This window comes from Bradysia coprophila, assembly GCF_014529535.1.
Source record: "Bradysia coprophila strain Holo2 chromosome X unlocalized genomic scaffold, BU_Bcop_v1 contig_26, whole genome shotgun sequence".
In the NCBI taxonomy this organism is placed as follows: Eukaryota; Metazoa; Arthropoda; class Insecta; order Diptera; family Sciaridae; genus Bradysia; species Bradysia coprophila.
Window position 1 is genome coordinate 1,041,864 of NW_023503313.1, and position 69,246 is coordinate 1,111,109.

Below are 69,246 nucleotides of genomic sequence, written 5' to 3' on the forward strand. Positions count from 1 at the left end.
GCAGTTGTTTTTCTTTAATATAAGCGGTAAGATTATCGCTTATGTACACATCTTTTGTATTTGGGAACAATAGAATTGCGGGTGGCCATAATGGTACAGAGTGTGTGTATAAATCAGGCGAAATCCTTACCTCAATTCAAGTCTTTATTTACCACGATCCATAAATGTTAAAGACACATTCGTCCATAGTTTCGAAGATTAAGTTCTAATTATAATGTTGTTTACGGCAATGTATATATTTATGCTTCGGTGAAGATTGAACGGTTTCTATACATATACGTATAAACAGGAGCTTAAAGCTATTTAAAGGGAATAAATAGAATATGTTCACTGTATTTAATCTGGCACACGATTTACAAGCTCGCAACGAAGTAATTAATGTTGTTAGTTTTCTATGATACAGCGTGGTTTACACAGTGGTACATTAAGCTTCTATTCATCGGGGCTACTCTATAGTGTAGTGCCTAGGTAAATTATCTTGTCAGACCCAATGAATTTGCAAAGCCTTCGAAGATGCCGACTCGTTTTGCTCAAACAAAACCAAGATGCTAGGTAGGTCCACAAAAATTTACAAGTAAAATTTAAATTATTCTCTGAACTCGTGAAACGATAACCATTGCAAGCTTACAACTGAAAACATTAAACATTATACTCTACAAAGTTGCAGAAACATGACAAACATTTCCATTTTTACGCTTTAATTTTATCAAGTATTATAACTTCCACTTTGCTGAAACTGAATTTCCGCACGAATGTGTATGGCTTGACGAAAAGTAATTATATTATTAATCACAACGTTGCTATTTTTTTTCACGCTCGCTGAAGTTGTAATCGTTTTCATCATTTAGTTGGGAAAAGTCGAGTATAGAGATATATATAAGGAAGGAGCTTATTTCTACTGATTTCAATTTTTTTGTGATTTTTCTGTTTTAATGTTGGGGTAAATGAAGCTCTGTATTTAAAATTGTTTTTTTAGTGCTCTGTTAAACAATTATTTATGAGATTAGCTTAAAGGGAATTAATTTCTGGACAGGTTGACATTTATGAACCTTTTAGAAACGGCTAGTTATCGACAATGATAAAAAATAAGTGATGAACACTGGAAAGCGTTCTCTTATTTCCTTGACCCCTTGACTGTAATGAGTAATGGGTCTTACAGTAGAAAATGTACCGTACGATCAATATTATTGAAAATGTGATCAAAAACGTTAAAGGTTTCTACGTAACACTTTATTTATACCTTTCGTAACACGAAGTAATTCTCAACCGATTTTCAAACATCTTTCTTGTTCGATAAAAGATAGAAATCGTCAGGTCAAGTTTGAAAATGGATGGGATCCCATTACCCATTGGGATCGGCATAACGATTATTATGAGTAGTTCTACAAAGAAGCCTTTTCTTCTATTTGTTAACACGATAACTGGAGTAATTCTTTACCGATTTAAAAGAAAATTGTTTGATGAAGAATGAAATTCCTGAGGTTTAGGTTCCAATATAAATTAGAAAATAAAAAAGGATGTGAAGTTTAGTTTTTGTTGAAGATATACTCCATTTTTTATCCAGGGCATTTTTCCTGGACAAAAGTGTGAATATAAAACGAGACCTGTAGCCTGTACCATAAGTATCCATTTATAATATTACCGGTGTTTGCAAACGTTTTGCAGCTTTTCAGTGAAACTAAACAGAATGAACTTATTAATAAGAAATTTCTTTTAATTCTTTTTCTAATTATGTTTTTGTGGTCGTAAAAATTAAATATATTGAAATAATTCAAAAATCATTGACATTACAAACACTATTGACAAGTTCAGACAGTCAAGGGATCTCACCCATCCAACAGGAGGGACCTAGTATTATAGCAGAACGTATAGTACAACTAAAGTTAAAAAAAATTTGCCCAAACCTCAAACTTTAAATGAAGTTACAGATTATAATCGTGAATCGTAATTTATGAATGATTAAGTAATAATCGATAACAGGGAATTTACTCAGCCGTACCAAGGCTGTTTTCTTTCCAAAGTAACTCGTAGATTATCAGCATACCACGAATTTTGAGTTTATTTTACAACACACTAGGAAAAAGTTTCACCATAAATTTGAATTAATGATGCATAAACAATGCAATTTGGAGGTATAAGCGTTCTCTACTCTTACGTATGAAGACAGATAGAACTTCTATCTAGAAGTGTTCAAGTTATATAGAAAGTGAATTGTGATGCTTTTTTCACTAAAGATCATTATTGGTGAACTTGCAGGAAATTGATGGAAAAGAACGGAACTTCATATTTGCAGTTTAAATAGACATTTAATGAAAAATTATAGAAAGAGGTAGTCTCTAAAACAAGGACGATTATACGAAGTAAAAGATATGTGTTAAGTCTGTTACTTCTTTAGTTTGGCACGACATCGACATCAGATAAATTTCCTATGAATTTTGGCTTTTTAGCCCCGTACGAAGTACTGGGGGCTTATAAGAACACCATGCCGTTTGTAACATGTGGAATTCGAAGCAGACGGTAAGGGCAAAGCATTTGTCTATGATTATAGATGACGAATCCACAATCTGTCTGTCTGTCCGTAAAACTCAACCGATTTCAAAAATTCTTTTTTTACCCGATAGGTAATGACAATGGTGAGACCCCATACGAAAATGGGCATATTTGGCTCGACCACTCCTGAGCTGGGGCCCTATAAGTGTTTCAGGGTTTTTCGAAGATATCTACGGCATTTTAAACGCTACACTTGTAAGTGATACGTCAAATGAAAGGTATCTACAAAGCCAATCGACAAAAAAAAAGTTTATGGAAATTGGATGACCGACTCGTGAGTTAGAGCCCATGATGTGAACCAGGTACAGGGCGGGAAGCAGTTTTTGCTTGTAGGTCGGCCAAATTTGTACGGACTTCGACTATTTTTGTTTTATTAGATAGGTATTGAACGTACCAATCAGGGAAAAAAGTTTATGAAATTTGGTTGACCGGAGCGTGAGCTAGGTCCCTTGGAGTGAGCTCATATCCGGCTACTCGGCAGTACAGTGAACTTGGTGTATTTTGACAATGTCTCGAGTAAATTTTGACCGAATTTCATGATTTTTGTTTTGTTTGAAAGGTATTAACGAATGTAAATCGTCAGAACTACTTCCGGTCTCCTAACAAAATGGCTACAGGCGGCCATATTGAATTTTAGTAATAGTGACGTATATTGGGGAAAATGGTACAGAGAGAGTTTCTGTTAACAGAAAAGTAATTGGTTATGTGTGCGTAGTGTTTCAGGCATTCCATATATCACGCATATGGACATGGTGATAGAAAAAGTTTCAAATTTGGGTTCCTTAAATTACATCGTAAATTTTTGTTTTATTTGAGAGGTACTTCGTACGGGCATTCGTAATTGCGCTATGTGCATTTTTTAAGATGAATATGAATACTTTCATTAAAATTGCACGTGTCGGTATTGGGCTAGGTGGGAAGCATTATGGTAACGGGCACATACGGGTTACAGCTGTATTATGGCTTCGGAAAAATTAGGATCACTGACGAATTAGGGCTACGGATGCACTAATAGGTTTACGGGTCGTACTGGGCTCAGTCGCAGCAAACGCTCCGACTGTTCTGCCGGCTTGTTTCAAACGTACGTAGCTGTAGAACAGTTCGTATAGGCTTTGATACAAAACGTTTCTTTTTTTAATAAGTCGCAGCTAACAGTTTTCATTATAAAAGAAAATCTATTTTATAGATAGAGCTTATTCGTCCCAACCGTTGACGCAGTCCAATCTAAAATGGTAATGATCGAAATTACGTGTGAAGAATTTGTGGACTTTCCAGTACTATTATTTTCAACCCTTTCAATGATGAGGAGAAAGCTTTTTGGTTCTAATTTAACATTGGTTTAAGTTCATTCAAATTTCTTACATCAGAAGCTTTTTTAGTTGTGCAAAAAATCTGCTATCTAAAATTAGAACCACCTAAAAACAACACCATCTAAATGTCAGTTCCTTTTTCTCTTTCAATAGACTGTTGTCCCTTACAGTAAAATTTTCGAAATTGATAGGGGAAGTTTATTGACATGCGTTCTTGTATTTTCTAATAAGCTTAGCTCATCCACGAATCATTGGTAAAAGCTTTTTTTGATTAAGCTTTCAGTGCGTTTCCCATTAATGCCACAAGATTATTTTTTTTTAATTTTTAATATTTTTTCCGGTTATAGTAGACAAACATATTATTCTGTCTTATCCGAGTAAATGGATTGTGCTATGAATCATGATTTTGTTGTTTACCAAGTCTCATTCGAATAAATATTTGTTAGCGGCCACCTCATCGAAAAAGGTCGGGTAAACAAACGGAATGAAAATATGGAATTACGTACGAGCGAATATAGTTTTAGGAAAAACAAAACGATAAACTAAGATTTACCGAAACTATCTTATTTTTCCACTGGATTGATAAAAATGTTCCACTGAATTATTCATGACAATTGAGATAAATTTCAAACGCTTTAATGTTCTCGTGCTTGTGTGAAAACGTTAGGTATATACACAAGTTTATTTATCGTTGAAGACATTGAGCTGAGAATGTTCTCGTTCTGTCTGGAATGTCTTATTCAACGAGAATATTTTCTAAAATTGGAAACGATAAATTTATTTTGTAGAAGAAAAAAAATACTTCGTCGGTTTGACATGCTTTTCTTTGGATTGGATTTTTTAGATCTGTCAGCCCAGTATATATAATATGGAACGTAAACGATTTTGAGTTATCAAGAATGTATTGAGTTGTGAATTTTTATTTTTAAAATAAATTATCTCTATTATATTGTGGACGTAATAAGTCATACATGGGCAGGTATATTTATTCATTGCTTAAAAAACGGTGGATTTATCAAACTAAACTAACCGAGATCTTCGATCCTTGTTTAATAGTAATGATGGTGTTAGTGAAGACAGAAATTTGATATCTTCAATCTTTTGTTCCTACTAGACAAATGATATTAATAACAAAAATCTCTTTACCAAAAACATTATGTTATTAGAGCAGTTTTAATATAAAGGTTAGTGCTGCAACGAAGTGTAAGCGTGACTGAGAGATTAAGTTTCAGGAAGTGACCTGAAGCAATCTCCATAATCCCAAAAGTCCAAAATACAATCCGTAAAAAACAAGAAAAAACCCTTAAAATCGCTACGTTCTATTTCATTTCAGGAATGCAGTTCTCTTTACATATATAGCTGCCTTTTCTGTGGTATATCAGGAATCTGTTGCATGAACTGCATTCCTGAGGTTAAATAAGGAATAGAGGGGGAGGAATTTACTTCCACACCTCTTCATTTCTCTAGAACTTAGAAATTTTAGAGATTTTTTCGTTCTCTTTTTTCAATTATGTTCAAGATTTTTAGGATTGATGAGATGGGAACAACAGGTGCAGGTCAGTTACTAAAATTTCATCATTCACTCATGCTTAAACATTGTTTCAGTACTGGATCTTTCGACTTATAAACATGTAACATATAGACTCATAAACTTACAAACCACCTGACTTATAACACCCATAAATTATAAGTTGGGATTTATAAGTTGACTTATCATGGCCCTACGTTTGTGAAGAGCCGTGACGCAAGTCCGTTCACACTGAAAAATTTGACAAAAAAAAATTTCCGTAGGACTGAGGAACATATACACAACTTTTTTGACTTTTCCCCTCCGCTCCTACTTCCCCCCACTTATTTTATTCGTAATCTAGGCGTCCATACGAGTTCAACGAGCTATCACACGCCTCATAAGGTTAAGATTTGGCCGAGATATTAAATTGGGGAAGGAAATTTTTTAAAATTGTGAAATATATTGCTTTAAAGAATGGAATTCAAACGGAAGAAAGCCGAATCAGCTACCACTTGTTGACGCAATTTTTTTTGTTATCATTTTCTTTCTAAAATTTTTCGGGTAAAATTTTTGTTGATCAAACTTTCGCGTGCTTTCCTAATCAGCTGCCATTTGTGACGCATATCTTTTTGCGTGTCGAATCTGTAAGCGTCACCTACACCGATATCAGTTTTTTTGTAAGTGGATAACAGGACTTGCGTCACACTTCCACTGTAAGTGGCTTTGGGCGATAAATTATACGTCATTTGCGCAAACTGTCTATTATCATTCCTGAGGCAACTGGAAGTCAGCTCCTAACAACTGATTATTCCTTATTGTTCCATCGAACTCCAAGTCCTAGTTTGGCGTTCTGCCTGCATGCATGTGTTGTTGACAACAATGACAAACATTAATACTGAGATCTAATATCGTCTAGTCGTCTTATATTTCAAAGTAAAAACAAATGAAAAATTTCCTTTTTAACTTAAATATTAATGGATAGTGATGATGATAAAAATTACATTGTCATGAATTAAAACCCATTTCATATATTATGTCGTGTCACGCTCGTTCCGTAACCCACGTTAAATACATAAGTTCATCCCACGAAAATGATGGGTTAACGAGTTTACTGTTGTTGCCAAAATGATTCGTAATGCCTTTATGTTTCTATTTTATTGCAACTGAAAGTTATTTTATTGGAAATTTTATTGCGATTGTTATTCGCCAAATTTCATGTTTTATTTATGTTATCCTGTCTGTCTGTCAACTTCAATATTACGTTACAACACTGTCATATTAAGCGAAACATTAACTGTACGAGTCTGACTAGACCGGATATAAAGAAGAAAAATTATTTTCCGGTTTTATTTTGTCATCATAATAGTCATTATGCAAGGTTCAATAAAGTTATCTATAGGATTTTCACCCATAAATGGTGACCTTTCGTACGAACGAAAACAAAGTCATGTTCATTTTTGCTTACGTTATAAAAGGAAAGCTTTTTTTGTCATCGGTCATTGCAGGGTGGGAAACGTTAGCGTTTCCGATAATAGCAATTCGTCCCCGTCTGACTGCTTATGCGGGCTGAGTTATTCATCATTAATTTACAGTGATAATGAAAGAAGTGATGGGCTGGCATTTTATTGCATTGCAACATTTATGGTGAAATTAAAAGAATTTGTATCAGATAGCAGAAAATACCTTAGGTCTAGGTCAAACGTGATTTTGTGTCCCTCATCAGGTAACAGGTGTTATAAATTGTTAGATTTCGTATTACGTAATCTACGACGTTTTTGAGCAGAAGAACGGAACGTAGAGGTTGGGCCTAGTGTATAACTTAAGCGTCACACATCTTAGAAAATCTGAACTGCCAGTTTAAACTGGTGTACCAATGAAGGTATTGAATAAAAATGGAGAATACAATTCAAATTTAAAATGTTGAAAAATGTGCCCTGTGCACCTGACAAGTCAAATTTTAAGCATTCTCTCTACTGTGGCTGTGATTTTCATGTGAATTTTAGGTTTTAGGCAAGGAGTTTTATTAATTTTAAGATCTTTATGAATTTTAAACACATTTTCTCAGCTTGACACTACTTATTCCATGAAACATGGAAGAGATATGCAAAATATGAAAGTTTAAACCAAATTTGCATTTTATTGCTTATAGTTCCGATGATTAGTGCATAAAAGTTTGAAAAACTTAAATTGGCTTAGAACATATTATTACGAAGCGCTACACACTTTATCACGTTGCGTCAGATAAAGTTTAAGGAGCGTGACAAAATTTCTATTAAAAAACGCAGATCTAGTAAAAAATTAATGCAAATTACCGAAAATTATTCTCTGAAATGTTCATCATAGCTGCTGTGCATAACCATAAATATAACCGTGATTGATAGAGCTTAGAACCTGAAATCACCCCCCAATTCACATTAATCTTCACCATCTACCATCATAAATGCATCAGTGTTCCGACGTTTCGTAATAATCATAATGATGAATTAAAATTTGGTGTAGAATTCGATGCAAATAATTCATTTCGCTTCCCTTTGGTAATTTCCGCATATATATAATAACTGTACGAGATGCTTGAGCACCTCTCCAATTTTCACCGAGCAAAACATAAAGTCAAGGTTTGTTGGTGAATGAAATTAATTGAATACGAAAGATGTTCCCGAAGGAAATTATACTCGATGACATATGATGTTAGCACAAGGTAAGGTAGTTCTTTTTTCAATTAAGAAATAATAATAAATGGAAAAGCGTATTTCGTGTGCGTGAATTCCTTCAAGAATTGGGTTGTCTTTAACAGCGTACAAATAATGTTACGGAACTTGAACTCGGTTATAAATAAACAACAGTTAGATTTTGAACATTGCCAAGATAGGCAGTATTGGGTCAAATGTCTTTACGGCTCCCTTTTACACTGCTTATACCGTAGACCTTTATATAGGTTTCGTTCTTGAGGCAAGCACCTTTCCATGTTTGTAATACGTTGTTTAGGAATCGTGTTATATGTTTAATCTATTATATAGCTCACATGCTAAACCTGTTACGGACGACAAGCTCTGACTACTGCGTTCTTTATAGCAACAAGCATGTTCTCAATTAAATGAAGTCAACAAGTTAACTTTTAACTTGAGTAAGACTAAGCTGGTTCACTTCCGCAAGCCCCACGTGAAGGTCGATGACTTGCCTGCCCTTGCGTTTAATGGCGTGACGATCGAAACGTGTTCCTCGGTCAAGTGTCTGGGTTTGGTGCTGGACGAGCATGTCGGTTGGAATGAGCACTTTGTCAATGTTAGTAGCACCGTCTCGCGCGGCACTGGTGTTATTAAGAGGTTGCGTTTTCTCCCAAGAAAGATCCTCAGAATTATCTACTACTCGACTGTGCTCCCTGCGTTGACGTACTGTATAGGTGTGTGGGGTTCCGCTAACAAGAGCATGATGGATGAGCTCCAGGTCTTGCACAAAAGAGCCCTTAAAGCTACTCACAAGCTTCCGTTGCGCTTTCCGACTAGGCTTCTGTTTAGTGCCGAGTTTCCGCGTATGCTCACAGTTTCTAAGATGTACGAGTTTGCAGTCTGCAAGTATGTGTATTGCAGCTTGAACGATGTGAAGCACCATTCGACTATTTTTTCCGACAATAACAACCGGTACAGTACGAGGTTTTCGTATCTTCTGAAGAAGCCCTCCGTTCAGTCTAATTACGGTAAGCGTAGCTTACAATACGCGGGTCCCACATTGTTCAACGCTCTGCCTTTGACCCTTAGAAACTTGCCTCGATATGAAGAATTCTCACGTGAACTCAAGACCTATTTGTTAGGTCGTAGCGATTTTAATTTTTAATTTTGATTATCCGACCTTGTTAGAGCTTAATTCCATTATTATTGTGTATTACTTCCATTAAAAACTTTAACTACGACTGATTGCGATCATTGTGAATTTTTACTTCCTAATTGTTGTTTTTTTTTCAATTTTAATTATGAATCTCGCAATACCCATCCTTCACCCTCACCCTTGCTTTAGTTAAATTTTATTGTTTCAATTCGTTTGTTGTTTTGAATTTTTATACTTTGTTCAGCTGATTTAAAAAAAAAAAAATCGTAGCTCTTTCGAATTGACTTCGTCACACTAGAGCTACGCAGATGTTTTTTGTATTTATAATCGAATTTAAACTGAAATAAATGAAATGAAATGAAATGAAATGAAGTAGTAGTTAAATTGCGTTCGTTTGTTCAAATTTTTATTTTGACGAATGGGGATGTTATAGCCCGAACTGAAGATGATGGCGGTGTTCCCACTTGTCAAAATAAATTGGACTCACGTACGTACTGTGCTTTACGTGATTGGACAATGTAAATGCATATTTCATATGAGCGAAGCGCAATTAACATTGCCGTAGCACGTAAAAAATGTGAAATCAATCTCTTGGAAAAACTTAGACCAACTGAAGTAATCGGTCCTACAGTAAAATTGCTGATATGCTTACCGTCTGTACACACAAAAGTTTGAAAATAATGTGATTCAGGAAACTTTGACGAGGAATTGGAAAAAAAGGTCCAATCAGAACCCTCGAAAATCGTTTTCATCGAAAAAATCTCGAAAGAACAAGCCATCAGGAACTATTTTTGGGAAAACAAATCTCCACTCCACTTTCCCCCGCCAAATTTTCGTTAAAATATTTTTTTGTGGAAATTAAGGAAAACATGAGAAAATCAAGGAAAATGTAGGAGACTTCAATAAAATAATGGAAAACGTTTTCCCAATAATAGTCCGTCGAAGCCACAGTAAAAGAAATTGATGAACGCTTAGATTTTATCTGCATATTAATTGGTCGACGTTTTCACCAAGTCACTCTTAATAAAGATTCATAAATCTTCTATGAAGATTTGAACAATTTGTTACATTTTCACTGATTTTAATTTTTTGTTTTTGAATATTCATCCCTTCTAAGGACAGCTCCAAAAACGATTGATCATGGAAATATTCAACAAATGAAAAATAATGTCAGTGGTTCGACTGTAAAAGTTAAAGGGAAAAAGGTCAGAATAACCGATTCAAGCATATTTTTGCACATTTTTCGTATATATTCGCTTTTATGGCCATAAATTGAGTTTATCTTTTATTTCCTTATTTTCCCATTTTTCCTTTTTGGAATGTGTTTTAAAGTCATTTTATTTGCTTCATTGAATTGTGCATGTATATTCTGGATCCATTCTCGCTTCTTTTTTCCTCATCCAAGTTTCTATATTATCGTCAAACGTCTCTATGTAATTCGTCTGCTTTTATTGCAAGGAGCTAGAGCTTGTTGTGGGGTTGGATCATAAAATCTGCCGAAATATGAAGAAAAATGTTATTTTCCGTTTTTGTGTTCATATAAATTCCGTTCTCGTTCAAGTATATCTCTTACCATTCTTATACCCCCGAACGATATTTTCCAAACCATTCAACAATACGATATCATACTATCGCAACAAAGCAATGCTCAGAGGCAATAAATGCTTACATCATTGGGATATACATTTAATCTTTAGGTACACATTCAACACGCACAACGGCACAGCATAGTTATGTGTACACGTACACAATATATATACAACACAACCCAACGATCCGAAATGTTTAACAGTGAAATGGATATTTTTTTTTGTTACATCTTCTTCCGGTTTTAATTTGCATAATTGATGTAAGCTTCCCAATTTTCAGCTTTATATATGGAAAATTGTTTTTAATCGAATCAATTCAAATGTTTGAGAGATTTTTTTCCGCCGTTTTTCGTCTTCGTCGACTCCACCAAAATAAACAGAGATACGTTTGAACAACGGAATGTGTACATGAGCATAAATGAGTAAAGTGTTGAGTGAAAAGTTTATTTTGGGGGCACAGAAAAAAAAATTGTTTTTCTGTGTCAATTTCCACACAAATAATGTGTATATAAGGAACCAATAACAATAAAAGTTTCTCGATTTATTTCTGTTTCCATGAAAGAAAATTATATATTGGCGATGTATAGGGCTTCGTTTTCAGATTTCATTTTTATTGGTGTAGCAATTTTCATTGCGAGTTATTTAAGACTCAAAAGCATTATAATTCTTTTCTCATTTTTTTTTCTTCCGTCTTTCAAGCACATTTCGATGATAAATAGGCACTTAGCGTGCTGTTTTCGAAAAGACGTGAATAACATGATAAAATAAATATATGAGACTTCCTTTCTACATTATACTGCGCCTTCAGACTCGCGTAACCAACGTCATAATTACACATGGTATCAGTTTTGTGAAGAAACGAGATAAAACGTTCGGAAGTGTATCGATATTTAAGGTGCCTCCCTCGCATGTCCATGTCAGATCCATTTCATTTAAAGTAGAAAAAATATATTTTCCTTGCTGTAAAGGATTTACTCCAGGCAATTAAAAAAAAAGATTTTCAATGCACTGAAGAATACGACAACTGGATAAAATGGTGAGACAATCTTTTCGGCCCATTCGATCGAATATAAGGTAAGTATACGAGAGCTTAATATTTTATGGCAGTAGGGACAAGGCCTTATGTACTTCGCGTATATAATACTACATACTAATTCTGTATGCAACAAAACGAAATATGTGGTTTCCAAATTTATTGTGTTTTGCATCAATAACTGCGACAATTTAATTTAGTTCAACGCAATACTCTGAACAGCCAATGAGCCAAACATTGTAGACGCTCAAATATCCATGGCCAGTATTTTTGAAAATTTTCAAAAAGTTCCGGGTACACCTTAGACATTTCACTTCTAAAACGTAACTTTTCCTAATTCATTTAAAGAGATAAGTGCGTACCTCTAGATCGTCATTTTCATGATAACATGAAATACATAAACACGCATAAAAACGTTTATTGTTCCGCTCTCTTTTTATTGAAATTGCCCCATTAGAGCCTTTCAATCAATCATGTTTTTATTACATCTCAACATTTCGTTTAATTCTTCAGTAAATCTCAACAACAATAGGTTCATGACTTGTAATAACAATGCAAAAACATAAAGCCTTATACCAACGCACTTCAAGCAAAAGTGCTTCGAGTGACAGCTGCCAAATAAAGTAATATTTTGTATGAACAATTTGTTCAGATTTTTTTACAGTGCAAAAATTTGTGTCCAGTTTCAGTAATCTATTAATTTATTTGAAGTGTGTTGCTCATACTACAAAACCAATCTAGTTAAATAGCTACCGTAAACCATTTTTCCGAAGATTTTTTTTTTTAAATATTAAGGTTTTTAGTTTGATAACCCAACACTGACACTGGGGTGATCGGACCCAATGTTCACCTGTTTAACTCTAATATTTGTTGTCAATTCCGTTATCTTCTTTCCTTTTTAATATAAAATCAGAATAGTGTTTTCGTTTCTACATTACATCCTATCTCTGTGCTCCTGTTTATTATGTATAAGTAAGACACAGAGTACACTTTTTAAGTTCATAAATGAATTAATTTTAATGAAATGTTGCTACTCAATTGTATCCCCCCAACAAAAAGTCCGACCAAAATTATTTCTTACAAAAGCAGTTTTCCATCTTAAAAGCAAATTGCTAGCCTAAGGAGATTTCTTTTAAGATTTTATCGTGTTTACTTCATCCATGTATAAAAAAGAAGGTGTCGTCGTCGGCAGTTCTCTATACTTACATTTAGATACGTCTTACTCTCAATTTATGATAATCTGGTTAATCCCGTGTAGTTACATGTACATTCCAAAAAAAAAGTTCTTTTCATAATATTCTTTGATAACACAAAGCTAAGTGATCCTATTACATGGATTATCATATAATTTAACAGCATAGTGTTATAAGTGTTATACTCATGAATTGACATTTCCATCTGATTTGGGTATCCTTTGTTATCTGACTTTTTATTATATAAATCTACGCACACCTTCCATTACTTTCCAGAAGATACACAGTGGTGGTTATGTAGGTCTTTCGGTACATTTACCGTTTGAAAAGTTAGAATTGGGAAAATGGGTCAATCAAATTTATAATTCAACAATTTTTTGTTGTTGTCTCGAGCCGTTTTCATTATTATCTTTTCTCCCATTCATCGTAATTGGAAGAATATGATTGCAATATCCAACAAACGTCAGTTAGTAACAAACTTTTCCCATCAAAATATTCACACAAAAAATCATTTGCCAAAGTTTAAAGTTTGCCATTAAAAATACTTCGATAAATCAAAATGCATTTCAAGTACGGAATAAGTAAACATTTTCCGTTGTTATTCCTGAAGAGAATTTCCTACATATCCCAACGAAAATGCATTCACCACGTAGTTACCACCCATTGTAAATATCGAAATCGATGCACCAAAACATTTCGCTCGCTCTCTTATTACCATGGAAACACCCAATATTTACCACCCACTCTCGATATCGAAATTATCGAAGTCGAAGAGAGAGGACACATTCGCTCTGGTTGCTATGGAAATGTCTTAGTTATTTCTCGGAAAATCGCAACTTTTCTCATATTTGAACTTGAATTGAAGATAAAAGGAGAGAAATTCACGTAGGAAAATGTGTATACTGAGAGCGTATTCGATTCGTGTCGTAGGTCCAACCATTGCTACATGTGATTTCGTGAAAAACATTTCCTTTGCAACCCGTATACTGTTTATGTATACCAATCATTTCTATATAGGTGACACAACTCGTAATACCATAAAAAAGAACAATTTCTCGTTTATTTCGTATTTCGACATGTCGGGGACGATGTTTCAGAGATGTACCTGTTTAGAAACTGACCTGAATCAATACAATGCATACGAATATGTTGGATAGTACTACCTGTTTTGATCAATTATTTGGGTGTATAGACTTTGGAATAAATCACCTAGCTATCACATACGCTATAAAAGTGGCAAATTAATCACTTTTATAACGGCTAATACCATCCCTCCTATTAGAGATGAAAGGAAACATCAAATAATTTTGCAATAATTTTTTGATGGATTCTTGTTTAATGTCTGGTAATAGCTTTTGTGTAGCACATTATGTTTGGTGCGTCAGCATAACTTATAACATTTTCTTCATGAATTCGAATTTTGAATAAGCAAATAGCTAAAGAAGGAAATGGAAATCATTTGCGGCAACATAATAAAATTTGTGTTTTTTTTCATCATCATCTTCGTCCTTAATTCAGTCGACATTTTCTATGTTTACAAATGCGATAACAAGAAAACACTTGGTAGCTCTCTTCTATATATAAATCTATAATACACTCCGAGCTGTTTTAATTAAAAGCCTTTTATTGAAGGCTGATTGATGATTTAATTTTTAAATGTTTCATTTCTGTCGCTCAATTAAAGGTTTTTTGTGAGCGAATTTTCGGCTGTTATTCAATAATGAACTTTGAATGTAGGACACGCCAATTAGTTCAGCTTAATGAAGATTTAGAAAATTGGAATGCTTAAGTGTCTATAATTGACACGATATATATTTTTGCAAAGGGTCGATGGTTGGAATATTATAGTAGTGATGTGAATGCACATATAAATGGGATGTCGATGATATTAACACATTTTTATTGTTATCGAAAATTCGTATATTTGCTGCATATGACACATGACTTGGTTAAATTGTTGGTTCCCTTGCATTCGGATGTTATGAAGTTCTTCATGAATTCATTAAAAAATGACGAGAAAAATACGTGCACAGCCTTCGGCTGGGGAAACAACGCTCCAGCTCGAAGACAGACAAATTTTGCACCACCATTGTCAGAGAAATGCAGGCAATTAATAATATAAAAATGACGTGCAATGTTTCAAACGCCACAACAAAATTAAAGTCGTTCTGCAATGCAACCTAAATTAGTGTAAGATTAAAATCCAAATGAAATATCCATCCGAGAATCATACCACAGACGGCTAGCATATCGCCAGAGTCACTATAGAGTTACTATAGGGTTTGTTACATCTCTTAATTTGAATATTTACAGCAGAATTTCTTCAGTAATTTTTAAATTTAATTTGTTATCAGACAGAGATCAAAAATCAAGGATTTTCCTTGGTTAAGCTAAGTATACATCTCACGAGCGAAGGGAAAATTACATACCAAAGATTGTCAGTGTCATAGGTATGAGCGGTCCACATTCTCTCACATATTTTCACATCGCTCGGTGGTGTATACTGAGCTTTAGGAAAATACCGAGCATCGTTATAATGCCAAAATGAAAAAAAAACCGTCTGCTCGTCATAATTAAATTTTTCTTTCACATAGCAAACATAATGTGGATTATTTAATAAACCCATCTCCTATTCTGATGTTGTCGTTGGAGTCAGCCATATCTGATAATTGAATTTCGTCTTTATATGCAACATGCTCCGATAATTAATTTAATTTCCGATCAATTAGAATTTCAAAACGTTCCAAATTGCTTCCAGGTAAATGAGAATTATTTAATAGAATATTAGGGCTATAAGGCTTAACATCAATCATTTTTTGGCCTTGGCCAACGCACTTCATCATCACTTTTGCTTAGATGTGGCAAAGATCGCAAATTATCGCCAAAGTTACGTGAAAAATATTTTCTACGTTTCCATGAAGATATTATATGTATTGACGTCGTTAACACAAGAAAATGTATACAAATCACTGAACAAACGACAATACAATCTGAAATCGGTCAATAAGAAGACCTCAACAACGAAAAAAAAACCTCAATAATAATGGTCACATTACATTGACAATATACAGTATAAACCTGAATGGTATACAAAATTGCCTAAAGGTTGAAACTAACCCAATATTCCTTGGGGTAATCTGCATATTACACATGCTAACTTCACCTTTACATGTTTTCCGATATTTATTCGATCCCATTATACCGAAATTATATAGACTCCAGATAAATGAACAGTTTGTGGTTGTTCTACATTATATTGTGAACATTTATATATATTTCCCTTCAAACTATTTATTTTAGTGGTTACTTATACAATCATGAAATAAATATCACTCTTGCGATGAAGCAAACCGCAATAGTAAGGTCTGTGATCTCTTTTGTTTTCATGTCAGAATTTCGAGTTGGAGAGACGTTCCTTCAGTTTGTGAGGATGTCCGAATCTGTCCTTCTTCTTCATTCACAAGTACACATATGTTTTCAACCGCTACATGTTTGTTGAAACTAATGAAGTATAAGATTTCGTATAAACCATTCTTCATTGAATTTATCGTGATATGACTGCTTTTTTAGGATCCTTTTATCGTCTTTAATACATCACTTCAATCATTATTACCTTGTTTACCATTCACTTTGAACTAAATACCGAAAATGTCTTTTCCAAGCCTTTTTCTGTGTATCCCTTTCATGTTTGCAGATAAATTGAACCTTTTACCTGAATATGGTTCACCAAGCCTGACTACTTTGCCAAATAAGCTTTCCTATTCCATACGGTAGGAACATCACATTCCGAAAATTTATGGTACGCAATAAATTCATTCGCAGTCGCACGACAAAAGTAAGCGAACGTAAAAGACGAAAATCTTTTTCATGTGCAAAAGTCAGAGATATTTTATTCAATTTTAAGAGAATGGAGAAGGCTTCATATTCCCATCCATTTATATATGTGAGTTTCACATTCGTAATGCTAAAGTGCCAACGCATAACTTTTTTTTCTTACTTAATGTTGTAAGGGGGTTGACATATTAGAGGAAACGTGATGTAGTGACACTTTACCCTCATGTCCTTGTTCGTTTACCATATTATATATGAAATTTCCCTGGAGAAGAATTTAGGCTCATACTGAACGGAAATTTTATTATTTTTTTTGAGCGATATGTATCGCAAAAAAACTACGTTTGATCTTTAATAATGAAGCCGACGATGCATTTTAAAGGAGTTTCGGTTGTAATTAGTCTACCATACACATCATACACACACATCGGCGTAAGCATTCAGCGAGACTTTTCCAGACTTAGTGATTACAGCATATAGAAGAAGTGTAAAGTTTTACAGAAGATGAAAAGAATGAAAATTATCCAGACTGTACGTGCCTTGTATATTGGGTGCGTTCAGTGTAGGAGGAAGAAAATTCTTTCAACGTGAAACTACAGTAGCATGTGCAGTGCAATTGTGTACGACAGATTTCGACGATATCAATGCATATGGCCTTCATCCAAATGGATATGCTTGCACCACACAGTGTAGACTCTATCAAATTTACTTTCATAAACTCAGAACAACTTTGTCAGAATGTAGAGCGCAAAAAAATGTCGTTGAAGATTTTTGACTTTTCAATATTTCACTTGAGTTCAGATTATTATATTTGCTGCCTATAAACGGCTAACGAGAACAATTTATTTTTACCATCACTTTTACCATACAATTTCATTCGATTTAGTAAATAATTCCGTTCATATATACTACAAACATGTTTTCGTCCTTAAAATGATTATGAATCGAAAAAAAAGTCCATTAGCGAAAAGCAATTTTTGCTCAGTTCGAGAAAATGTTTCGGTTAAAGTAATTAACTCAACCTGACGTTGGAAAATAACTAAGTTATTGTAGCATATTGCTCTCAACACATAATTTACTATATTTGATTTTGAGACGATGAAAAATCGTTTCCTGGAGGAATATTGAAAAAAAAGTTCTCTTCATGCAGAATAACCATGGATTCCTTTAAAGTTTTCCACTTACTTTTATTGCACCGCCTTCTATCAAACGAATCAAATGCACATTAAATTTAATTGCAATATGATCTGCGATTATGGTGTATGTATGGTGTATATGTTTATAATACTTTTGCGCTACCGCGCGAATGCATTATTGTCGTACTTTAATTGCGACAATAATAGGATTTGTTTGGTACGCTAAATACACATATTACTTAATTATAATAGACTTGTACGTAACTATTTTTCCATAACAGATACACTAAATCCATGACAAAAGTGCAGCTGGATGATTTCGGTGCAATATGAGTCGCAAACAAAAGTTAAGGATCTTGCGCTATAATTCACGTTAGACTGTATAACAAATGATGAGACACGAATACATCAGGGGAAAAAATAGATCGAAAATCGGCCGAGTGTAGTCGCATATCTCTCCTTTGATATCAGTAGTTAATTATAGTAAGGGGACATAAAAATTGGCGAATTATAAGAGAAATGAAAATTAATTTTTTTTCTTAAAGCTACACGATGTGAGTAGAATGTGTTTGGTATAATTGAAAAGAAAAAGTACCAATGCTGACAGCGGTAAAAAATGCAACTTTAAATGTTCTTATAGTTCGCTTATGTGACATGTCCCCTTTCTACATTTAATTATTCATATTTTTTGTAGAATTTGCGTAACTTATGAAATTAGGATTTCGCGGAATTCTGCAAAATTTCATTAAATTTCGCATAATTTCAGTAAAATTCTCAAAATTTCGTTAAATTTCACAAAATGTCGTTAAAATGTTACAAATTTCACAAATAATGGTCCTGATACTGCTATATGTGCATTGGTCACCAAAACAGACAGGCGGGACAATTGTATTCTTATGTGAAATGTATTAATCCTTCCAAGTTCTGTTCCTTTAATTTCTATTCCAAACAATTAGGATTGATGTAAAATACGTATCAGGGTGACGGTAACAAAAACGCTACCAAAAACTCTGTCGCTATTAGGAACTCCCGAATTTGTGTGTCTTAGGGGCCATTCATAAATGACGTCCACTATTTTTGGTCGATTTTAGACTCCTCTTCCCCATAGTCACGCAAAAATGGTCAAATTTAACCCAATTCTGTTAGTGTCGTCACGTTTTCTTGAGTCCTCCCTCCCCCAGAACGCGGACGTCATTTATGAATGGTCCCTAACATGTTTTCACACAGCTACGTCATTTTAAGAGAAAGAGACAAAGAACCTTTAAATAAGCGAAATTTAAAGGAAAATAACGATAAAAAAGAGGATAAGGCAGTGTAGAGATAAAACTGAATTCACCTGAAAGAACAAGTGAAAGAATGGATCTGTGTCTAAATGCGGAGTTGTATTACCTTTAGTAGGTCAGCACATCATCATAGTCATCTGACCTTTAGTAGGTCAGCACATCATCATAGTCATCTGGAAATGTGAGATTTTTGTACGGGAAACCGCCATAAAGTGAGGTGATTCGCACACGCCTCATTATACGCGTGACCTCCTCAGTTTACTATAGTGCGTCATTCAACAGAATTATTTTATTCAAAATGAAGACAACATGACATAGGACACGTGTTACAGGAAAATATGGTCGCATAAAACGAGGGGAAACTACGCTAAAAAAAAATCTTCGCATCACACATTTACTTTTATTTACCCTAAAAATAATTGGAAATTACGATGTATTCAATTTACAATTATGAGATTCATTAAACAGATTGGCAGCAAGATTGCAGAGGTCACAAATGAAAAACGTTCAACGTCATATCTTATACAACGTTTAAGTGTAGCCACCCAAAAAGGTAATACGGCGTCAATCATGGGAACAATACCTCCATCCAAGAATTTGAAGGAAATATTTTATTTATAAAAATAATTATGTAAAAATGTCTCGATTTACTTCTTGGCCCATTAAAAAAAACAATTACGGTAAAGTTAAATATTTACCTCCTATTTGATCTAATTTACCTTCAAGTTCAAGACCCTCACATCAATGACAATCGACTCACATTCGAATCGACCCTCTAATGTATCAAATACTTGATCAATTCATTTCCTTTTTGATGAAATTTATCCTCCAATTAATCAATTGGAATTATTGCCTGTCCCACCAATTCCTCTAGTTGTTTTCCCCTCCATTAAAAATATAAAACTTTAGTCTCAAAAGTCTGTAACACAATTTTTTTCTATTTGAACTACAATGTTTAATTCGTAGTGAAAATAGAACAAACAAATTCAAAATTCCGTAGCCAATTGGGCAAATAAAAATTTAAATATTGGATCAGTATAAATAGGTCTCGTTAGGCTGCCTGATGAGTTACTCGCTATTTCAATTTTATATCAGATTCTGTTGTTCCAAACAGTATAGCTTTTTACAATGATTTCACTTAATACACGACATCTATTGATCATTGTATCTGTCCTGCTGATTGGAAATAGAGCTGTACATTGCAGCGACAACTGTGCACTTTATAATTCACTCAATTGGGATAATTACGATAGTAACTTCAACGTAAGGCCTATTTTCAATATAGTAATGTGGTATAAAACAAATGAACAACTTTGATAAATTTGTTTTAGGAAATAAGTGGTTTTTACTCTGTAACAAAAAGTAACCATCTGGATGTATTCGGTGTTTGTGAAGTTCATGGACTCACTCAACAGCCGAATGGTGACATTGAAGATCGCTTCGTTAAATACGGGTTAGTTCTAATTTTCTTAAATTATTTCTTTTTCTGAAATTTCAAATCGCTTTCTTGACAAAAACAGATCTGCATGCTCATCGGTATACAAAAATCGTATTACCAAAACATCGGCCGCATTTCAATTCGCATTTTTCAATGACGATGCAAACTGCATGCCTGCTGCACAGTACAGAGCAACTGACAATATGAAGATGAAAGTTGCAGCGGGCGGTTCATGTTTCTTCAAATCATTCTGTTTACCCGATGGTACATCCGTCGTCAATCTATTGTGTAAAAAGTTAAGCGCGTTGGAGTTGGTGGCCGTATTATTGTCGTCGGTAATACAGTTAGTGTTAAATTTACTCACTAGTACAGGCAATGCATTATCTGATGTTCCCACAAGTTGTTACAATGAAATTATTGGCGACCCAAGCTCACGTGCACTATTGTTACCTTAATTGATTCATTTTAATAAAAAAAATTGTCACAGTAAGGCAGATAAATACAGAATTTCAATGTGGCTTTGTTTTTCGTGTATTCAATTTTACACCATCGTGTACTATGTAAGTCAACAGTAAAAACTAGACTTGCGTCACAAACCTGTACTTTGGGAAATTTAGTTATAATTTCATTTTGACCACCAAAAAGATCAAAGAAATGACCATTTTGAAAGTCAACACAAAAGACGAAAGCATTACACTCTCGCGTTTCGCAAGAGAAGAGATGATCAAAACATTAACTGTCGAAATATTAAATACAGCCTGTAAATATTTTTCATATGCAAAATGAGCACCAGCTGAATATCACCAGCTGGATCTGCTAACACACACTTATTGTATGATAAACAATCAAAACACATTCTTAACAATGTGTTTACTTATTCATACGTGTTATGTGGGTTGCTAGGAATCTCGCGCCGCGTCATTCACAATAATTCACATTTTGACACATTTTGTATAAGGAAGATGTCACTTTGTGAATTATTGTGAATGACGCGGTGCGAGATTCCTTATCACCGTTATGTGCGCGTAGATGACGTTAACGTAGAAATGCACTGTGTGTAGGTTGTCATTGAATTGTATACAATACAAAGTGTTTTTGTTTGTACACCAGCTGGTGATATTCAGCTGGTGCTCATTCTGCATATAAGAAACTTTTAGCAATTGTAAAACAACAGTGCAACGATTGAATGCATTTTTTCTGCGAGCGTTTTCTTAGTGAAAATATTTGAAATCAAAATTAATTTAACTAATTCACAGGTTAAAGCACAAAAAAAAAACAGAATTGGTTGACAGTTGCACAAGTGTATAATGTGTATAATACATAATACAATGATAATGAATAAAAGAAATGTCATTGCACCAAGTGTGTGTTCATCGAAAGGCAACTATCGCAATCCTTTCCAGCACGGCAGAGTAAAATAAACCAGGCAGGAGCGGTTCATTTTCGAAACGTCAAATAAGGGACCTAATACACTGTATGAAAATGAGTGTTCATGACAAAAGCTGAATTAATGTTACTTGCAAAAAATATAGGGCTACTAGATTACTCAGGTCCCTAGTCAAATCAGTGCTACTGTCTGGTTAACTTTACTCTGTCGTGTTTGCAGATGTATGTTATGACTCAACACTGAGGAAAAAGTTGACGGTTGCGTCCCCAGGTAATGTAATTTTTATACAAAAATCACATTATCTGTGACAGGTAATGCTGTTTTTGTATGAGAAATTTCATTACCTGGGGAAAGATTATCTGTCACAGGCAATAATCTGAAAATTTTTTTGTCAGTGAACTTTCGATAATCGCTTCGGTGTTTTGTCCACCAAAATGTCATTACGTTTTCATATTGTAGGCCGTAGACTATTTAAAATCAATCATCAAAATGTTTTATCCTTCGGTTCAATTAAAAACAGAGCCTGACTTGTATCACTTTGCATTTAAATCGTTCGGTATTTTAAAGTGGGTATTTTATATGTAAATAAATAATGCCATCATTTTCATATAGGACGACATAGAATGTTGTTGAACACTCGTTGGCTGGAATTGCAACAGTTAGTATACAAGCATAATACAACAGCTACCTACCTCTACTTCCATTTATTATATAAAATTTATGTTTTGCGATTTGGAGTGTTAGTCATGTCAGTTAGATCGTCAGGTACAATTATTAGAGCCGAATCAGTGTCTCATGTACCATATGGGCACTTTGGGCAATTGCTACTATACTTAGTTTTATATTTTGAGTGTCCGACAGTTCACTATAAGGTGCATCTTGTTTTCTTTTCGTCATAGATAATTGCGTGGTTTCTTCTTTCTGTTCAGCTAAAATTTCGTCTTTTGAAACGGACCTGATAATGTCGGACTTTTTGGAACGATCCTTAAAAATTTAACACCCGTCATATCAACCTGGAACAAAAATTTGTCACTTCAATATTTGCACTAGAGAAACAGTATTTCGAAACACCCCTGGCTATGCTTCCCACATATTTTTATACATATCGAACGAGCTATTCAGACCAAACTTTCTCATTCCATTATGCACTTTAAAACCACATCTTGTGTGAGCATAATGAATTGAATTTCAATAAGGGTGGCCATTTCCGATTTAGCTAGACCGAGATATTTTCTCGTCAGCAAGCGATTGATTTTCATGCACAATCCAAAACATTACCCAAACCAATTTTTAAAGAAGACTGAAACGATAACTAATCGATAATTATGGGGAGGAGACAAAACTATTCATCTGTACTTGACTGCAATGACTCAACCCAAGGCTGTATACTTTGGGGAGGTCATGCAGATCGCCATTTTATTAGATACGCGGGAACACACCTTTTCCATACAAATAAATTCACCAAAATTGAATTTGTATGGCGTGGTGAATTTTTTGTATGTAACGTGGTGTGTAACCCGCGTATCTGCATCTGCGTGTCCTCTCCAAAGTATACAACCTTGGACTAAACCTACCTACGCCACTTTTATTTTAGTTTTTCGAATTAACCGCTAAAAACTTTGAATGAAATTGGGTTGCAAACTTTTAAATCATTCGAAAAAGTGACATCTAACCAATTATTTAGCTTTTCATTTTCGTCTGTGGATGCTGATCATGCTGATCGTCTGTGGCCAGTACTCAATTAACTCGAGCTAAATGGAACTGTTTTAAATCGAAATAAAATGCAGCGATCAGTACAAGAAATCCGTATCCTTTAAAAATGCAGCCTCTTGCTGTTAAATTTAATTTTCGTTGTTTATTAACCGAAAAATTGACCAAACCAAAAAGCTCTCGCACCGACATCTTGGAATGTCGTTCTATTATTAGTTTTGAAATGGGAAGCACCTTATTGGTTGACTGCTAATGAGCGTTAGGGACCCATAGCTGGTCTTGTAATTGGTTAATAACTAGATTTCTGAACGATTTCTGAGGATTTTAAAATTGGAAAGGTTTTTACTTGAGGCTTTTTTCAAACTTCCCTTCAAACTCAAAGGTTCACTCAATTTTTCGGGTTTGAGACTATAGCACCAGAATTTTACCTTAACCATTTTAAAAATTGCTGATCACAGCGAGCAAGTATCGACACATATTCGAAAAATTTGCTAATTTTAATCGAATGCAATCGGAAATAATCGATAAAGTTCTTCAAACAGGTACCTGTTCTCGAGTAATTTAAAATTATTTTCCAGACCAACGATTCAACGAAATTACAGATAAATCGATTGTGGTGAGCGCCCCAACAGGGTCTGGAAAGACTGTAATTTTGGAACTGGCAATCGTTCGATTGCTGAGAAAAATCGACGAGGCCGCCAACAAAGACGAATTTAAGATAATTTACAGTGAGTTTTTCCACATCAAATTCTGACCGAATCAACAAGATAAAATTGCCCGTAACAACAACACCATTTCCATTAACCCACATACAGTTGCGCCAATCAAAGCCCTGTGCAATGAAATTACCGCTGACTGGAAATTAAAATTTGATCAACTGGGTGTGCTCTGTGGATCGGTAACGGGTGACGATAACGATTTTGATTTGAACACATCAAAGTTTAGCATTATTGTCACAACGCCGGAGAAATTTGATTCATTGAGTCGGAAATGGAACGCTTGTGATTATATGAGAGCCATCAAGTTGCTGATGATTGATGAGGTAATTTCATTTTTGAAGCGTTTACAACATCCACAATCACAATTTAAACCCCACCGAAGTACATTATTATGTCGGTTAGATGCATTATTTATCATAGTTGTCATGGTGTTACATGCATCATGTCGTTGCTTCCAGTTGATTGAGTTATGTGCTCTGAATATGTGACACCATTGGCGGTGCTAGGATTATGAATTCGTATGGCTTGGTATCGTTTTATTTGAAACCTTGACACTGCCTTCTATTCAGGTTCATCTGCTCAACGAGGACAAACGAGGGCCTATTCTCGAAGCGGTTGTGTCGCGTATGAAAACTACTCGACTGAAATTGAACCAGCAGAATGATTCGACCGATCGAATTAGATTTATTGCAGTGTCGGCAACCATTCCCAACATTGATGATCTGGCATCATGGTTGGACGACAAGGATAATACAATTTGCCATAAGTAAGTGAAGGAGCGTGACAGGCATTACGAAAATTTAGTCTAAACTCTTCCGAATCTTGTTTTTTAGAGTGTCTGAGGACTTACGCCCCGTCAAATTGGAACGGCACGTTCTTGGCTATCCGTATTACAATTCAACGCCGTTTCGTTTTGACATGAGCCTCACATACAAGCTTCCACCAATCATCGAGAAATACTCGAACAATAAGCCCGCCCTGGTAAACGAAAACACAGTCGTCGACCTGTAAACCCTTTCCCCGAAATTTACCGATTCCTTCCACAAAACAGATCTTCTGCAATTCACGGCGTAGTGCTGAAATGGGTGCAACAACCATCATCGACAAGGTACGATTGAATTTGTCCGACGAACAACGGCAAAAAATACTGACATTATCCAGTCAAATTGAAGACGTAAAACTGCGTAAGACGGTATCGAGTGGGGTCGCTTTCCACCATGCTGGTTTATGCGTCAGCGATAAGAAATTGATTGAGGAATACTTTCGGTCGGCGTCGCTACCAATTCTCTTTTCAACAAATACATTGGCCATGGGAGTCAATTTACCCGCATACCTGACCGTTATCAAATCGACAGAGGTATTATGAGCGCATGACTCTGCTGTTCCGTGTTGGATGGAAGTCACAGTAAAAACTCATTCCATTCTTTTGATCATCCGACAGATGCTGGTGTCTGGAGCCGTTCATGAACTGTCAGAGGCTGTTGTTTTACAAATGATCGGTAGAGCTGGCCGACCGCAGTTCGATGATCATGGCGTTGCTGTTATTATGACTCAAAGTACCAAAGTGGTAAGTTTCGTTTAGAAATTTTTTTCTTCGTTTATTTAAGGGGGTTTCTTTATGTTGTACGCAAATATTTTATTTACACATTCGCTTAAAATGGATTATAGCACAAAAAATACAAGAAAATCATTTTATCGTCCGAATTGGTGGTCCTTTTGAGTATCAAAATTTTTTTTGTTTTGTTTTGTAAATTTTAAAATAAAATTTGAATCGTATGGTGGGTTGATTCAAACGCATTGTCTTATCCTTGAAGTGGATTGGCGTTGTCTTGGAATGATACCTTGGGCACGAAACCACTTTCACCATCCACTGTGTAGTCAACGGTCATTAGACGACCATCGGGAAGCCAAACCGAGTATTTACCAGTGACCTAATGATGAAACGTAATTAGAAGAATGCCATTAGTGTTAGTGATACATAAATGTTGGTTTTAGAAATTGTTCTGCTTTCAAGTTCAAGTTTCATAGTCATTTTGAAGGTCAGACTTGGTCCAACTGTATAAACTGTTGGAATGTGAATTTCATTTAAATATTCATGATGAAATCAACAGATGCAAACTTTTTCCAATGAGTTTTCAAAACTTGTAACGCAAAAATGTATTTGTTTATTGCACTAACAGCAACTAGACATTTACTCGTTTCTTCCGACTTTTTATTTCCACAGACCATTTAAATTTTGTTAAATAAAGAAGTGAAGAATGAAGAATGAAATCATGAAATATAAAAATGGTAACAAAACTGAGAATTCGTGAGTTTTTGCAATGTGAATGCACATACCCTTATTATGGTCACAATTCATTTGTAAACATGGAAAATTATGCAAATTAGAATCAAATGAATTTCTTACATCACCTTCTAAGTTCTACACTCACGGAATTTTGAAAACCGACACATTTTCTGTTTCTGTGTTTTACTTGAGTTTCTGATTCCTCCATATAAAAATACATGCAAAATTCACAAAAAACCCGAAAAAACCAGTAAACCTCGAAACAGAAAATGTGTCGGTTTTCAAAATTCCGTGAGTGTAAGTCTGGATTCTACGCGGTAAACTTTGGCAAAAACCGTTTGCGCTCAGAGTTATCTGCGAAAGGTCTTACTTAGTCAAAATACCGAAGATTCAATATCGCAATACAAAAATATCAACTGACTTCCCTGATGGTTTATTTTCCCATTTAAAATTTAAACGATTTTGAATTTTGAGAAAACATTTCAGTGAATTCCTTCCAGGAGTTTAATTATCATCAATTCAACAGTTTAATTTAGAGACAGACTGTGAAAATTATCACGAATCAGACGATTTTAATGGATTTTTTGGGTTAAAGTCCATTACCAAATCTTGGAAAAAAACACCATCCCCAAAGCCGGCCTTGAACGAAAAGCCAACTGATTTCGATCAAAAACTGTCTCCTGATTGAATTCGATATTCCAGAATTCTTTTTAGGTTTTTTTTTCTTTAATGGCTCTTAACCTTGAGCTTAAGAAATCGCGATGCAAGTATAGTTAAAATTCTTTTCATATGGTATACCATATTAGCCGTTAGCAACAGGATTGTTTAAATACCTTCCATTATGATTGAAAAATCATTCGAATTTATTGATGCAATAAATGTTGTAAATTGTAAAATAAAATCCGAAATAAATTTATTATATTGCCATTGTTCCCGTACCGCAAAACCGACCAATAATACAAAATAATAATGCAGTTGCTTCAATGCTTGCATAATCACAATCACTTTACACAAGTTGCATGTAATAGAGTCTTAGTCTATATAGGCACATGGTTTCATCTCTCATGAATAATACTTATTTTTCAAATATCATTCAGCTAATGCTCGATGTTATTTTAAAACAAAATGCAAAAAAAAATCGATAAATTACCTGGACAGTTTTAACATTAAATTGAAATGTTCATGTGGTTGTACACTGGCGAAGGAAAAAAACCTCGAAAACATTTTTCTTGTCGTATTACACATCGAATTAAATTGCGGTGAGGATTGTAATGTTAGCAGAGCCCGCAAAAATTTCCCACAAAATCATTCGATGTATAGTTTCTTCAGCGATTCTGTTTGAAAAGCATTTCCCCAATTTTTCCAAACAAAATAAAATATTTTCTCCAATGTTTTTCGTAAAAATAGTGAGTATTTTGAGAAAAAGCGGAAAATTTAGAGAAAAAAATTGGAAAAATATTTCCCAAAAATATTCCCTGCGTTTGTGTACTGCGTTCCCTAATTTCGGATTTTTTTGTAAAATCAACAATGGAAAATAATTTTCTTTTGCTTTTATTAATAAGTTGCAGGTTGTGGTAATTGAACGAGTTGATGACCCTTAGTAGTCTTGGGAAATATAACAGCAATTGATTGTTACAGAGTCGCTAGAGTTCCGAACTACTTTTAATCACCCCGTCCTTCCATCATAACTGTAAGTTGAGAAGTTTAATGATGGTGAAGATAGGTTGCCATACTGTTTTACAGCAAACTTTTCTTTCCAATTACTTTTTGATTCCATTCGTCCTTCCCCGACCATACTCATAAAATTACAAAAAAAAAGTTGAAGCTACACAAAACAATGGAAATGTTTTTTTGTATCATGGACGAAGCTATTTTTTATTTAGATTTTTATGAATTTTAATGTATAGCTTCGCTCTTCATGCTTTCTTTTAACAGAAAGTTTTGTTCAACTTTAAGGACATCCATGCAGTTTTAAAGTAGATGTCGTGTTTAATTTTCAAACTTTGAATTGAAATGTCTGGGTAATATAGAAGTCGTTAAGAAAGTTAGTGCTGAAGTTTTTTTTTTTCTTTCGTTCAGTAGTCAGTCAAACGATGCAATTTAATCCTCTTAACATTTTGTTTGTTAGTAATATTTTTATCAATCATAAAACACTCACCTTTCCTGCAGCATCACCAGATTCACTTTTGTCGAAAAAGAGTTGTTTTTCAGGATCCTTTACTTCATATTGATATTCATACTGTGAAAAGAAAGAGAAAAAAAATAGTAAAACGATCACACTCTCAGTTGGTAGTCCCAATATTCGGGTAATTTCTTTAGTAATTCCCTAGTGAAAACGAAATGCTCAAAGTGACTGAATGGGCAATCACCTGAGCCCATTTCGACACTTAAAGGATTTTATTTGCAACCCGTTTCCAAACTATGTAACCAATTCTACTTAACAAAAAATCAATTTGGCCTCTTGTGCAATGTAGTACACCACATTAAATCTACAAACAGGAAATAAACGCTTAGTCCTGCTAGCAAATAAAATAATTTCCATTCGGAATGACTCAATTATATACGGAACTGTTCAACTCGTGTCCAATGCTAGCAGTTAATTGAAAAATGCCATTCAAAGTTGATTATTGAATTGTTAATTGACAACTGATTGTTAAAATTGATTGCTACAGCTAATTATTCCATAATTCATCTCCATAATCTCAAAGTCTGAATTCGAAAAAAAAAATTTCAATGTTATGGATGCACATTCAGTCGAATGCAGTCAAACATAATATGGATGCATGACTGGTAATGGCAACCTCTAAATTTAATTTAATTGCTTCGAATTAATGTTATTATGCTGGATTAAGTTATAATTACAATTAATAATTAAATTACAGAATTTGCACGGAGAATCCGGCTAATTTTCGTCCTATTTGAATTTAAGTGGTAGATTCCAGTCTGTGTTGTGTACCTTTTCACATAAATTTCCGATAAAGAAAATTCTTTTCCATGAAAAAGGCCTGCTATTCCCCTCGAGAGTGTACCCGCGACATTGTTATATACACATATATCAAGATCTCACAGTTCTCGTAACTTTTACGTGACTGCAATTTTGACCAAAGGATTTTTTTTATCTTAAACCCGTTGCTGGATTTCTTTTCGAATTTGGTCTCATCTGTGTTTGCAATAGGGGAATGTTTTACAATTTGTTTTCCGAGGGAAAGAACTGAATTTAAGTGAAATATGATGTCGGCAAACGTGACGCATTTTTTTTCTCACTGGGACGATTTTGTACGTAAACTTTAAGTAAAAATGTGTAGGCTTGATGAAAGTTTAATTTAAAATGTCTATGCAAACTTGCAACATTATTTATGGGCTTGGAACGTAGTATTTGAAGGAGCAATATTGCTCTGTTAAAACTTGTTCTATCAATCGCATCTATCAGATTAACAGTTCTTAGATTGATGTATGATTGCAGGGCAGGTGATGTGTGAGCACGTTAACATTTTTTTTCGAAACCCGTACGAACCTGGTCCAACCCGAGTTAATCATATTTGAAGCTCGACTTTGACCGGAATCCAAATAAACTTACTGACCCATAGAACTTAGCAACTTGAGTAGCCATAATGGCTCATTTTTTGTCTCTCTGACAAAAATATGTCACTAAGGGGTTTATGGCTCTTCGAAACCCAGAAAAACCTTTCAACATTATAAAGTTTATGTTGTCAATTCTTTTACTTAACATATAGCTTGAGTGTCACAGCTGTTTTCTAAACAGGATGACCAGCTCATATTTAATTTAATTTAATGATTTTGAAGATGGGCAGATGTATTTAAAAAAAAATGAATTCGGGATATTATTCGTTACAGAAGAGTTAAGTTATATTCCATATATGAGTTCCATTTTCAGTTCTAACATATTTGATTTGATATCAGTAAAATCCACCAAAAACTTTAGTTGTTTCACACCAAAAAAAATCTTTTCAAATGTTTAAATGCTGTTGGACAAAAATTAGTAAATTCTTTCAGAAATCACTCTCATGCACTCTCATAGAACATTTTTGATGAATTTAAAATAAAAATTTAAAATTTTGTGATTAAGGAAACGAATTCAGCATCCAAGTTAAAATTATTTTGTAAATCCTCTTTTTTTTCCTTTACCGGCTGTGGTGCTTCGGCTGGTGCTTGTGGTGCTGAATGCACACTGGCCACGAATAAAATACATCCCAAAATTGCTAAGTACTTCCACATTTTGAATTGTAAATTAAAAAATTAAATTAAAAACGAAAACTATATGTACACTTCACACAATTAACAGTACAATCCAAAAAAAAAATTATGTTCGTCGATTATCCGTTCTAATCCTACTAAATTGCAAACCGAAAGATTACAGCCTTTTATATAGTATGGGACATTAAAAATGTTTCGCTCAGGTCAAAGGTGTACACATCTTTATACATTATTATTGTTTATACCATTTGAGAGTTTTTTCCATACAGAGACACATCAGTCACCTGGTTTTTATTTCTTGTACTTTTCATTACTTTTTAACGAAGAGACGAGATGAGCGAATGCACCGGCAAAGGTAGGGGTCCACAATACAAGTAACATGGTTGGTTAAAATGTGGTAGGAGATCTGAATTATTCGTGGAGTATTGCATTTGTATAAACTCACAAAATTAAAATATAAAAAAAATTTAAAAAAAATCTACTGAATTTTGAAAAAGTATTATTGTATATGAATGTTGTGTGGCAAAATCCAACGGTATAGGTCACCTCACCAGACAAAAATATTGGTTGAAGAGTTTACGTTTTGATTATGTATTAATGTTTCGTTTGGTTGATGTTTTTCTTTTTCGGTAATATACCTCTATGATGTAGTTTTAACCTTCAGGATCGTGGCTAGGTGAGGCTTCTTATAATTCAGAAATATCTTTGTTTTTTTCGTTTAATTTAGTTCATGAGAGGGAATGCATAAGACCTGTTATGTGTATTATAATTACGTTCGACAATATGAAGAGATATGTATAATACGACTTATTTTACTATTAATGTTGGTTTAATGTAAAATGTACAATAAAATAGCGAAAACAGAAAATGTTTTTTTTTAGTTTATATTGAGCAACGGAATTTACGTTAAAAAAATAAAATTTATTTGGAATTTATTAGTAAATTTGCATAAATCTTTTTAAATGTATTAAATTGAAATTATTGTATAATTTATACACTTAATTAAACTTATAAGATGAGATAATAATTTATTGAAATTGAATATGTGATATTCTGCTCACTTGCATGTTATTTATGATTATTGTGCTGATTAATCTCGATTTATGCACGTTTATAATTCACATCCATATACACACACACTTCGAATGACTTCTTCATTATTTTTTTTACGAAAAAATTATTTATGTCCGTCTCATATCAATATAGTTTACAGCTACCACTTGAACGATCAATGATTTTCTTTTGATTTAATGCTTAGAAAAGAAACAAAAACTGCCTGCAAATGACATTCCGCTAACCTTACATTGAAGATTGAAATCTATATTTGAGTGGAGTTAAGAATGGTTATTTGCCGAGAACGATAACCTCGCATTTATCGCTCTAGTGCTAAACTGATTATCTTGATATACCTGTTCTCGGCCAATGAATCGTTTGCTCGTCTGTCCAAAATAATTATTTTATGCAACTCGAGATCATAATGTTCGAAAACTGCGAATTTTAGATCGCTCTGTTGCATAAAACGTTGTATGAATCTCGGTGCAAAGTACTTGATTAGGCTAACGATGTGTATTATGACACACGGCCTACGGCCTCGTGTTATCATTACACATCTAGAGACTAATAAAGTTCTTCGCACTCGATGTCATAAATAACTATTAACGATTTGGATTTATGCACTTTCGGCTCAGTACAGTTGCGCGACATAACTTCCAAATCGTCAAAATAAATATTTGGGACAGCGGTGCATAATCTACTAATATTCCTTTAATCGATTTTTTATTCATTCCTGAAGGATTATCGCCGTTTTAAATTACAGAGATTAATAGGTATTTAACTTAAAGCCAAATGCACCAGTCCCCGAAAATTCGTTACGATTCTTGAAATTTTGTAATGAGTCTTGTACTTCATTTGTTTAATTTGCCTAATTAAAAGAAAAACAAATCTTTGACTTCATTTAATGTAGCATACATTTTCCTAGATAAAACCACGTTAACCGGATGTCATTGCTTATTTCTATACCTACAGTCGACTAGGACCCACCTGTTGGGTGGGTCAGATTCATTGACTGTCTGAACCTGAACTTCTTAATAGATGTTGTATTGGTAATGATTTATTGGTTGATTAAGAACGGTCTAAATCTCTCATTAATAATTTAATTCTGTTTTGTTTTACTGAAAATCTTTGTAAAGTCTTGAGACGTTATAAAACGATACTAATTTTTGATTCACAGCTTCATTTTCTGTTACTGTCCTGGTTTTATGCTCATATTAGACCGTTATTGTCTATAAAATGATGAATGTCTTCAATAAAAATTAAACTCGTGGTTGAGCTTTGCCCCAGTTATCGTGTTAACAAAGGGCACAAAATTTTAACATTTTAGGTTTTTTCATCACATTTCAACACATTTTTAATCATAGTGAACGTGTTATGTACGGTGTATTTGTTTTTGTAAAACCCATCACTTACAGTCAAGGGAATAACAAATGATTAGAAGCTTTGCTAGAGAGGGTAGAATTGACAACAAAATGCACTAATTTCCATAACTGAAAAACGATAGAAAATACAAAGGGGGAAATGAGTATAGCTATTGCTGGAATATTTTTTTTTTCGAAGCTTGGTTGTATTATCGGAATATTTTCGATTTTTTGTCTAGAGCCGATAATTATTCGGCTGAAACTATGTGGTGTGGTATTAAAGTTTCTCAAAACTAATCATTCACATAGTTATAAATGCTGAGTTTTACAATTATAATTTTTGTAGTAAATCATAGTTATAGCCGACATCTCTTTAGCATTTTTTTAACATCAATAAAATTTGAATCATAACTCAATGTCTATTGGATTTATGATGCCAACTTATTTTACATTTACATGTATCATCAGTGATGCCGTCATCACATGCATGATACTTTTACATACGTCCCAAACAGGACGCACTAGCAAATTACTCTCAAGTCAACTGTCGACCAGTCTCCAATCTTAATCGGTTTCAGACTTAATGTCTCATTTACAAACATCACGCTTAGAGACAGGCTTGCACAAAAATTTACCCCTGTCTAGGTCCTGCTTATAGAGTCATTCACAAATTACGCACGCTTCAAAGAGTGTTACAAAAGTGTAACAATTTTGAAATTTTCTCTATACATTTTTACGTACGCAGGGGAACGGGTCTGGACGGTACCTAACTGGATCATTGAATTAAAATCATTAAAAATATTATGAAGTGGAATTGTTGTAGGAAAACCCTGTGAATGGTACCACTTAAAAACCAACCAAATTTCTGTTTCTTCGTTCAATGCACAGAACGACTGATAAGAACACCCTTAGTACAGTTTCTGTCGCAGCTCTTTATTTTGCTTGCGGAATGTTAGGTGTTGTAAGTGGTGCCATTTACAAAACTACAATTTACACTTTTTCGATCCAAGTTTTTGCATAATAATAAAATTGATGATTCTCAATCAATGCGAACAATTTATTTTATTTATTTATTTTATGCATGTTTTATATGAAATTGTAATTTTACTCTGTGCCTCTGCCTCCATAACGCATTATTACATCAAAAAACAAATACACACTTTTATTGAAAAAGCGATAATTTTACAAATTTCTGTTTATACAACCTAAACACAACAATTTTATTTAACTAAATTCCACTTAAGAAGAGATCTCTTCAGTAATTATGGCTATGCTGTAAATTTAGTATAATAAAGACGATAAAACTTGTTTGGATTGAGCTAAAAATCACATGCAATTTCAGTAACACTATGTACTAAATAGTTCACTGGTGTCCATTCTTGTTGTCAAAGGTAGAAACATTCAAAGCATTGTTAACAAAATCACTGGTGGTTATGTTCGACTTTATGTTTCATAAATGTGTTACACTTCAAGTAACAACAGTCAGACCAGTCAGCTATACTCATTTCGATTTTGTCTATGCTTGCAAGAACATAATTAAAAAGAAAATCATTCTATAAGCCACCCATCTGTCGTGTGTAACGCATACAACGTACAATTACCAGTCTTCCGTATAATAAATCAAATTGCCAAAATAATTTTTATGTAGGTTCCTTACACTTCGTTCGTTCGTTTGCATAAATATATATATTATGCGAGCAGGCAAGTTATTTTCTCACGAGGAATTATACATCTCACACAGTGTTTCGTTCGTCTGTTCAATAAATAAAAGAAAAATCGCTCCTCCACAGCACTGTTTTCAGGCATATGTAATTTATGTTCCAACATGACCTCAAATTAAAAATTTTTTTGTGAACTTTTACACGAAACACGAGCAGAAAGTGCATAAAGATTTTATTTGGATTTGAAACGTTTTTTTTTGGTTTGTTCTTGTTTTGCTTCTTGTAGTCAGGTTGTTTGTGTGGGAGTAGTTTCAGTAATCAAAGATCTTATTTTCTCAGCCGAATCTACTGAATTAACAAAAACAAGAACTATATTGTGTAGCGGGCGAATGGAGTCTAGCGCTATCCAATCTACAAAAAAAATGCCTTAATTGGCATAACCATGCTCTAGAAACTATTCTAGAATTAGTACTTGTAGTGGTAAGTTTTCGGAAAAGTAACCGAAACATTTTCTTCGAATAAGTTCCTTATGAGTGACCGAACCAACTTGGTGTTTTTTCACACAAAGTCTCAATACGAAACAGTTAGACTTTCAATATTAGAAATCAGTTGAGAAATTACCAGACTCATCCTTACTCTAAGTGTAACAACGGTAATGGTTGGTCCCGGTATTTTTTTTTTCACTGACTGGTGTTAATCGATGCACAAAAAAAATGTAACACTTGAAAAATTCAAATATCTATTTTATTGGAATGAGTTTTTCGGTGTCGAATCGTGTCTAAACTTAAAATGAATGTTCGTTGTGAAGAGTGCATTTACGTGTTTCTCATTCAGTCGCTATCAGTATTTCATATTGATGTTACCGCAACGAAAAAATGTTTGGAAGATGTTTTTAAAATCATCTGATTAAATTTTGAGGATGTTGCGTTTTATATTTTGCTATGATAATATGGATTTATCGAAAATATTGTAGGAACATCAGCGAATGCTAATCAATCTGTGGCAGTTAACCCCAATCTTTCAAATAAAAAGGAAATCAGAATTGAAGACAAAGCTTGAATTACAAGAGAAATTACAATAGAGAACAAATCGAAAATTGTTACAGCTGTTTCCAACCAGCATGTTTTCTATTCGGTCGTACATGGTGAGACGAATGCCATAACATGCACGAACATTAGAACAAACCATCTGAACGGAAATTTCGTTATTGTTTTGTGCCTTTCAAGTAATTCTCGTCACTTTGGTTTCCTCGTAAAACATTTACATTCTACTAAAATTTTCAATTATACCATAAACGAAAATGTAATGTTAACGGAAAATCTCAACACCAGCCACATTAAATTGTCGAATCGGACGGGTTGCATAATACTCTCGCGGAATTTCCTAAAGACCATGATTGCCCTCATTTTTACACTAGTTATTAGTTATTTTCATGTCTTGGGCATATATTTCGGATTTTTCTCGTAATTTGAACCCTTACAATCAGGCATGAGCGCCGACGGAGAAACCTCGGCGGCGGCTAGCAGAAAAAAAAATTCTCGGCGGCGGCGAAAAAATCGGCTTGAGCCGGCTTAAAGCGGCTCGGCTGGAGGTTCCTTTTAACTTTTTTTCAAAATAAAAACGTTTAGATAAATTCATGGAAAATGAACTAGTAAGCATGAAAATGAAATTGTACGGAAAGCGAAAATGTAGGTAGATTAGGTTGTTCAAAGTGCAAGTGGAACTGGTCTTGTTACAAGCAAGTCTCTAAGTCTAAGGTTCACTAACACGTCAAGTTTTATTGCCTCAAAACTTGAACTAAATGGAAAATCATGCTCCGGTACACTCATTTAACTCATTAAGAAAATGGTTTTCGAGAAGAAATCGAAAGCTCACGAAAATCAAGTAAAAATTGAAAAGAAAAAAAAATCGAGAAAATTCGCAAAGATCGATAAAGTTTTCTCAAATTTGTGAATTAACTGATTGTGCGCCTTCGGCTCGTTACGCAAAGGTCATACTTGCCAAAACAACAAACTTAGAAGCGAGGACGTAATATACCATTCTGGAAAATTCATGAAAATTCAAGAAAATTTTCAAAATTTTCTTACAGTGAACGACATCTCAAATGTCTCACTGTCATTTTTTTCAGAGAATGTCATTGTAAATTTGCAATGACACAATAAAATTCTCAGAAAAATTTGACAGTGAGACATTTGAGATGTCGTTCACTGTAATTTTGAAAAAAAATTCAAAATGTACTTGAGCTGCTTAGGATCAACAGGAACCTCGGTTTTCAAAATTATTTCACCCATTCACCTTTCGAAATCTTTATTTCATTTTCCAGCCGTTTCAAGCCGGCTTGAGCCGTGTTTTTGGCACCGGCTCGGCTGCGGCGCGGCTTGCTCAAAAATGGCCGGCGGCGGCTTGATCGGCGGCTTATTTTCGGCGGCGCTCATGCCTGCCCTCAGCATGAAAAGTTGTATACGCATCTGTTGTGGACGGTTTATTTTAAGCAGTTTCGACCAACGTTTCAATAGTTCCATTTTTTTAGTTTCACTTTTTTCGTGGAATTAAAAAAAGTGGAACTCTCTTCACTTTGCATGTATGGAGCGTTACAATAATTTCACTTTCTAGAATTCAGAGTCCTGGATATCTAAAAGTTCTAACTCGAAAAAGTGGAACTATTGTAACGCTGCATATATGCAAGATGAAGATACTTCCACTACTCTTTCAGACACACCTTATTTGTGGAACTAAGAACAGTGGAACTTTCTTCACGTTGCATATGCAGCGTTACAATAGTTCCACTTTTTTCTAGCAAGTGCAACTCTCTTCACCTTGCATATATGCTCTACGGTACAATAGTTCCATTCTTAAATTTCTCTTTGTATTTTGCTTGGATTTTTTTTGTTCGAAAGGAATTTATTATAAATGCGACAAAAAAGACTACTTGGAATTATATCTTCGACTAAGTAGTGATTGCGTCGCGAAGTGATAAATGGGGTCAAGCTCGTAGATGAACAAAATCGACCTAATGCTCAGGGAGTTATTCGGGAAAGAATTGTTTTCCTGATTTTTGATGGCACGATAAATTGAGTGAATCTGAAGCGATTATGGAAATTTTGGTTTTAATCGAATAGGAATAAAATTCCTGAGGTCAAGCTCGTAGATAGTCAATGTTGGACTAATGATCTGGAAGTAATTCTAAGAAGCATTTTTTAATTTTTTTTGATAGAACTTATTGTTGAGAAATTCTGAACTGATTGTGAAACTTTTTTTTTTCACTCGACGAGGAATAAATTTGTCGAGGTCAAGTTCGTAATGTCGACCTAAATGATGGTGGAGATGTTCCCAAATAAATTTTAGATTGGTTTTGATTGCTACATAACTTGGAAAATCCTGAACCAAGGAGATTTTGGTTTTAGTAGGAAAAAAAATTTTCAAGTTCGTAGATGGACTTTTTCCATAAAGGACGCGGATACGAAGTTATCATCGAAAATACACGCACTGAAGTTTGGAAAGATTTTCCGTTTCTGTGTTCATCTTACTAGCTTCGCCACAGAATCAGTTTACATAGACGTATTTTGAAAATTCGTCTTTTTTGGGCTAATCTTAGTTGTTTCGCTACAGAATAACTAGAATAGACGGATTTCGAAAATTTTATGTTGTCCTGTTCGAAAATCTTATCATTTTGTGTGTTGTGATAAATCTGAGACTGATCAGAAACAAACGGTTCCGTTAGCTTAACGGGCTTTCTAAGTTCGATTGTAAGTTTCGTTGCTTGGAAAACTATAGTGCGTGTGTGTGTTCGAGGGTTGAGAACGTGTCCTTCCATAGTTTTTGAACATCTCATAGTGATAGTGTGGAAAATCGGTTGTTAAGCTAAAGACAATGGTCCTTCAAAACGAGTTCCAAAAAAAAAATCTAATTTATCTCCGACGAACATCGTTTCAAACAATAATTTGGAACTAGTTAAATGGCACGATTTTCTCAGTACAGTTCCATGTTTGCTGATGATGCTCGTTTTTTTTCTATTATTTTAATAATTTTTAACTAAAACAAAACTTTTTTTACTCAAATTGCGCATATAGCCAGCAAATAAGCATATAAAAATTCGAAATGTTTGTCTAACCATATGATTACTCAAGATAATTGTAGTTTTTATTGTTATAACCAACCAACTACCACTTCATTTTGTATTATATTCATTTTATAAATTTTTAATAAACTATTTATCAGATCGAATATTTTCTCATGAAAAATTCTTTTTATGAAGACATTAACGCCAAGCTAACATTGTAAGTGTAGGAAATGCGATTGATTCGTTAATTCGAGCTCATTCTTGAAGCCCGGTAAAAATGCAACACATTTTTCGCGGCTCAAATGCAGGAAAAAAAATCGCATCCAATGTTCTGTTTACACTCCTTCCCATGAATTGATGAAAACATGTAATTTACGATATGATTTGTTAATTGAATGTCAAATATTGATATTTTATATTATTCTATGCAATAACTCTTATAAAGTCACTGGGATGCTTTTTGATGTCGTTCCCATCATTTGTAAAAATTTCACGAATGACTTTTTTTTTTGCTTGATCTATCTGATATGAAAATCGTATTGAATGTGGTGTGGTATTTAAATTATGAAGACGCTTGTCTACAATACAGTTTCGGATGGTGTGTGTTGAGGTGTGAAATGGTATTCTTAACATCAAAAGAAATAAATTCAATCTTTTGAAGAAAAATTCAATCGGAACGAAAAAAAGGTATTCAACTTATCGTCACGGGTATAAACGTGGATTATGTAAAAGTGAGAGAAGAGTTGTTGGTAACGATGATTATAGGATATTTTTATGCCACTCCTGACGTTAAGTCCCCTGGGACCAAGAAGTAAGAACGACTATATAGAACGTTGTCCTGAAGTAAGAGCTGCCATTAAGTGTGACACTGTGACCCGCCATATTTTAAGAAGTAGGGAGTATGAAGTAAAAAAAAGAATCGAAAACCATGTGAGTTTATGGATTTGGTATCAGCGAAATAATCCTTCAACAAGGTAGATTCGTGTAAATGATGCTAAGTCTCACACACCCACCGAATCAGGGTAACGCATCAAGGCAAAGTCGCTTACTGTAGGTAAATTCTCAATCTACAATCAATTTTCCATTTCGGCCTGGTGTCACGTCGCTAGTAGAATCGAACTTTGTTGAAACCGTATTCTTAGCGATTCCTAATTGCATGGACTTTGTTATGAACAAAATTAAAAGAAAATAAAAACAAGTGTTTTACTCTGGTCATCAATTCAACGCGACAAGTTTTATAATTCATAATTGCAACGTGCAGTCTCCATAAACGCAGTCTCTGTAGCTGATCACTAAGTTAGAAGTGAAAGATAGATATAATGAGTTCATGGTGATCCGTTGAGTTGATGTGATAATGTATCAGATGAATCGGAACTTAGTTCGAAATGACACGATGTTTAAGATAAACATCAACAATTCGCCTCTGTTGAATACGATTGACTACAGAATTTAATTCCAACAGAATTGTTCCGCGTATTTTCATTATTTTTCATGAATTGACCTTTGACTGCCTCTCCGCCATGCAGAGCAACAGACGAATTTTTCTTTAGCAATTACTTTTGTTGCCTTTAAAACAACATTCTGTGAATTAAGAATTTATGAAAATTGCTCGATAAAGAAGCAAACAACGACTTCAAAGCAAACAAATTAATTGAAATTTCAATAAGAAATAAATGAGAAAATATACAAAAGAGGCTCATGGCATAGGGTAGATAAAAAAGGCTAGAAAAGAATAAAGTGATTGTAACAGTGCATCTCTGGGGATGTGCGAGAAGATGAACAGTGAAGAAATGTTTTTCTGTATATAAACACTCACTCCTTGCCATAGAATATTTCTGGGAAGAAAACATAAAATGGAATTTACATTGGGCTCATGAATTCCACAGCGATAAAATTCGCGTACTTTTCAAGCATAACATAAAAGGAGAATACAATCAGTCCATAAAAAACTGTAGTTTTATACAGCAGCGATGTACATATAATGGTTTAGGTTGTACAATATACTTATCACTTGTACATGAATAACATCACAACTCACGCAGAAAAGAACGGGACAGCAATCTAAGGGACCTTGCTTACTAGGCGTTCATTGTAAGTGTCCTATGTAAATTATACGATTCCAATGTAAATGTTCGATTATCATATAGGCAATGTATATTGTCCCCAATGGCGCTCCCCATGTAATAGCAAAAAAAAAACCTTTTCCTTTTTTCGGTGCACATTACTTCTCAATGAACGGAATATGTTTGTCATAAAGTTAACTTTACTATTTTCAAAACGAGTTCGCAGTTCAGCTCGTCTGTAGTATATATTCGTCAAAGTACTTGCGTCTATTAACCATATGACTTCATATCCCATTTCAATAATTTTTATTCCCTTTTCAAATCATAAAAATTTGATCCGTAGAACACTGTTATTGATTGCATCAAATATACCCGAGCTCTTGGCTATTTTTCGTTATTGCCATTATGTATACAATTTGTTATGGTTTATACGATAAGGGAATTAGAAAATATGTTTTAATATTTTCCAAAGTTTTGAACATCGAAACCATCGAAATGGCGTATGTAGGTTCTATATGATCATTATAACATGCACTAGATGAACGTTTCATAAATATTTCTTTTTAATGGTTTACTGCAATATATTCGGTACCCATACATGGGATTTACGTAATTAAATCAAATTAGTTTAATTTATTCATTGGCGCAATTCACGTACTTTTGTTTGCCATGAATTGGATTTGTATGAATAACAAAAATGAGAATAAAAAATTATCGCAAAAAAAAAAATTCTTTGTTCGAGAGTTCGGATTTCGGATGGTATTAGTTATAAAAACCTAAGCCAAGCTGTAATGCATTGAGAAAAAAACACAGAATTAAAACAAAAACAAAAATTGTTGTGTGAAATAAAGACATTATGTTGTTGAATTTTAATTATATTTTGAAAAATAAATTAATAATTGGAACTGGATGATGCAAGAATGTTGTTAATGAAATTCCGACAGATGAATGCAAAAACAATCGTGCTCGAATAAGTATGTATGGCTGAATAAATAATATTGATTAACTACCTCTATGGTTGCCAGTACATTTTATTATTAATGTAATGCTAAATTGGCATCACTCATCGATTCCAATTCGACGGTCTTTTTTTCTGTTCTCTCTAAAAATAATTCCATACAACATAAAAAGCAACTTTAATATTATGAGCATAAAGAATTTGAAATTTAATTTATTATACTCATATGGTGGCTTGCACTTTATTTATTTATATTTTTACATATATTATTATATGTACATTGTGTTCATCTTCAGAATTAGTGATGGTTACTTTTCCAGTTATAAACAAAATGTTCTACTAGTGCAAGGTATTCACTTGACATTTTGATCAATCACGTTTGCCATTAACAAAACTCTGTATACATTGTTTCGTGTTTTTTTATTATTATTATTATTATTGTTTGTATTTTATATACCTTACATTACATACGATCGAAATGCATCAGTTGACTTAGATATTTTTTGTTGGCTGAGACAATGAATAGAAAAGAAGGTCTCTCCAAATAATTTTGATATTTTCGAATTGACAATAATGTCGTATTCTCGTTGCATTTTATATGAATTCGATTTACATTTTACAATATGTTCGGAATACCATCATCGTCATCATCATCATCATATACCTCTCCTCTAATAATGCTCTCGTATATTATTATAAATATTTAATATGTGACCTAAAACGGTACGATTGTCTAATCGATATTATTATTGTGCTATTATTACGTGTTATACTTTCAAAAAAAAAAAATCTCTCAATATTGCAGAACAAGTACGAGAGTTTGATCAGTGGCACTGCACCAATCGAATCCCATCTACATAACCATTTAATCGAGCATTTGAATTCGGAAATCGTTTCGCAGACCATGTCCAATATGGATTTGGTGGCCCATTGGATTCGCTCGTCTTATTTGTACATTAGAGCGATTAAGAAACCGCTACATTATGGTTTCCCGGCGAATGCAACGGTCGAAACGGTAGAACAGAGGTTGCAAGGTGAGTTTCGTTTATTCCAATATTATTTAAACGAACAAAAATTCAGTTTAGATTTTAGCAAATTGCAGCGATAGGTCCCGTACGAACACGTTTCCCTTTAGGTAGTTTGTACGGTTAGTAGCCTGGTGCGATTAAATATTTTAGTTGCATACATATGCCTAGAGCGAAACGTTTGTCTAGCGTAACACCCACACCCAATGCGATACATACATTCAGTGTAACATTTACACAGTTCGAAACGCATGACGCATTTAGGGACTGTTTTGAAAACGTTCCTACAAGAATCGGTCGCATTTCCAGTCAAAATGAGTCCCTACAAGCCAAAACTACCTTTACAAAATTTCTCGATGCTTGTGTGACAAGTGGGAGATGATCAAAAACCGAAAACATGCACTTTTATTATGGAGTTCTTTTCAGTTATATGTAGGCTACATATAGTCGTGCGGGGTGTCGTTGGAAAGGAAATTGTGAGTAATTTCAGGGCAAATAGGTGTAGAAATTTGGCGACTTCGGCGAAATTGTAAGTAAAGGGTTCATCTGTATCCGAAAAGCAACATAACTACAAAAAAGCGATTGCTACTAGCCTCGGCTTATTAACGACATCAAACATGTATTGGTGACTGAATGTACCATTTTAGCAGGGCCTATTTTTGGGAAATTGATTTCCTAAAATTGCTAAAATTTTCCGAAGTCTGCCAAAATTTTCCAATGTTTGCTAAAATTTGCTAGAATTTGCCATTTGGCAAATTTCGGAAAATTTTGGAAAATCTTAGCAAATGTTGGCAAATTGTGGAAAATCGATTTCCCAAAAATAGCCTGCATTTTAGGAAAAGCGCTTTTCAAATTTAGGAATTTGTAAGAATTTAATTGCCTTAAAATACGCTCGGTTTTGATCCCTTTGAATAAAAAGGGATTTTTATCGGTTAAGATTGTAAAGTTTACCTTAATCTCCAGTAGTAGATTAACACCTTGCCAATGTTTCGCGTAACAAATTGCAAGTGTTATAAATTATACATTCAATGTAATAGTCCTCAGTACTTCGTACGAGCCTAAATATTGTATACAATGGCAAAAAAATGTGCAATAACATTCAATTTTTATCGTTCAAACTTCTGTCGTAAAATCCATTTTCTCCGTTGCACATTCCAACTTTTAATATAAATTTTAAAATGTTTTTTTTTGTGATTTAAGAAAATTTGTTATCAGACTACAACTGGCGTTTATTTCGCTGCAAAATACATTACAACTTTATGCCATCGCAATATGTTTATTGCATGATGCCATTATTGAAACCTTGGCATTGACGATTACGCTTTAACAATGCAAGTTGATGAGATATTTTATTTCTGTATCTCATCCAAATTGCATTATTCATGCATCTGTCGAATGTTCATTTCAAAAATTATAATTGTGATTTCCCTGAAGATTTCAGTAATAAATAGACTGAGTCATTACATCAATGGCTTTTCAGAAGTTGATCTTTTTTCGCTTGTACTTCGGGAGTAATTAGTTGCCGATCTTCTTTGCTTTTTTACCTTTTTTGTTATATCCCTTCACCAATTTTAATTAAAAATAAGCTGTGTAAGGTAAAATGGTTTCTTGTTTCGTAAAAACAAGGCTACAAACCCGAAACTGTAAGCTTGAGTTAAAATGCGGATGATAAGATGTCATGGTATAGTTTTAGGGAACTAGGCGAGATCTATGGGAGTTATTTTTTTACCGCTTTCATTAAGTTCGAAAAATCAACGTTGCAAAATCGACAATTCGTTGAACAGGAAAGGTGTCTCCGACACTTTTCTTGTAAAAGTATAACGTAATTCAAACAGCTTCTATGGCTGTGTCGACATTTATCAGACCCACCCACGGTTTAAAATGTTTCATATTTGAAGAATTTAGGAGACTTGATTTAAGGAGGATTTTAGCAGTTTTTTTTAGTGATTGATGATGCCTGATTTAAGGAGGATTCCAGAAGTGTTTTAAACAATGCTTCAAAGATGGAATAACGTTTTCGATTGGGATAGAGTTATCAGTCGTGTTAACAACCATTATTTTTAAGACCTTCATTTTAGGTCATTTAAGAGTCTTAGAATATTTTAGGATGGTTTTTAAAATTTTAGGGTTTTAAGAAGTTTTAAAAGGATGTACTGCACTGGCATTTATTTAAATATTTGGCTGGCGGGTGCACGTACTTTGCAATAGCCAAAACCTTTTCAATAGAACGATATACAAATATAAATTGGAAAAATTAACTAAAGCCAAAAATTTCAGTTCTACTGGGCTATAGCTGTGAAAATTTTAGGCTTTCAGTGTTAACTAAGAAGGCCCCCTGTTGTTATTTTTTGTCTGCAGCCGAAGCAATCTATTTTCTTTACTTTCTTCACCAGAACTGTGCGTAACAGCCATAGAAGAGCTGAAAAAATATGGTCTGGTGATAGAAACGAATTCTTCGTTGAGGGCTACTCAACTTGGTCGACTGATGGCACATTTTTACTTGAACTTTGAAACTATGAAACATTTCACAACGGTAATATCGCTGATAAAAGAACCCACTCGCAGTTGGCTTTATTTAAAAAAAAATCACTAATTTTAGATCACAGGCACAGAGAATGTACAGGAAATTTTCGGGACACTGATCACGTGCCCTGATTTTTCCAATGGATACCATCTTCGAATGAATGACAAAAAATTCTTGAACGCTTTGAACAAAAGCTCACCAGAAAACGATTGCATTCGGTTCCCCATTCAGGGAAAAGTAAAGACTGTCACCGACAAAATTTCATGGTTCGAACTTACCGAATGAAATATGAATCTGAATTTAAATATTAATTTTTTTTAATCAACAGCTTGATGCAAGCTGTATTAGGTAATATTCCCGTCAACGACTCGTCTATTACCGAAGAAGCTTCTCAACTGATCAAACTCGGTCAACGGATCGGACGTGCATTACAGGAGTATATTGCTATTTTGGATACAAAGAATAACTTTTCTGCGTTAACATCGATTCTGCTGTTGCTGAAGGGTCTTCACGCTAATTTATGGGAAAATTCAACGTACGTGTTCAAGCAATTCAATAAAATTGGTCACGTTTATTCAAAGGTTCTAGCTACGAACGGAAAAACTACCTTCGAGTCCATTTTAAACTCGACACCGAGCGACATTGAAATGGTAAGTGTGTGAAAGAGGTGTGTTATGTAAATTTACTTCATGGTTCCTTTTATGCAGATCTTGAAAAAACGCCCACCTTTCGGAAAGGACTTTCTCGATGGCGTCATAATTCTACCACAATTTACCTTAAATGTAAATGTGAAACGAGAGGAGAAACAAATTTATATCGTTGTCGAACAGGTTAATCCGAAATTCGTGTGTGATTCATCGAGTAGAGGGATTACACTTATCGTCGGTGATTCGACAAATGAGACACTGTTCGTGGACCATCGAGTGTAAGTAGATTATTCAGATCCTTTGGAATATTTAAAATACTAATTCGATCTCAATTAACAGGCAGTACTTTTTGGGTAAATACGGAAAATTTGAACGGTCTTTTTCTCTCAAAAATCCTTCAGCGTCTACAGTTACTGCTCATTTGATTCACAATGGAATTGGTAAGCTTGTCCCTGGTTCTTACATTGATATATAGTGACAGTGAGTCGAGCCATTCGCTTTAATTTCAAGTTGGTTTGGACAAATCGGAAACCATTAATTTGCGCCCAGATGAACGATCATTGCCAATTCAAGTACCCGAACCCATTCAGACTACAGCACCCATTTTGGTTTCAGCACCGAAAAGAAAATCTGCTGAGAAGCCTCAGACTAAACGTCAGACTAAGCAACGGAAAATTTCCGACTACCTGGCACCTCCGAATAGTACTCCGAAACAAGCCCAAAAACGTAAAGCCAACACCAAATCAAATGGAAAGAAGGCGAAAAGTAGCCAGGATGAATGCGACAGACAAATGGCATTGATGGAAAATGATGGTATTGGCGTTATCGACTTGACTGAAGTCAACAATCCACCGGATGCAGTCGACACATCCAACGATATAACAGAATACAATCGAGCGGTCGGGAATAATCGAATTACTACCAACACAAAACAGAGCGCGATTGATTTTCTACAAAAATTTAAAATGCCCACGAAGGGAGTCTTCAAGTTTGTACAACCGCCAAAGACATTACAAAATTTAAGCCAGGTCCAGCGTGAGGATAGCAGTTTGTGTGTGAGTGACGCTACAGTTGGTGGAAGCGAAGATTTGTTGAGTCCGATATCAGACTTACCGGGGAATCAGTTGCCAGCGATACATAATGTTCGGAGTAATTCGTTCCCAAAAGCGATGGTCAATGACCGCAGCAGACAAGAAGTAAATGAAGCTGATTGTTCCTCGGATACACGAAATAGAACCAAAAGCACGAACCTCCAAGATGAGCCCAAAACAATTGAAAGTAACGACGACAATAAAAACGTTTATGTGCCCAGCTGCATCAAGGCCATGTTCGGAAGCCAAAGTCAAACGATTCCATCACGAGTTCAAATACAGTCGGAGAAAACTATGCCCAAAAAGAAGGACATTAATTTCAGGTACGCAATTCTTTGCCGTCGCCATCACATATTCTAATGCATTTCAATTTTCAGTTACAATCATCTCTTGAAACCAATCGAAAAGACTGTAACTTCTCCGAATTCCCAAAATTATTCATTGTGCGATGTTATTGAAGAACAACATAAATTGCACCGAACGCCAGCGACCCGACAATCTCCAGCATTTCCTTTCCACGACTTTTACATACACAATTTTTCTGCTGCAAAAGAATTGGAAAGAATTGACCGAATTAGCCACGCAAGCAAGGACGTCAGTGTTAATGAAGGATTTTTCTTCTCGCTGGAATATGACGCACTCCCATCATCATACGAATTTCTTACCGAAACGACTCAAACAAAGGATCAACCGATGCGTCCCTTGCAACCGACAAAGATAACCGGCAAAACAACGCCAATGACATTGAACGAACATAAGTACTCGAAACAGAGCTACTTTCATAAAAAATTGCAGATGCCACAATTATCCACAGCTGGTCCATCCACTCATCATCCCCCACTGAAGGTCGCTCCGCAGGTCCCACAAAGTCCGTTTTTGCCGCAATATTACAGCTACTCGAAAGGAGTATCAAAAGTATCTGGTGGAGAAAGTCGTTCATTTTTCACAGAACCGACCGATCCTTTCATGAATGATGACTGGTTTGAATCGACGAGTCGACGATCTCAACAAAAACCAACGTCCTCTATATTTTCTCAAATTGACTATGGTTCTTCATCCCATCAGGGGGGTTTCATTCCGTCCCAGTCGAGATTTCATTGGTAGCAACGAAATGGGTGAACTTAAAATGTTTGTTTTTTGTTTCTGTTAATTTTTCATTTTTTTTTTCATCCAGACTGTAAGCTTATATGCTGGCTGTTGTGTATTTTGATAAAACTGAATTATTGCTGGAAAATAATTTGCAAAATAAATTTTATTTTGGAAAAATGATGTTCTCTCGGCTTGATATGGTAACTATAGTTGATGTTCACCAATTGTTTTACGGAATTCTGTCTTTGTCACAAGATTAAACGACTGTGTAAAGTCTTATGCTTGATTTTCTCTTACGCCGTTCACGCACCGTTTAGCTAAACCAATCCTCTTTTTAATTGTTTAAAGAGTAAACATAGTGCAAACGGAGCGTAAACGGCGTAAGAAGAAATCAAGCAATAGGCTTCCACTCAACAAAATGTACTCCGTGCGAGAGCCGTGAGAGAGCGAGCTGTCAAGTAAACAATGCAAAAATTGAATAAATTTAATTTTGTCTCTCATACGGAGTAATTTTTCTTTAAGTGGAAATCAAGCATTAGTGCAATAGATCCGAACCTATTTGATGCTAAAATATGTTGGACCTAGAATGGCGCTAAGGGTGTAGGCCTAGTTTATATCTCGATCTTAATTTTCTCTAGAAACAGTGGTAGCCACAAGTTCGATATTTTTTCTTGATCGTCGTAAAGAACTGCACAACTCTTACAAATCCACGCGTTTAGTTTTATGGTACATAGCGCTGCATAAAAAAGCTGTCGCATCCGATATTATGAATTTTTGTAAGGAAATTGATATTCAAACGTTCATTATCTGGCTCTTATTCTTTAAAAACAACGGAGATATCAACGTTTGAATGTGAATTCTCATACAAAAATTCAAAATATCGGATTCGGCCGCTTTTTTATGCTATGTATCATACCCCTAGGCGCGTGGATTCTTTAGAAAATCCAAATTGGTCACAAATGAAAAACGAAATTTTAGGAGGAAACTTTTTTGAAAAGCCTTATTTTATTTTTAAACTTCTTTTGTTTATTTTGAATAAGGTATTAAGGCCATATGGCTCCAAAATATTGTGAAACATACGGTGTAATTCGCTATTTTCACGTTGTCGCCACATTCTACGAAAGAAGCTACGTTCGATTGCTCTCCGCTACGCGTCGCACTCTTTGTTGCAAATAACCAAGGCAAATATAGTGAGGAGGTAATGCCTTAAATTACCGAATCAGAGGTACAAACGATACAAACGCGATCTCGTCCCTTCGTTAAAAGCAAAAGATACAAGTAATTCGTGGTCAACCATTTTCAAAAAAGATGTCATTGGCATCGAGCTTATGTGCTAGGCCGCGCGTCTGAATGGCATTACCTTCACACTATATTTACTTTGGTAATAACATGACAACGGTTTTAAGCCTATGAGGTTCCGTGGGTTCCGTCATATATGAATGAGAGATATATACGACGCGACATGTAGAAGAAAAACATCGGCTAAAATTTTATGTGTTGGTAGTACCGAAGTTGAGCTAGTTAGAGCTGTCAGAATTGTTTGAGACGATGGTGTAGCGATACGCTGAAGCGCTGTAGTCTCATACATTTTGACAGCTAACTAGCTCAAATTCGGTACTATCAACACAGTTTTTTTTTGTTCCACGAATATTCGACTTTGTCGTATATATCACTCTTTCATGTTGTATGGTTCCGTGTAGCGCCACTGACCGAACAGATAAGCTTCATTTTTGTCAACACTGCACAACTGCGTCGTTGGAATTTGGAAATGGTTCGAAAGTCAAAAATCTCAATGGTAGATGGCACATAAGTCATATCCTAAAAGTGCTGTCGCTCTGTCAAAATATATCTTGTGTGTCGCATAAATTTGTCAAAATTAAAAAAGTGCGAACGCGAAGACAGCGAAGACGATTCTATTAGGACAACAAATCAGTTAATCGAGTGATATGTTCTTATGGCTTATCCAACAATAAATGCCCAACAAGGTTTGTAAAACTATGCAGTGAGTGTGAGGCGCGATATGAGGGCATCTTGACCTTATTTCCTTGATATAATTAATGGAATCAACTGGTAATATGATAATACCGTGACGTCGACTGTTGCTCTTTTATTTGTTTTTATTGTGAATTGAATCATTTTAATTGATCGATTCCATTAAAAATGGTATTTGAAACAATGTCGAATTCGTATGCATCAATCGCAGTGCTATATATTTCATATTTCCCGGCTGGCTAACCTCTTAAAACGCGCCTCCTCGCTCTCATAGATAAAATAGTGTGCGTGTGTGGTATAGCGTTGTTTCTAACACAATCAATGTAATTTCAGAAATAAATAACCGGAAAATACTGAAGGATCTTCAGATCAACAAACAATTACTGGAGAAAGGTGTCGTCCCCGGCATAACAGCCAGTTCACCCAACTTGAATATGCCTTCATTTATTCAGTCGGGTACACAACAACAGACAGATTTTACATTAGGCCCAACGTTGCGCTCCACTCAAGCTTGGACCCAAGCAACTAATCAATCCTTTGGTTTTTTTGTGCCGCAAGACTCGTTGTTTGGCAACAGTATTTTACCGGTGCTACCGCGAACCGATAATCAAACGAAATAGAGAGAAGAAACGGAAACCGTCAGACAATTCTTTTTAGTACATAGGGAGAAGATAGCACTTTTTTTAACTTAAACAAATAAAAATAACCGAAAGCATGAAATTGAAAAAATTAGAAGAATATCTGCAGGGTGTCGATGGTTTTGAGAAACCAAAATTATTATTAGAACAATACATTACACCGTCGCACATAGCTAGCAACATGTTATTTACCATTCAATCGAAATACGGTGATTTGGAAGGGAAAACTGTTGCGGATTTAGGTAATGTCTTAGTTAACGCACGTTATTGATTTATCCCATTGTAATTGTTCCTTCTAATCCATTACGAATAGGATGCGGCTGTGGAATGCTCAGTATTGGTGCCTTTTTACTTGGATCACAATATACCGTCGGTTTCGACATAGATCGTGATGCCTTAAATGTAAGATTGTTGAAAGCGAAAAACTCTAACAGATTTCAACCATCTTACGTCCACCAATTGTTTCGGTTGCAGATTCTTCAACGTAATATCAATGAAATGGAGATACCAGGTGTCGATGGCGTACAGTTAGATGTAATCCAAGACTTAAAGGAATCCAAATGGAAGGGGGTCTTCGATACAGTTCTTATGAATCCACCGTTTGGCACGAAACATAACGCCGGAATGGATATCAAGTTTCTGGAAACGGGTATCGCATTAGCTACAGGGACAGTATACTCATTGCACAAAACTTCAACAAGGTAAGAACCGCTGTCACCTTTCTTTGATGACAGTAATCTAGACATTGAACGAGTAGTCGATGATGGCCGTTCAAATGAATCGAGTTGTTCAGTAGCGTATACTCTATAGACTGGTTGCTAAGAAAGTATTCTTGTTCTTCTAGTTGCAAATGATTTATCTATTGAATTGGGACTAAATAGTCCAACTACTTCCATCACTTTCTGATCTCTTCGCTCTTCCTGTCGAATGTCCTTGTTTCTCAGGATACCTTGACCCATTTAACGTTCCCTTCGTCTCCATTTTCGTTTTCAGGCAATTCATCAAAAGAAAGTCAGAAGAATGGGGAGTACCTGCCGAAATCATCGCAGAACTTAGATACAACATTGATGCATCGTACAAGTTTCATAAAAAGGCGAGCGTTGACATTGAAGTAGATTGCTGGCGTTTTAATGTCGTAGATAAAGATATGAATGCATTGACATAAATTATACGTAGAAAAATGAGATGAAGGCGAATCAAACTTTTTTTTTTTCATTTATAAACTTTTGAGGACATCAATGACGATGACGAAAGAGGTAAGTTGCTGACATTTGCTAATCCTCAGCTTCACAGTCCTGCTGAATAAACAGAAGCCTCTTCTCGCGCTTCTATTGAATGGTGTTGGTCTGCACTAACTGGTTATCAAGTAACCTTCATGATGTACTTAAAGACTCGACTGGATATATATTAGGAACCAAAATTCTCTGAGGGATTCTTTCGAAAATCCACCCATCAAAATCAAACCCATTTCGTCTGGGATGGATATATACATGGTTTGAAAGGTCTTTGCCAGTTGATCTCAAAACAGGCCTCACATAGTCTCGAGCCTCTCCTGGTTGCTGGTGGAAGATGTCCGAATTTGGAAAAATAGTGTTTTTTATCCGAATTTTTCGGCAGTTATAAATGACTAGTCTGCATCCTGTGGCACTTCGTGCCACGTCGCATCCTAGCAAGCTAGACCGGGCAGACACCTGTTAGAGACTAACACCTGTTACAGACAAACAGAGAAATTAGAGACGAACACCTGTTATAGACAAACATCTATTCGAAAGCAACTCTAAGTCTGCTAAACAGCTATACGAAAATCGCTTCGCTCCGCTCAAACATTCTTATGAAAAGTTAGTCCAAAACATCACATTCTTCTTTTGTAATGCCTAATATCGTCTTTTCATTATTTATTTTTCATGCCAGGGGGCTGCCGCCCCCTGGACCCCCGCAATCACCACTCTTACACCTTTTCGAACTAAACACCTCTTTCCGTGTGACACTCCCACATTTTTACAGTTAAGTTAGCCCGAAACAATAACTTCTTCTTTTGTAACGGCTAATATCGTCTTTCCATTATATATATTTTTCATGCCAAGGGGCTGCCGCCCCCTGGACCCCCGCAATCACCACTCTTACACCTTTTCGAACAAAACACTTCTTCCCGTGTTACACTCTGCTGAAAACCATCAATTTTTGGTGAATCCCGTACCCTTCTACAACTCACGCCACAACTACTGTTTCAATACCGAACAACTTTGCCGAAGAAACTAATTTTCCATTTGCTTCTTCAAAAAAGTTAAAAAAAATCGAGGGGGTGGTCAGTCACACAAAAAAGCGTACACTATGGTCACTTTCAGACGACAACTCTTTCGATAGTAAATAACTTTGTCGAAGAAACCAACTTTCCATCTGCTTCACATAAAAAGTTACAAAATTCGAGGGGGTGGTCACTCACACACTTTCAAACGACAACTCTTTCGATAACCAACAACTTTGCCGAAAAAAACAAATCTCTATCTGCTTCACACAAAAAGTTACAAAAATCGAGGGGGTGGTCACTATTACCTAAAAGCGTACACTGTGGTCAATTCCATACAACCACTCTTTCAATACCCAACAACTTTGCCGAAAAAAACAAATCTCTATCTGCTTCACACAAAAAGTTACAAAAATCGAGGGGGCGGTCACTATTACCTAAAAGCGTACACTGTGGTCACTTCCACACAACCACTCTCTCAATTAACAACAACTTTGCCGAAGAAACCAACTTTCCATCTGCTTCACACAAAAAGTTACAAAAATCGAGGGGGTGGTCACTCACACACAAAAGCGTACACTGTGGTCACTTCTCCACAAACACTCTCTCAATTAACAACAACTTTGCCGAAGAAACCAACTTTCCATCTGCTTCACATAAAAAGTTACAAAAATCGAGGGGGTGGTCACTCACACAGAAAAGTGTACACTGTGGTCACTTTCAGACGACAACACTTTCAATAACCAACAACTTTGCCGAAGAAACCAACTCTCCATCTGCTTCACACAAAAAGTTACAAAAATCGAGGGGGTGGTCACTCTCACACAAAAGCGGACACTGTGGTCACTTTCAGACGACAACTCTTTCGATAACAAATAACTTTGCCGAAGAAACCAACTCTTCATCTGCTTCACACAAAAAGTTAAAAAAAATCGAGGGGGTGGTCACTCTCACACAAAAGTGTACACTGTGGTCACTTCCATACAACCACTCTTTCAATACCCAACAACTTTGCCGAAGAAACCAACTTTCCATCTGCTTCACACAAAAAGTTACAAAAATCGAGGGGGTGGTCACTCACACACAAAAGCGTACACTGTGGTCACATTCAGACAACAACATTTTCAATAACCAACAACTTTGCCGAAGAAACAAACTTTCCATCTGCTTCACATAAAAAGTTACAAAAATCGAGGGGGTGGTCACTCACACACAAAAGCGTACACTTTGGTCACTTTCAGACGACAACACTTTCAATAACCAACAATTTTGCCGAAGAAACCAACTTTCCATCTGCTTCACACAAAAAGTTACAAAAATCGAGGGGGTGGTCACTCACACACAAAAGTGTACACTGTGGTCACTTTCAAACGACAACTCTTTCGATAACCAACAATTTTGCCGAAGAAACCAACTTTCCATTTGCTTCACACAAAAAGTTACAAAAATCGAGGGGGTGGTCACTCACACACAAAAGCGGACACTGTGGTCACTTCCATACAACCACCCTTTCGATAATAAATAACTTTGTCGAAGAAACCAACTCTCCATCTGCTTCACACAAAAAGTTAAAAAAAATCGAGGGGGTGGTCACTCACACACAAAAGCGGACACTGTGGTCACTTCCATACAACCACTCTTTCAATAACCAACAACTTTGCCGAAGAAACCAACTCTCTATCTGCTTCACACAAAAAGTTACAAAAATCGAGGGGGTGGTCACTCACACACAAAAGCGTACACCGTGTTCACTTCTATTCAACCACACCACTCACCTCTCAAACCCATACAACTTTCCCCGAAAACAAATCCATGTTACCCAAAGAAAAACTCAAAATCATCATCGATCACTGTACGTTGGAGTAGCTCAAAAATGGCCCACTTGGAGAGCTGTCACTCGCTCGAAATTGATCCGAATTTCCTAAATTTTTTTTTCCTCGATTCGTAGGATTGTTACCTTTCGTTGAAACCCTCACATTCCCCTCTAGCTTCTAAAACAGCCGCTCCGCAATTACAAACGTGTTCCCGTTGGTGGTCAAACACCCTACTTACCACCTTAACTCCAACAAATTGACCCCAATTTTTTTCCAGTTTTTTTTCTTCGCTTCGTACCATCAATACCTTTCATTTGAGCCCGCTCACGCCTCACCACCTTCCAAAACAGCCGCTCCACAATTTAAAACATTTTCCAGACCCTCAAAAAAACCCATAAAATCCACTCTACCACCTCCCGATGAAAAGTTAGAAAAAAACTTTCTTCTGCAACTTTGTTCACCGCAATAAACGGAACATTTCTTCTTCCCCCACCGACGCTCCTTCTCTCAAAATAACCGAGTTATTCCGATTCTGCCATTTTCCACCTCCCCACAGTCATAACTTCACTATCTCCGAACAGACTTTTCGCCGGACCATGTTTTCTCCACGTTTCAGACCATTCCCTACAACATATCAAAAAGTGTTTTTTTTTTTTTTTTTTTTTTTGCTCTGAACTTTCATTTTGACGGTAAATAGCGGACAAACAGACAGAAAGAAAGAAAGACAGACATCTCGTCGTTATAATATAGTACTAGGTGTATCCCGTGCCCATAAGGGCACCCCCACATTTATAACGATCGGGGTCTTCGACCCCTCTGCATTCGAATGGTTTGAGCGGAGCTTCGCTCACACTCCCCTCACACTCCCCTCTAGCTTCTAAAACAGTCGCTCCACAATTTAAAACATTTTCCAGACCCTCAAAAAAACCCATAAAATCCACTCTACCACCTCCCGATGAAAAGTTAGAAAAAAACTTTCTTCTGCAACTTTGTTCACCGCAATAAACGGAACATTTCTTCTTCCCCCACCGACGCTCCTTCTCTCAAAATAACCGAGTTATTCCGATTCTGCCATTTTCCACCTCCCCACAGTCATAACTTCACTATCTCCGAACAGACTTTTCACCGGACCACGTTTTCTCCACGTTTCAGACCATTCCCTACAACATATCAAAAAGTGTTTTTTTTTTTTTTTTTTTTTTGCTCTGAACTTTTGTTTTGACGGTAAATAGCGGACAAACAGACAGACATCTCGTCATTATAATATAGTACTAGGTGTATCCCGTGCCCATAAGGGCACCCCTACATTTATAACGATCGGGGTCTTCGACCCCTCTGCATTCGAATGGTTTGAGCGGAGCTTCGCTCCGCTCAAACATTCTTATGAAAAGTTAGCCCCAAACAACACCTTCTTCTTTTGTAATGCCTACTATCGTCTTTTCATTATTTATTTTTCATGCCAGGGGGCTGCCGCCCCTGGACCCCCGCAATCTCATATAATACACCTTTTCATGCAAAACACCTCATCCCGTGTGACACTCCCACATTTTTACAGTTAACTTAGCCCACAACAACACCTTCATCTTTTGTAACGCCTAATATCGTCTTTTTATTATTTATTTTCATGCCAGTGGGCTGCCGCCCCCTGGACCCCCGCAATCACCACTCTTACACCTTTTCGAACTAAACACCTCTTTCCGTGTGACACTCCCACATTTTCACAGTTAAGTTAGCCCGAAACAATAACTTCTTCTTTTGTAACGCCTAATATCGTCTTTCCATTATTTATATTTTTCATGCCAAGGGGCTGCCGCCCCGTGGACCCCCGCAATCACCACTCTTACACCTTTTCGAACAAAACACCTCTTCCCGTGTTACACTCTGCTGAAAACCATCAATTTTTGGTGAATCCCGTACGCTTCTACAACTCATGCCACAACTCCTGTTTCAATACCGAACAACTTTGCCGAAGAAACTACCTTTCCATCTGCTTCACATAAAAAGTTACAAAATTCGAGGGGGTGGTCACTCACACACAAAAGCGTACACTGTGGTCACTTTCAAACGACAACTCTTTCGATAACCAACAACTTTGCCGAAGAAACCAACTTTCCATCTGCTTCACATAAAAAGTTACAAAAATCGAGGGGGTGGTCACTCACACAGAAAAGTGTACACTGTGGTCACTTCCATACAACCACTCTTTCAATAACCAACAACTTTGCCAAAAAAACCAACTTTCCACACAAAAAGTTGCAAAAATCGAGGGGGTGGTCACTATTACCTAAAAGCATACACTGTGATCACTGCCATACAACCACTCTTTCAATGCCCAACAACTTTGCCGAAGAAACGAAGCTTCCATCTGCTTCACACAAAAAGTTACAAAAATCGAGGGGGTGGTCACTTACACACAAAAACGTACACTGTGGTCACTTCTCCACAAACACTCTCTCAATTAACAACAACTTTGCCGAAGAAACCAACTTTCCATCTGCTTCACATAAAAAGTTAAAAAAAATCGAGGGGTGGTCACTTACACACAAAAGCGGACACTGTGGTCACTTTCAGACGACAACTGTTTCGATAACCAATAACTTTGCCGAAGAAACCCACTTTCCATCTGCTTCACACAAAAAGTTGCAAAAATCGAGGGGGTGGTCACTATTACCTAAAAGCGTACACTGTCGTCACTTCCATACAACCACTCTTTCAATACCCAACAACTTTGCCGAAGAAACGAACTCTCTTTCTGCTTCACAGCCAAAGATACAAAAATCGAGGGGGTGGTCACTCACACAAAAAGCGTACACTGTGGTCACTTCTATTCAACCACACCACTCACCTCTCAAACCCATACAACTTTCCCCGAAAACAAATCCATTTTACCCAAAGAAAAACTCAAAATCATCATCGATCACTGTACGTTGGAGTAGCTCAGAAATGACCCACTTGGAGAGCTCTCACTCGCTCGAAATTGATCCGAATTTCCTAATTTTTTTTTTCCTCGATTCGTAGGATTGTTACCTTTCGTTGAAACCCTCACACTCCCCTCTAGCTTCTAAAACAGTCGCTCCACAATTTAAAACATTTTCCAGACCCTCAAAAAAACCCATAAAATCCACTCTACCACCTCCCGATGAAAAGTTAGAAAAAAACTTTCTTCTGCAACTTTGTTCACCGCAATAAACGGAACATTTCTTCTTCCCCCACCGACGCTCCTTCTCTCAAAATAACCGAGTTATTCCGATTCTGCCATTTTCCACCTCCCCACAGTCATAACTTCACTATCTCCGAACAGACTTTTCACCGGACCACGTTTTCTCCACGTTTCAGACCATTCCCTACAACATATCAAAAAGTGTTTTTTTTTTTTTTTTTTTTTTTGCTCTGAACTTTTGTTTTGACGGTAAATAGCGGACAAACAGACAGACATCTCGTCATTATAATATGTTACTAGTCTGCATCCTGTGGCACTTCGTGCCACGTCGCATCCTAGCAAGCTAGACCGGGCAGACACCTGTTAGAGACTAACACCTGTTACAGACAAACAGAGAAATTAGAGACGAACATCTATCTGCTAAAGAGCTATACGAAAATCGCTTCGCTCCGCTCAAACATGCTTATGAAAAGTTAGTACAAAACATCACCTTCTTCTTTTGTAATGCCTAACATCGTCTTTCCATTATTTATTTTTCATGCCAGGGGGCTGCCGCCCCCTGGACCCCCGCAATAACAACTCTTACACCTTTTCGAACTAAACACCTCTTCTCGTGTGACACTCCCACATTTTTACAGTTAAGTTAGCCCGAAACAATAACTTCTTCTTTTGTAACGCCTAATACCGTCTTTCCATTATTTATATTTTTCATGCCAAGGGCTGCCGCCCCCTGGACCCCCGCAATCATCATTAATACACCTTTTCGAAAAAACACCTCTTCCCGTGTGACACTCTACAGAAAATCATCAATACCGAACAACTTTGCCGAAAAAACCAACTCTTCATCTGCTTCACACAAAAAGTTAAAAAAAATTGAGGAGGTGGTCACTCACACACAAAAGTGTACACTATGGTCACTTTCAAACGACAACTCTTTCGATAACCAACAACTTTGCCGAAGAAACCAACTTTCCATCTGCTTCACATAAAAAGTTACAAAAATCGAGGGGGTGGTCACTCACACACAAAAGTGTACACTGTGGTCACTTCTGCACAAACACTCTCAATTAACAACTTAACAACAACTCTGTCGAAGAAACCAACTTTCCATCTGCTTCACACAAAAAGTTAAAAAAAATTGAGGGGGTGGTCACTCACACACAAAAGTGTACACTGTGGTCACTTTCAAACGACAACTCTTTCGATAACCAACAACTTTGCCGAAGAAACCAACTTTCCATCTGCTTCACATAAAAAGTTACAAAAATCGAGGGGGTGGTCACTCACACACAAAAGTGTACACTGTGGTCACTTCTGCACAAACACTCTCAATTAACAACTTAACAACAACTCTGTCGAAGAAACCTACTTTCCATCTGCTTCACACAAAAAGTTAAAAAAAATCGAGGGGGTGGTCACTCACACACAAAAGCGTACACTGTGGTCACTTCTGCACAAACACTCTCTCAATTAACAACAACTTTGCCGAAGAAACCAACTTTCCATCTGCTTCACATAAAAAAGTTACAAAAATCGAGGGGTCGGTCACTCACACACAAAAGCGGACACTGTGGTCACTTTCAGACGACAACTCTTTCGATAACCAATAACTTTGCCGAAGAAACCAACTTTCCATCTGCTTCACATAAAAAGTTACAAAAATCGAGGGAGTGGTCACTCTCACACAAAAGTGTACACTGTGGTCACATTCAGACAACAACTCTTTCAATACCCAACAACTTTGCCGAAGAAACCAACTTTCCATCTGCTTCACACAAAAAGTTACAAAAATCGAGGGGGTGGTCACTCACACACAAAAGCGTACACTGTGGTCACATTCAGACAACAACATTTTCAATAACCAACAACTTTGCCGAAGAAACAAACTTTCCATCTGCTTCACATAAAAAGTTACAAAAATCGAGGGGTGGTCACTCACACACAAAAGCGTACACTGTGGTCACTTTCAGACGACAACACTTTCAATAACCAACAATTTTGCCGGAAGAAACCAACTTTCCATCTGCTTCACACAAAAAGTTACAAAAATCGAGGGGGTGGTCACTCAACACACAAAAGTGTACACTGTGGTCACTTTCAAACGACAACTCTTTCGATAACCAACAATTTTGCCGAAGAAACCAACTTTCCATTTGCTTCACACAAAAAGTTACAAAAATCGAGGGGGTGGTCACTCACACACAAAAGCGGACACTGTGGTCACTTTCAGACGACAACATTTTCAATAACCAACAACTTTGCCGAAGAAACAAACTTTCCATCTGCTTCACATAAAAAGTTACAAAAATCGAGGGTGGTCACTCACACACAAAAGCGTACACTGTGGTCACTTTCAGACGACAACACTTTCAATAACCAACAATTTTGCCGAAGAAACCAACTTTCCATCTGCTTCACACAAAAAGTTACAAAAATCGAGGGGGTGGTCACTCACACACAAAAGTGTACACTGTGGTCACTTTCAAACGACAACTCTTTCGATAACCAACAATTTTGCCGAAGAAACCAACTTTCCATTTGCTTCACACAAAAAGTTACAAAAATCGAGGGGTGGTCACTCACACACAAAAGCGGACACTGTGGTCACTTTCAGACGACAACATTTCAATAACCAACAACTTTGCCGAAGAAACAAACTTTCCATCTGCTTCACATAAAAAGTTACAAAAATCGAGGGGGTGGTCCCTATTACTAAAAGCGTACACTGTGGTCACTTCCATACAACCACTCTTTCAATACCCAACAACTTTGCCGAAGAAACGAACTCTCTATCTGCTTCACAGCCAAAGATACAAAAATCGAGGGGGTGGTCACTCACACATAAAAGCGTACACCGTGTTCACTTCTATTCAACCACACCACTCACCTCTCAAACCCATACAACTTTCCCCGAAAACAAATCCATGTTACCCAAAGAAAAACTCAAAATCATCATCGATCACTGTACGTTGGAGTAGCTCAAAATGGCCCACTTGGAGAGCTGTCACTCGCTCGAAATTGATCCGAATTTCCTAAATTTTTTTTCCTCGATTCGTAGGATTGTTACCTTTCGTTGAAACCCTCACACGCCCCTCTAGCTTCTGTTTCCCACAAAAATTTACAAAATTGAGGGGTGATCACTCACACACAAAAGCGTACACTGTGGTCACTTTCAGACGACAACACTTTCGTTAACCAACAACTTCGTCGAAGAACCAACTGTCCATCTGCTTCACACAAAAAGTTATAAAAATCGAGGGGGTGGTCACTCACACACAAAAGGGGACACTGTGTCACTTTCAGTAGACAACTCTTTCGATAACCAACAACTTTGCCGAAGAAACCAACTCTCCATCTGCTTCACATAAAAAGTTACAAAAATCGAGGGGTGGTCACTATTACCTAAAAGCGTACACTGTGGTCACTTCCATACAAACCAATCTTTCAATACCCAACAATACCCAACAATACCCCGAGGGCACTTCTGCACAAACACTCTCTCAATTAACAACAACTTGCCGAAGAAACCAACTCTCCATGTGCTTCACATAAAAAGTTACAAAAATCGAGGGGGTGGTCACTATTACCTAAAAGCGTACACTGTGGTCACTTCCATACAACCACTCTTTCAATACCCAACAACTTTGTCGAATAAACGAACTCTCCATCTTCTTCACAGCCAAAGATACAAAAATCGAGGGGGTGGTCACTCACACACAAAAGCGTACACCGTGGTCACTTCCATTCAACCACACCACTCACCTCTCAAACCCCTACAACTTTCCCAAAAACAAATCCATTTCACCCAAAGAAAAACTCAAAATCATCATCGATCACTGTACGTTGGAGTAGCTCAAAAATGGCCCACTTGAAGAGCTTCACTCGCTCGAAATTGATCCGAATTTCCTAAATTTTTTTTTCCTCGATTCGTACAATCCATACCTTTCATTGAAACCCTCACACGCCCCTCTATCTGCTTCACACAAAAAGCCACAAAAATCGAGGGGTGGTCACTCACACACAAAAGCGTACACTGTGATCACTTCCATACAACCACTCTTTCAATAACCAACACTTTGTCGAAGAAACCAACTTTCCACCTGCTTCACAGCCAAAGATACAAAAATCGAGGGGGTGGTCACTATTACTTAAAAGCGTACACTGTGATCACTTCCATACAACCACTCTTTCAATGCCCAACAACTTTGCCGAAGAAACGAAGCTTCCATCTGCTTCACACAAAAAGTTACAAAAATCGAGGGGTGGTCACTTACACACAAAAACGTACACTGTGGTCACTTTCCATACAACCACTCTTTCAATAACCAACAACTTTGCCGAAGAAATAAACTTTCCATCTGCTTCACATAAAAAGTTACAAAAATCGAGGGGGTGGTCACTATTACTTAAAGCGTACACTGTGGTCACTTCCACACAACCACTCTCTCAATTAACAACAACTTACCGAAGAAACCAACTTTCCATCTGCTTCACATAAAAAGTTACAAAAATCGAGGGGGTGGTCACTATTACCTAAAAGCGTACACTGTGATCACTTCCATACAACCACTCTTTCAATACCCAACAACTTTGCAGAAGAAACCAACTCTCCATCTGCTTCACATAAAAAGTTACAAAAATCGAGGGGGTGGTCACTATTACCTAAAAGCGTACACTGCGGTCACTTCCATACAACCACTCTTTCAATAACCAACAACTTTGCCGAAGAAACCAACTCTCTATCTGCTTCACAGCCAAAGATACAAAAATCGAGGGGTGGTCACTCAAACACAAAAGCGTACACCGTGTTCACTTCTATTCAACCACACCACTCACCTCTCAAACCCATACAACTTTCACCAAAAACATATCCATTTTTCTCAAAGAAAAACTCAAAATCATCACCGATCACTGTACGTTTGGAGTAGCTCAAAAATGGCCCACTTGGAAGCTGTCACTCGCTCGAATTGATCCGAATTTCCTAAATTTTTTTTTCCTCGATTCGTACAATCCATACCTTTCGTTGAAACTCCTCACACGCCCCTCTAGCTTCTAAAACAGCCCGCTCCGCAATTACAAACGTCTTCCCGTTGGTGGTCAAACACCCTACTTACCACCTTAACTCCAACAAATTGAATCCAATTTTTTCCCAGTTTTTTTTTCTTCGCTTCGTACCATCAAGACCTTTCATTTGAGGTCTCACACGCCTCACCAACTTGCAAAACAGCCGCTCGACAATTTAAAACATTTTCCAGACCCTCAAAAAAACCCATAAAATCCACTCTACCACCTCCCGATGAAAAGTTTAGAAAAAACTTTCTTCTGCAACTTTGTTCACCGCAATAAATGGAACATTTCTTCTTCCCCACCGACGCTCCATCTCTCAAAATAACCGAGTTATATCGATTCTGCCATTTTCCACCTCCGCACAGTCATAACTTCACTATCTCCGAACAGACTTTTCACCGGACCACGTTTTCTCCACGTTTCAGACCATTCCCTACAACATATCAAAAAGTGTTTTTTTTTTTTTTTTTTTTTTTGCTCTGAACTTTCATTTTGACGGTAAATTGCGGACAAACAGACAGAAAGAAAGAAGAAAGACAAACATCTCGTCGTTATAATATGTACTAGTCTGCATCCTGTGGCACTTCGTGCCACGTCGCATCCTAGCAAGCTAGACCGGGCAGACACCTGTTACGAGACTAACATCTATTCGAAAGCAACTCTAAGTCTGCTAAAGAGCTATACGAAAATCGCTTCGCTCCGCTAATGCCTAATCCTAATGCCTAATATCGTCTTTTCATTATTTATTTTTCATGCCAGGGCTGCCGCCCCCTGGACCCCCGCAATCACCACTCTTACACCTTTTCAACAAACACCTCTTCCGTGTTACACACTGCTGAAAACCATCATTTTGTGAATCCCTTACCTCTACAACTCACGCCACAACTACTGTTTCAATACCGAACAATTTGCGAAGAAATAATTTTCATTTGCTTCATTAAAAAAGTTATACAAAATCGAGGACTTGTCACTCACACAAAAAGCGTACACTGTGGTCACTTTCAGACACAACTCTTTCATAAAATAACTTTGTCGAAGAAACAACTTTCCATCTGCTTCACATAAAAAGTTACAAAAATCGAGGGGTGGTCACTCAACACAAAAGCGTACACTGTGGTCACTTCCATACAACACTCTTTCAATAACCAACAACTTTGCCGAAGAAACCAACTTCCATCTGCTTCACATAAAAAGTTACAAAAATCGAGGGGTGGTCACTCACACACAAAAGCGTACACTGTGGTCACTTCATACAACCAGTCTTTCAATACCAACAACTTTGCCGAAGAAACAACTTTCCATCTGCTTCACATAAAAAGTTACAAAAATCGAGGGGTGGTCACTCACACACAAAAGCGTACACTGTGGTCACTTCCATACAACAGTCTTTCAATAACCAAACAACTTTGCCGAAGAAACCAACTTTCATCTGCTTCACACAAAAAGTTACAAAAATCGAGGGGTGGTCACACTTACAAAACGTACACTGTGTCACTTCATACAACCACTCTTTCAATCCAACAACTTTGCCGAAGAACGAACTTTCCATCTGCTTCACACAAAAGTTACAAAAATCGGGGGTGGTCACTCACACAAAAGCGTACACTGTGGTCACTTCCATACAACACTCTTTCAATAACCAACAACTTTGCCGAAGAAACCAACTTTCCATCTGCTTCACATAAAAAGTTACAAAAATCGAGGGGGTGTCACTCACACACAAAAGCGACACTGTGGTCACTTTCAACGACAACTCTTTCGATAACCAACAACTTTGCCGAAGAAAGGCAACAAAAAGTCGCTGGAAAATGTTATGATAAATGAGACAGATGGCCCAAAAAAATCGTCACTCACAAATGCGCAAACACTGAATCGGAAATCCGAATACAATTAAGGGACACAAATCGTTGTGCAACATTGCATCATTAAGATCATCTAAGGAGGAAATTTCGACGAATCGGGGGGGGGGGGGGGGGGGGGGGGGGGGGGGGGGGGTGGTTTACATGATTACACTCTCTGTGTGCGTTCACAAAAATAACAAGAAAGTCAGCAAAACAACCTAAAACCTTACTTCGGTAAAAGGCCGACACATAAACAAATTGTCCATTACTCACCTTTCCCGATGGAACTTCTCAGGAACGCCATCGGACTTGTTTGTTCGCCGGCAACACAAAATCTGCATGCATTTTCACTTGAGCTCCGAATATGAGCCCAGCAATCCAGTGCCTTATAAGCACCGAAAAGTTTTCTGGGTATGTATACAAGGTCTGAAATATAAAACAAAGAATTCGTTTTAATCTACGATGATTCTAATAGATTGCAATTTAGCATTAATCGAAAACGATTCAGCCGATAAATTCGGATTTAATTGGGAATTTTACTTTACTCAGCCTTTGTAATACATACCCAGAAAACTTTCGCGCTTATAAGGCAGTGAATTGCTGCTCAATATTCCGCGAGCTTCAACGTGAAAATTGCATCAGATTTTGTGTTCGGCGAAAACAACAAGTCCGATGGTTCCTGAAGAAGTTCCCCATCCGGAAAGGTGAAGTAATGGAAATTTGTTTATCTGTCTCGGCCTTTTACGAGTAGGTTAGTTGTTTTGCTGACGTTCTTGTTATTTTTTGTGACAGCCACACAGAGAGTGTAATCATTATTACCTCGATTCGTCGAAATTTCCTCCTTTGAGATGACTTAATGATGCAAATGTTGCACAACGATTTGTGTCCCTTAATTGATTGCGCGATTCCGATTCAGTGTTTGCGCATTTGTGAGTACGATTTTTTTGGCCATTGTTCATTTATATAACATTTCCAGCGACTTTGTTGCCTATTTTGTCTCAGCGCGAAAAATACAAGAACCGTTCAGTGAACCGCTGACATTCGGTAAGAATACTAAGTTTCAGCAAGAGAAGCAAAGACCGAATCATAAAACAAATGAATTTCAATTTGGTAGCGTGCCAAGCCTTTTGAAAACTAGCAACGGGACAAAACCATAAACAGAAAAGCAATGCTATCGCTTCTACGTGGCAAACAGAAAAGTTGCGTGGAAGCGTCGATTTGGAAAGGCTCAAGTATGCCAATGGATCAGTTTTTGCCGACAGTCGAAATTTTGCCATCATCTTGTCCTGGGTATTCCCATTGTTGGGCTTATGCCATACAACAAAAACACCGTTGAACGGTATGCCAGGGGCCGACATAAAGTCGCACTTACTGTCCTCAACAAGCATTTGCTAAGCAATACGGTTTTTGGTGGGTGAACGCAATCTTCATGGCTGATATTCATGGTTCACAAACCTTCTACATTTTTACAATATCGTGGTTTGGAGCCGACCGTTCGCAAGTGCATACCGGGAAATGGTAAATCTTGGTTCGTAACGATCTTGAATCAAACACAAGTGCAAGCCGTGTTGCTGTAAAGAATTTCTCTCTATGCGCAAAGGCATTGAATTCGATCCGAAGAAGTACGCCGAATTCCAAAGCAAGTCCGGTTGGTGCTAAGGACGCCAAACCACAAGAACCGAAAAAGGATTAGGAATGAGAGAAACCGGACAGCCAAAAAGCGAAGCCGAACCAGTCGAAGAAATGGATGCAGTGAATTGGCTTTGATTGGAAGAGCCCCAAATCAAAGGCATCCGTTCGATTTACTGCCAAAGGGTACATTCAACATGATCGACTTCAAGCGTTGCTACTCAAACGAAGAGGAAACCGTTTCAGTTCCATACTTCGTTGAGAGAAATTCGATTCCGGAAAACTATTCAATTTGGTTCGGTGAATACAAATACAGCAGCGAATGACAAGTGTTCATGAGCTGCTAACTTATCGCTGGCCATGTATCAACGATTGGATTTAAAATGAGAAAACAAGCATTCGCCTCAATGTGTCTGTTCGGCGAGGATAACAACAGCCCCATATCGGGTGTGTGGGGTTATGGCAGTGGACAGGGAACTTGCATTTTTTCCAATTGTCGCCAGACTGGCAAATTGATTACGAAGTGTACGACTGAAGAAACTCGACCCAACCGCAAAATGGGAAATAAGGAATTGTGTTAAAAACAATATTTCTCGTGGGCTTGTGCCGATAAGGTTAAGGCGTAAATTCATCAAGGCAAAATTTTCAAATAAATTTTGCCAGCATTCATTCATTTTTCTGTCATTTTGTTAAATTCTGTCAACCACCCACGATAGCTAGTTTTATATTGATTGAACCATGCCGTCGACGTTTTGATGCTTTAGTAAAATTTGCGTTAAACAACGAATGGAATTTTTCTTTCTGTTTTTCTTTGTTGAACTGAACCCATTCCTTGACTGTAGCGACAAATCGACGAGATGTATGGCTCACACATGAGCTTAGAAGGAAAATAACATTCTGAAATTTCAGACAATGTTCTGAGTCCTTCATAATGCCATCAAGATTTGAAAAGCAAATACTCAAAAGAGAAGCAATAGGCTTGAGTATGAAGTAGTATACTCAACAATGATAAATATCTACGATTGCAGGACCGAGTGGAATGAATCAAAAATTCCAACATCTAGCCTGCGATTCCTGTGATTTATGCATGTATGCGTTGAAGTCTCGTCTTGCCAAAAAGCATTGGGAAAACGAAGAAACTCCTTAGAAAATCCTCAAAAAAATTCTTGGAAATTGGATTCTTTTGAATCTTCTGAAGTGAAAGGGAAATCTTCAGAGAAATTTCGTTTCAATAATCTACGACACACTTTAGATTCAGCTCTGAAAGGCTCCATGCAACAACAGTCACTATTACTGAAATGAAAAAGATCCTTAATTTTTGTTTCGCCTTCGATCAGTGGTATTGTTGCTTATTGAAGTGAGGCTAATCGACTGGGAACTGACATTTCGATCTGCAAGATAACCAACTACTGTTTCCTCTATCATCTTCCTATTAGAATCCAGTGGGATCACTGTTTAGAAGTACTATAATGTTGCGATAAGGATTGGATCACTTCTCTTTGGTTCCTTGAATTTTTTTTGCTCGGAGAGTGCCAATAGCTCTTTTCAGCGAAATTTCATTGTACTGTTCAATTAAATCTTAATCCACCACATTTTTTGGATGTAAACACTTTTTTAGACAAAAAAAAATCTTTTTGTCGTACAATCAACTCTTCGGGCTAATCTCAGGTATAATTGTATTAGACAATATGATGAATCTTCTTACCTCTCATCGTTTTTTGTTATTATTTGTTTCGTTTGTATATGGTGATAGTCGGATATATACAATTCCAAGCAAAACGAGTTTACAACTCATATATTCTCTGTAAATATTCTCTGTGTTAACTGATAATTATGTTGCAGAGAAACATAAGCGCAATGCTACTTTCTGTTTGAAGATATTCGCAGTTTCCTTCTGAAAAGTTCTATTTATTGTTGATATGACAGTTTGACAGAAGTAAAGTTAAACCAGGCAGGGAGCGCTGATTTGACTTAGGACCTGAGTAATTCTAGTAGCCCTTATATTTTTTTTGCGAATAAGATTTTTCAATTTACGTCAGTGTTCATTGAGTTCATTTCATACACCGCAGGGCTACTTTTTTAGAAACCTTTTAGAGAAATCCGAGAAATTCAAGAAAGTTGAGAAATTCCAAGAACACTTCCGAGAAATTTCAAGAAATTCCAGAAAATTCAAGAAATTCCAGAAAATTCAAGAAATTCGGGAACGTTCGAGAAATTCAAGAATTTCATGAAACTAATTTCTCAATTTCTCGAATTCGATAAATTTTTAAGAAATTCGAGAAATTCAAGAAATTCAAGAAATTAGTTTCAAAAGT

General features: G+C 36.2%; 6 protein-coding genes across 7 annotated transcripts; 5 read left to right on the top strand and 1 right to left on the bottom strand.

Moving 5' to 3' along the window:
- The first annotated feature begins 20,341 nt into the window (after nucleotides 1-20,341).
- LOC119069124 lies at nucleotides 20,342-21,205 on the top strand. The gene is made up of 3 exons (XM_037173022.1): nucleotides 20,342-20,520; nucleotides 20,589-20,710; nucleotides 20,778-21,205. Exons 1-3 carry the CDS (start codon nucleotides 20,386-20,388, stop codon nucleotides 21,148-21,150), a joined length of 630 nt encoding a protein of 209 aa, XP_037028917.1. The 5' UTR covers nucleotides 20,342-20,385; the 3' UTR covers nucleotides 21,151-21,205.
- Nucleotides 21,206-23,756: 2,551 nt separating this feature from the next.
- On the top strand, nucleotides 23,757-48,786 carry LOC119069125 (probable ATP-dependent DNA helicase HFM1). The gene is made up of 16 exons (XM_037173023.1): nucleotides 23,757-23,888; nucleotides 24,251-24,334; nucleotides 24,395-24,520; nucleotides 24,608-24,834; nucleotides 25,081-25,277; nucleotides 25,345-25,492; nucleotides 25,563-25,868; nucleotides 25,953-26,078; nucleotides 42,975-43,203; nucleotides 45,588-45,727; nucleotides 45,794-45,984; nucleotides 46,047-46,368; nucleotides 46,426-46,643; nucleotides 46,705-46,805; nucleotides 46,876-47,779; nucleotides 47,834-48,786. Exons 1-16 carry the CDS (start codon nucleotides 23,864-23,866, stop codon nucleotides 48,558-48,560), a joined length of 4,071 nt encoding a protein of 1,356 aa, XP_037028918.1. The 5' UTR covers nucleotides 23,757-23,863; the 3' UTR covers nucleotides 48,561-48,786.
- LOC119069126 (pro-resilin-like) lies at nucleotides 26,097-31,163 on the bottom strand. Its single transcript, XM_037173024.1, has 3 exons — nucleotides 30,945-31,163; nucleotides 28,957-29,037; nucleotides 26,097-26,442 (listed from the first exon to the last, which is right to left on the bottom strand). Exons 1-3 carry the CDS (start codon nucleotides 31,032-31,034, stop codon nucleotides 26,314-26,316), a joined length of 300 nt encoding a protein of 99 aa, XP_037028919.1. The 5' UTR covers nucleotides 31,035-31,163; the 3' UTR covers nucleotides 26,097-26,313.
- An 82-nt stretch (nucleotides 48,787-48,868) lies between the features above and the next one.
- Nucleotides 48,869-52,376, top strand: LOC119069127 (rRNA N6-adenosine-methyltransferase METTL5). 2 transcript variants are annotated; one of them, XM_037173027.1, is made up of 5 exons: nucleotides 48,869-48,885; nucleotides 51,209-51,417; nucleotides 51,489-51,577; nucleotides 51,650-51,876; nucleotides 52,169-52,376. In XM_037173027.1, the coding sequence occupies exons 2-5, from the start codon at nucleotides 51,252-51,254 to the stop codon at nucleotides 52,338-52,340; spliced, it is 654 nt and encodes a 217-aa protein (XP_037028922.1). In that variant the 5' UTR covers nucleotides 48,869-48,885; nucleotides 51,209-51,251; the 3' UTR covers nucleotides 52,341-52,376. The 2 variants fall into 2 exon arrangements, with proteins under 2 accessions (XP_037028922.1, XP_037028921.1); XM_037173026.1 differs by lacking the exon at nucleotides 48,869-48,885 and adding an exon at nucleotides 50,407-50,530 and having other exon boundaries at nucleotides 50,871-51,417.
- LOC119069128 (SOSS complex subunit C homolog) lies at nucleotides 50,393-51,234 on the top strand. The gene is made up of 2 exons (XM_037173028.1): nucleotides 50,393-50,530; nucleotides 50,871-51,234. The coding sequence occupies exons 1-2, from the start codon at nucleotides 50,500-50,502 to the stop codon at nucleotides 51,155-51,157; spliced, it is 318 nt and encodes a 105-aa protein (XP_037028923.1). The 5' UTR covers nucleotides 50,393-50,499; the 3' UTR covers nucleotides 51,158-51,234.
- A 14,471-nt stretch (nucleotides 52,377-66,847) lies between the features above and the next one.
- Nucleotides 66,848-67,501, top strand: LOC119069357 (elongation factor 1-gamma-like; the record flags this gene model as incomplete). The annotated part of the gene is given in 3 exon segments (XM_037173431.1): nucleotides 66,848-67,060; nucleotides 67,063-67,383; nucleotides 67,386-67,501. Coding segments are annotated over 3 exon segments (615 nt in total), but the record flags the coding sequence as incomplete, so codon positions are not given.
- Between the last annotated feature and the right edge of the window lie 1,745 nt (nucleotides 67,502-69,246).

Bases quoted from the DNA above. Each gene is read 5' to 3' on its own strand.
- LOC119069127 (XM_037173027.1), top strand. From the start codon at position 51,252: ATGAAATTGAAAAAATTAGAAGAATATCTGCAGGGTGTCGATGGTTTT. The intron at 51,578-51,649 runs GTAAGATTGTTG...TTTCGGTTGCAG, and splicing joins TAGATCGTGATGCCTTAAAT to ATTCTTCAACGTAATATCAA. The intron at 51,877-52,168 runs GTAAGAACCGCT...TTTCGTTTTCAG, and splicing joins TTGCACAAAACTTCAACAAG to GCAATTCATCAAAAGAAAGT.
- LOC119069126 (XM_037173024.1), bottom strand. From the start codon at position 31,034: ATGTGGAAGTACTTAGCAATTTTGGGATGTATTTTATTCGTGGCCAGT. The intron at 29,038-30,944 runs GTAAAGGAAAAA...TTCTTTTCACAG, and splicing joins CAGCCGAAGCACCACAGCCG to TATGAATATCAATATGAAGT. The intron at 26,443-28,956 runs GTGAGTGTTTTA...TTTCATCATTAG, and splicing joins CTGGTGATGCTGCAGGAAAG to GTCACTGGTAAATACTCGGT.
- LOC119069128 (XM_037173028.1), top strand. From the start codon at position 50,500: ATGGCTTATCCAACAATAAATGCCCAACAAG. The intron at 50,531-50,870 runs GTTTGTAAAACT...ATGTAATTTCAG, and splicing joins AACAATAAATGCCCAACAAG to AAATAAATAACCGGAAAATA.
- LOC119069124 (XM_037173022.1), top strand. From the start codon at position 20,386: ATGATTTCACTTAATACACGACATCTATTGATCATTGTATCTGTCCTG. The intron at 20,521-20,588 runs GTAAGGCCTATT...AATTTGTTTTAG, and splicing joins ATTACGATAGTAACTTCAAC to GAAATAAGTGGTTTTTACTC. The intron at 20,711-20,777 runs GTTAGTTCTAAT...TGACAAAAACAG, and splicing joins GATCGCTTCGTTAAATACGG to ATCTGCATGCTCATCGGTAT.
- LOC119069125 (XM_037173023.1), top strand. From the start codon at position 23,864: ATGCAGCGATCAGTACAAGAAATCC. The intron at 24,521-24,607 runs GTGAGTTTTTCC...ACCCACATACAG, and splicing joins CGAATTTAAGATAATTTACA to TTGCGCCAATCAAAGCCCTG. The intron at 46,806-46,875 runs GTAAGCTTGTCC...TTTAATTTCAAG, and splicing joins TTTGATTCACAATGGAATTG to TTGGTTTGGACAAATCGGAA.